Source organism: Lactuca sativa, chromosome 9 (genome assembly GCF_002870075.4).
Source record: "Lactuca sativa cultivar Salinas chromosome 9, Lsat_Salinas_v11, whole genome shotgun sequence".
NCBI lineage: Eukaryota > Viridiplantae > Streptophyta > Magnoliopsida > Asterales > Asteraceae > Lactuca > Lactuca sativa.
In genome coordinates this window covers 224,312,509-224,384,597 of record NC_056631.2, presented here as the reverse complement: position 1 = coordinate 224,384,597, position 72,089 = coordinate 224,312,509, and the positions used below count along the sequence as shown (strand labels likewise).

General features: G+C 37.0%; 2 protein-coding genes across 2 annotated transcripts; both read left to right on the top strand.

The window, feature by feature from the left end:
* Positions 1–41,802: 41,802 nt before the first annotated feature.
* LOC128129293 (uncharacterized) lies at positions 41,803–42,979 on the top strand. Its single transcript, XM_052767912.1, has 2 exons — positions 41,803–41,838; positions 42,398–42,979. The coding sequence occupies exons 1-2, from the start codon at positions 41,803–41,805 to the stop codon at positions 42,977–42,979; spliced, it is 618 nt and encodes a 205-aa protein (XP_052623872.1).
* Positions 42,980–44,232: 1,253 nt separating this feature from the next.
* LOC128129291 (uncharacterized) lies at positions 44,233–45,303 on the top strand. The gene has a single exon (XM_052767911.1). The coding sequence runs from the start codon at positions 44,233–44,235 to the stop codon at positions 45,301–45,303; it is 1,071 nt and encodes a 356-aa protein (XP_052623871.1).
* Positions 45,304–72,089: the final 26,786 nt, after the last annotated feature.

Here is a 72,089-nt window from a genome sequence, read left to right as displayed (position 1 = left end):
GTTAAGGATGAAAGCAGAGTAGGATTTCCTAGGCTTCCTCGGTCTCCTAGACCCGTGGTCAAGTCTGGCCTCGGCCCAGTTCTGGCATGGGCGGAAGAAGTACCCTGCGGGTGGGAAGGTGTTTGAAGTGTTTGGGTAACAGATTGGAGGATGGAGTGCAACTCCTTTGGGGAGAAAACATACAGTCGGGAGGCCCTGGAGACTTTAGGGCATGAGCCAGTGTCATCCTCTTGGGAGTGCACTGGGGGGGAGTCTCCACGTAAATGAGAATCAGACTCATTTTCTGAGTCTGACTCGAAAATGATACAGGTGTCGAATGGGTGTGCGACCACCCCAAGGACTACCGGAGCCTTTTGAGAGGCTTCAGCATCTGTCCGGTTATGCATATGGCTAGAGGTTTCGGTTGTTTTTCTTTTCTTGAGGATAGAGATAGGTTGCCTATCCTCATCAGAACTGGATACGGTTGGGGAAGGTTGAGTTTTGCATTTCTTTGAGGGTGCGGTTCGTTTTGGGGCATCCTTCTTAAGTGTGCCATGTTTCTTTTTGGATGCCACCGTCTTTCTCCTTTGAGAAATGTTGGATAGTGTGGCGGCAGAGGGGGACTGCGGTACCCTCAGCGATAATGGATGCGGATGGAGGAGGCGGGGTAGGAGGGTATAGGTCAATACCCTACGTAGCCTCTATGTGGTCAGAGACATCAGCAGTCTCAAGACCAAGAATGGTAAGAATATGTGTGGGGAGCCTGCGGATTGGTCCAAAAACATTTTGGTCATGAGAAGGATTGTACCTTTTTAGATCCTTTGCGATAAAGAAGTTGATGTCGTCGCCCATGCTTATGCCAGCATCCGCATGTGGGTCTGAAATGCAGAGAGACCAGAAGCGAGCAAATGTGAGCTCGGATGGATTCTCCCTTGGGTGCTCCTTGGGGATATATTGGAGGAAATCGTCCCAAAGAATCTGGCCGTAGTTTACATCGTGACCTGTGAAGATGCTCCACACCAGTTCGGGCAGCTTCAGTCCCATGTTGTCTATGCCTCCGGATCTGCCAGACAGGCATCGTATGACGAAGTGGCACACAAACTGCCAAACAACCAGCAATTGATTCTTCTTAAACTTACCAATCCCTCGGATTGGTTTCTGATACCCCATCTAGTAAAGAGCGGTTGTGATGTCAGTCATTGACGATGAGAAGATCTTGATGGAGGGATGAATCAGAAGATTAATGGTGGTCAAAAAATTTTCCTTAGTCAAGATGACTAGAGAATCATTGATGAGATTGAGGTGTACTTCTTGGGGGTTCTCTAATGGGCGATATGCAGAAAAGGCACACTTGAATAGGGTTAAAACTGGGACTATGTCTGTAAAGGCATCGAATGGACCGAACAAAATGTGGTTTTTTGAGAAACTTGATCATAAGCTTGGTTGAGGCATTGTAGGATTGGTGATCTTCAAAGATTGCTCGGAAATTGCTTGAAGCAATCGTTGGAGAATCGGAACCAGTTGGATTTGCGGAACCTGAAGCCTTAGATTGCTTTTTAGAAACACCTGATTTCACCATTGTAAGAGAAATAAACTGAAGTTCTTGAGAGTTATGAGGTTTTGAAGGTTGAGAGAAAACAATCGATAATCAGAGAGCGTAAACGTTTTTAAGGAAGAAGACGGGTTTATATAGGGGGTGAAAAGGTTTTAACCCTAGGTAAAAAGGTAGAAGGAGAATAAACCGTCGATTAAATTTTTGGGGGGAATCATTTTGTGATTAACTCTCAGCCACACAAAAGTTACAACGGGTTTGAAAAACGATTGAGAGATTTAAAAAAAAAGAGTTTGCATTTAATGGAGGATTAGACACATGAAAATACGTCAGGTAAACGTGGGGTGATGAGAGAGAAAGTTGTAACTGATGGGACGTGGTTGGGAGAGGAAAGGACAGGTTGAGGATGGATTTATTTGGGAATCAATCTTTTTGTCATCATCCCTAAAGTAGGTCTGATACTGGGTTTATTCAGAAAGGGAATGTGACAGTTTCTAAAGAGAATGTTTGTATTTTATTTAATGAAAGATCATTTAATAGCACGCAAAGATTCGAGAATTAATGAAACTATTGGAGTTTATTTAAGATGATTGCGGATGCAATCATCACAGCGGTTGAGAAACTTCATCGTGGATGAACAAAGAAAGATTTCAGAGAGAATCTGTGAGAAAAACACTTGTACAAGAGTTAGAAATAAAAGATCATTAGAACCCATGAGATATACGTATGACATATGGTTGCGGTACCTAGACTGCGGTACCAAAACCATCTATCATATGTAATTCTCAGTTAGAACCGCAATGGAGACCAATGATGGTCTGTGGTAGCTAACACTTCAGAAAGAACTGCGGGTCTGGATTCATCATTCCCAACATTTGTAAGAATGCAATGAGTTTTGTAGATTCAAGTGCTTCTGTAAAAACATCAGCAATCTCTTCATGAGTAGGAACAAAGATGAGTTGAATATTACCTTTCAGAATATGATCTTTGATGAAATGATACCGTAACTCAATATGTTTTGTCTTGGAGTGCTGAATAGGATTATGAGAGATTGCTATAGCACTTTCAGAGTCATAGTAAATTGGTATCCGCAACATTCTATACCCGTAGTTTAGCAATTGAGTCTTCATCCATAGAACTTGGGAACAACAACTGGCTGCGGCCACGTATTCAGCTTTGGCAGTTGATATAGAGACACAACTTTGTTTCCTAGAAGACCAGCTGACGAGATGTTCACCCGGGAATTGACATCCACCTGAAGTACTCTTTCGATCAAGCTTGCATCCAGCATGATCCGCATCTGTGAATGCTTGCAGGATGAAGTCATTGCCTGCGAGGTACCATAGACCAAGGTATTTGCTTCCTTTTAAGTACCGAAGAATCTGTTTGACTGCGGTCATGTGAGAGGCCTTTGGATCAGTTTGGTATCTTGCACATACACCAGTTGCAAAGACAATGTCTGGTCTGCTTGCAGTGAGGTACATTAGTGAACCAATGATACCTCTATAAGTCTTGTGATCTACAGATTTACCGGAGGGATCAGCAGAGATCTTATAACAGAAGGCCATAGGGACCTTAGCAGAAGAGCAGTTGTCCATTGAGTGTTTCTTTAATATCTCATTTGTGTACTTCTCTTGATGAATAAAGATGCCTTGCGGTACCTGTTTCACTTGAAGAACTAGAAAGAAGTTAATCTCCCTATTCATGCTCATCTTGAAGTTGTTGGTCATGAGTTTAGCAAACTCATCTACCATGTCTTGATCAGTTGAGCCACAGATAATATCATCCACATAAATTTGTACCATCATAAGGTGGTCACCATTTGCTTTTCTGAATAATGTGGGATCAATGACTCCTCTTTTGTACCCGGCTGAAACAAGAAAATCAGAATGTGTCTCATACCAAGCTCTTGGGGCTTGTGTTAGGGTATAAATGTTGTAATAAGTCGAAGTGTTAGTTTTGTTGTTACGAAGGATCTCTAATCTTCGTAAGTAGAGTCTTCGGATGTAATGTTATATTTACTAAGGCATTTTAATAGATAGTCTGAATGTCTAGTCCTTAGTATTTTGTTATGCTTTTGTACTTCTATAAATAGGAGACTGTACTGAGTGAGTACTTAACTTTTCACATATTCTTTACAGAGAATTCCTTTGTACTCTGTAAAATCAAAAGCATAATATGAGCTGATCAAAGATTATATTTACTCTCGTGTTCATCGTATTTCTTCTTTCTTAATTCTTATGTGAATTGATCTTTAAACTCGATTTCAAATCTCATCAATTGGTATCAGAGCAGGAATCCTTTCTGTGATCTGATTTTCATTCGATCAAAAAGGTTTTTGAATCTACTATTTGATTCAAAAAGTTTCCGTCCTTTTTGAATTTGAAAATTTCATCTAGATCTCAATCTAGGATTTGATTCTGCAAAAAAAAAATTTGTTAATCGAGTGCTCGGTGTGTAATTCTGAATTGAATTATACAATTTGATTTTCAAAATTCTCAAAAGTTTAGTATCATCTTGAAGCTTTTGTCCGTACATCAATGGCGTCATTCAATCTTAATTCGATGACATCATTTTCTCATTTGCTTGGATCATCCACTAAAATTCCAATGCTTATTCCAGAATATTATGATCAGTGGGCAGATCGTATGGAAGATTACTTGAATGGACTGGATGAAGAATTATGGAAATGCATCTCAGGAGAAATCAATCAACCTGCACAAGTTCAGCCAATCGGCATGTCTTCAAGCAGTTCAGAAGTTGATAATCAAACCGATCGTTTAAAACGTCTGGAGAAGAAATGCATGAGGGAATTAAGAGGTGCGTTGCCTCCTATTGTGTACAACTATGTCAGAACATGCAAAACAGCTAAAGAAATCTGGAACAATCTCAAAGACAAATTTCAAGGGAGTGAAAAGACGAAGATCACATCCGTGAAACAATGCCTGGTAGAACTCAAAGACTTCAGACAGAAAGAAAATGAGTCTATTGAAGCGTACTATGATAGGTTCAACGAGTTAATCTATCGTTGTAATCGTTATAGTATAATAAGGTCACCAATGGAGTACAATTTGATATTTGTTATGGGACTTCGAAAGGAGTGGAGAAGTGTGAGCATGATGGTGAAAAATCAACAAAGTTTTGATACTTCGACTTTGAATGACTTGTACAATCAATTAAAATCTCATGAAAATGAAGTTAATGAAATAGCTGAAGAAGCTGTAGCAAGTCTTGGTGGTCCTTTGGCTCTAGTTTCGAAGATTACAGAAAGAGAAAGTGAAAAATTGAAGTCTGATGAAGAAGAAGGTTTTTTGATGAATTCTGATGATGAGGCTATTGCTTTTTACTCAAACAATAGAGTAAAGAATTTTTTTAAGAAACCTTTTAATCCAAAGAAGTCATCAGATTCGAAGGGTAGCTTTGAGAACAAAAACAAATTGGATGAAAAGAAAATAGAAATGAAGACAAATTCAAAGAGTGAGATGGAGCAAATGAAGATGCTATTGAAAGGTGATACAAGGATTAATTGTCATTATTGCTATGGAGCAAATCATTTGGCTGTAGATTGCTTGTTGAGGAAGAAGGAAGAAAAGAAGAGTAAGACAAAGGATGAAGCTTACTACACTGAGAAACTGGAGGAAGTAAAGAAGAAAGAGAAGAATCTGTCATTGGTAGCTCATGGAGAAACTGAATTGGATGGCACATATCAAATATGGTCTTCGGGTTCAGATGATGAAGAGATGAAAAATCCAACTCATGGAGCTATGTATGCAAAAATGGAAGAGGATTCTGATGATGAACAGACTGACGAAGTGTGTGGGCGATGCTTCGTTTCGAAGTCTACTGACAAGTCGCCTATGTCTACCAAGGTACGTAACATTCTTGAATCTTTTAACATTCCAGTTTCTGCATATAATTCTGAGTTAGTATCTTTTGATGAAACTGTTACTTACTTTGATTCAATCATTGTGTCTGCTAGCAATGATGCGAAAAAGTTAAGTGATCAATTACTAGAGACTAGAAAAATGTTGGATTCAAAAGTCACTAGGATTGATTACTTAGAGTTGCAAGTTTCAAATATCATGGAGGATAGAGAAAAATTAGGAAAAGAAGTAAACTTGTTGTTAGCTCAGAGAAATGTTTTTTGTAATTCAGCAAAACGATTGTATGGAAAATTAACCGAGTTACATCATTCGTGTGAAATAAGTAAGGAACAACATAGAAAATTACTACCATTTTTAGCTTATGATAGAGCTAAGGTTGATAGTATTTCATATGATTGTGAAAAAGAAATTTCTGATTTCAACAGAGTTCCAGATGATAGGTTTAGATATGGAATTGCAAAAGTCGAAGATTATCTTGATGCTAATGATTTAGTAAAAATTGTAAATGAAACCTTAACTAAATCAGAACAACTTCGAATTTTGAAAAAGACTGATAATTCTACATCTAATAGTGAAACTAATAATGCTGATATTGAAGAAAATTCTGATAATATTAGTGAAATTAGTGATTTAGAAGATGTAGATTGTTCACAGTTGTCTGTCATAAATGTTGCAAATTCATTCAAAGGGAAAGAAAAATGTGAAGATTTATTAATGAAAATTGAAACTAATAAACCCTCAACTTCGAAAGTTTGTGATATGGAATATGTGGAAATACATGAGAGTCAAGCGGATGATAGTGACAATGAAGAAGAAAATACAAATTCAAAGAAAAGTCAAAGATTGGAAGAACTTGAAATTCCTCGAGTGGTTGTTGATCAAGTCTATTTGGATACACAAGAATTTGAGAAAATTCTTAGTGAAAAAGGTGCTCATTATCTTGAATCGAATACTGTTGTTTATCCAATCTTCAAATGCACTGATGATATTGTGTTCCCAAATCAAGTCTTCGTAACAACAGGTAATGTTGAAAATATAAAACCTGAATTCAAAAAGATGGTTGTGGAAGAAAATATGAAAACATCAAATGAAGGATTCTTTTCAAATCAAAGTATAGTTGAAAATACTCTTACAAAGAATTCATATAAATTTCAACATCATAAACCAAAAAGAGTATGGATTGAAAAGTCAAAAGTTGAAAAGAAGGAAGTTGTCACAACTGCAAATATGTTTTCAAAGCACGAAGATGTTAAAACTGATGTTAAAACAATTAACAAAGTGATAAAATTAAACTAAAAAGAATTTAAAGCTCAAGTTGAAAATTTTTCAAAGGAAAATAATATTTCGAAACGTCAAGCAAGGAAAACAATTTTTTGGCAAACTGTTGAATCATCAAAAATGAGATCAACAAATTTTTCAAAAAGAAGAGAAGTTTTTAAAGAAAAATCAAAATCTCAAATTTTTTAAGAGAAAAGTGTTTTGTTTTCAAATAAAAATTCAAAAGTTTCAAATGAAATAAAATCTACAATACCAAGAATTTTTTTTCAGAAAAAGGTTGGAAATCAAACTTCAAAGTTTCAAAACAAGACATCTTATCATGAATCATATCTTTCAAAACCAAAAGTTGTTTATGTTCCAAATACAGCAAAATGTTATAATCCTTTGAAGAAACAAGCTGACAAAGTCTCATATGCAAAGGGAATAACAACAAAGAGAAATATTGATCATTGGTTGGAAGGAAAAGGAAAGATATACCAATCAAGTAAGTTTTCGAAAGAACAGATACATGAGGCGTATGACAAATATGCTAATCCTTCAACAAATGGTAGTTTGTCATCGAAAGAGTCAAATATATCAGTTAAAGTTTGGCAGCCGGTCACAAGAGCAAAAAGGGAAAAATCACAAACTCAAGATGCGAAGGGTGAAATTAGTGAAAATTTGAATAAAATAAAAACTCATATATCTGACCCTTCGAATGAAAATGTTAGATTTATAGACAGTCTCAAAACCAAAGTATATGATTGGGTTAATGGTTGTACTTTACAATTGAATCACAAATCTAATTTGAATGGACCCAACAAAGCTTGGGTACCTAAATTTTTCCAATGATTGCAGGTACTTTGTGACGAGCAATATGATAACAAGTGGTATATTGATAGCGGTTGCTCACGTCACATGACTGGGAAGAAGGAAAACTTGCGTGATTTTCGAAGCCTAGAAAATGGAGGAGTGGTTAAGTTCGGTAATAATCACAAATGCAAAGTCAAGGGTTATGGGAAGATAACGAATGGAAATTTCACTATCAACAGAGTTGAATTTGTTGAAGGTTTGCAACACAACTTGATAAGTGTTTCACAACTTGTTGTGGGCACTAGCAATCAAGTTCTTTTTAATGAAGAAGGAAGTGTCATTTCGAATGTCAAGACTAAGGAAGTTTTACTTAAATCAAAAAGAAAAGGTGATATGTTTACATTGGATATTGTTCCTATTGTAGGCAAACCTGATGTGTGTCTACTTTCGAAGGCTGCTGCTGATGTTAGCTGGTTATGGCACAGGAGATTATCACATCTCAATTTTCGAAACATCAATAAACTTGTCATACAAGATCTGGTAAGAGGTTTACCCATTCTTAAATATGATAATGACAGTTTGTGTGCAGCTTGCGAAGTAGGGAAACAACATAAACAAGGTCATCCAATCACAATAGATTCGAAGATTGTTGAACCCCTTGAACTCCTGCATATAGATTTATGTGGTCCTTCAACAGTTGCTACTCTTAATAAGAAAAGGTACATTTTGGTAATAGTAGATGATTTTTCAAGATTCACGTGGGTTTATTTTCTCAGGTTAAAATCCGAAGTTCCACAAATGATGATTGATTTTATCAAAAAGATGGAAGTTTCATTGAAGAAGACAGTTCGAAAAATTAAAAGTGATCATGGAACTGAATTCAAAAATCATGTCTTCGATACATTTCTAGTGGAAAAAGGAATTTCGCATAATTTTTCATCTCCTTATACACCACAACAAAATGGTGTAGTTGAGAGAAGAAATCGATCATTATGTGAAGCTGCAAGAACAATGTTGGCATTTTCGAACTTACCTCAATATCTTTGGGCTGAAGCTGTTTCAACTACGTGTTTTACTCAAAATCGATCATTTATTCATAGACGGTTTAATGTTACTCCTTATGAAATCATCAATAATCGAAAACCTAATGTCAAATTTTTCCATGTTTTTGGATGCAGGTGTTTCATAATGAATCTCAAGGATAATCTTTCGAAGTTTCAAACAAAAGCAGATGAAGGAATTTTCTTGGGATATTCACACAATTCAGTTGCTTATAGAGTGTTAAATAAGCGAACTCGCAAAGTGGAAGAAACTTTTAACTTGACATTTGATGATCATTACATTAAAAAGTCTAATCATAAATTTGTGAATTATCCAATTTTGCAAAATTCTTCAAATATAGATGATTCATTTGAAATGAATGATGTTGATTATGATTCGATTTTCGGTATTTCAGATCAAGCAATTGATGCAGAAAGAAATGCAACTGATAATCAAACATCAGAAAATTCGAAGTATAACAATGATTCAACTTCGAATTTGAATTTAAATCCAAATGAACAAGCTGATGATCCAATGGAGGGGGAGCACTTGGATTCAAATACTTTTGTTGAGGGGGAGCATTACAGTGAATGAGATAACATGTCAACAAATGTTAGTGTCGAAGAGGAGCAAATTCTTGAAGAAGAAGTGATCAGTGAACCAGAGCAAAATATCGAAACGGAGTCAATCATCGAGGGGGAGGATATACTAGAGAATGATCCAATTCTTGAAGAAGAACATTTTGATGATGCTGATGATTCTATTTCTATAAATGGATCAGAAACAGATGTAATGTTCGAAGATGCACCTTTGGAATTTGATCCTAATTATCCACCATTGGATAAATGGACAAGAAATCATCCAAAAGATCAAATCCTTGGTGATCCACAAGCAGGAATCATGACAAGAGCACAACTTCATGCACGAAATGAGCTACTGAACAATCATCAAGAGTTCTGCATGTTTAATGTTTTTATTTCCAAAATTGAACCAAAGACAGTTAAGATTGCAATGGAACACTCTGATTGGGTTGTTTCTATGCAAGCTGAATTGTCTGAATTCGAAAGAAACAAGGTTTGGAGATTAATTCCAAAACCTGATGATGTGTCAGTTGTTGGACTTAAATGGGTTTATAAAAACAAAACTGACAAAGATGGAAACATTATTCGAAATAAGGCCAGACTTGTTGTTAAAGGATATTCTCAACAAGAAGGAATTGATTACGAAGAAACATTTGCTCCTGTCGCAAGACTCGAGGCTGTTCGTATTTTTCTGGCTTTCGCAGCTCATAAAGATTTTGATGTTTATCAAATGGATGTCAAATGTGCATTCTTAAATGGAGAACTCGAAGAAACGGTATATGTTGAACAACCTCCAGGTTTTATAAACTCAGATCATCCTGATCATGTTTATATTTTAGATAAATCTGTATATGGGTTAAAACAAGCACCAAGAGCATGGTATGCAACTCTAACCTCATTTTTGAAACTATCTAAATTTAAACAAGGTTCAGTTGATCCCACTTTATTTCGAAAGAAAATTGGAAATCATCTAATGCTTGTTCAAATTTATGTTGATGATATAATTTTTGGCTCAACTGACCCTGCTTTATCTAAAGAATTCAAAAATTTGATGAAAAGCAAATTTGAAATGAGTATGATGGGCAAAATTAATAACTTTTTGGGTTTGAATATTAGACAAAACAGGGAAGGCATATTCATTAATCAAGAGAAATATACGAAGAATTTGTTGGAAAAGTTTGGAATGACAAATAGCACAAGGTTACGAATACCAATGGCAACGGGCATAAAGCTAACTCCTTCGTTAGATAAATCAGCTGTTGATATTACTTTATATCGAAGCATGATTGGGTCTTTATTGTATTTAACTGCAAGTAGACCTGATATTATGTATTCTGTTTGTAGTTGTGCAAGGTATCAATCAAATCCACGTGAACCACATCTCACAGCAGTAAAGAATATTTTCCGATATTTGAAAGGTACTACTTCGTTAGGATTGTGGTATCCTTCGAAAACAGGGTTCTTTGTACAAGCTTATTCGGATGCGGATCTTGGAGGATGCAGTCTTGATCGTAAAAGCACAACTGGTGGGTGTCAATTGCTAGATGGAAAGCTGGTCAGCTGGCAATCGAAGAAGCAAACATGTGTTTCAATATCAACCGCTGAAGCTGAATATGTTGCTGCAGCTACGTGTACATCACAAATAATTTGGATTCAAAGTCAATTAAGAGATTATGCAATTAATATGAAAAAGATTCCTTTATATTGTGATTCACAAAGTGCAATAAGAATTTGTCATAATCCTGTGCAGCATTCGAAGACCAAGCACATTGCTCTTCGATATCATTTCATCAAAGATCATGTTGAAGAAGGAAATATTGAAGTTCATTTTGTAAAAACAACGGACCAATTGGCAGATATTTTTACAAAGGCTTTGGATGAAAAATCGTTTCTTCGGATCTTAAATGGATTGGGAATGATTGATGGAAATTCTCTTCAATCTGATAAAAGCGAAGAGTGATGGGTCTGAATCATTTGGTGAATGGACGGAAAGAATGATTCAGTGTTCAGAGGTTACTGTTCAAGGTCAACGCTTCGAATGCTTCGCATTCGGAAGTTTTTAACAAAATCAAAGATTACTGTTCAAGTCAACGGTTCGAATGCTTCGTATTTGTACACATTTCAACTAAGGTTAGATTTTTAGTTTGTTTAATTTTTTTTTGAAAAACCTGAAAAATCAAAAATATTTTCTTTTATTGAAAAATCAAAAATCCAAAAAGATTTTGTTTCAGTTTGTCTTTAATTTTTCTAAAAAAATTTTCAAAAATACCAAAAATATTTTTTATTTTTTTCGGTTTTAACATGTGTGTTGTGAGTTTTGTCTAGTTTCAAATACGAAGGATTCATGCGTTTGGATTTGAAGGAAAGGTATGATCTCTATACATTTTGGATTAGTTAGGATGTCCCTAGAAGCATGCTGCTGCATGTTGTCTCAAGCCTCGTATGATTCTATGTATGGGAAATGAAAGCCTTGATGAAATTATCTCATGAAAATTTCTTCCCAACAAGGCTTGTATTTACATAAATCAACAAGAGCTACCTTACTCTTCTCAAATGAGTTAAGAGTTTTCTGTTTTGTCCATTATAACAGAGGTACCCTTCGATTCTTATCCAATCTTTTTAAACCAAACAATTCTTACATTCCAAATATTCGAAGAAATTTGTCCTTGAGGTTTTTGATCAAACCAATCAAAACCTAGACAAATCACAACTTTATGATCTAATATCATGAGTCCGTGATAGCAGTGAAACCCAAAATCTTATAAACATTAAGGAATTGACGGGGAACCATGTTCCAGATCTTACGAAGCTTTTGCTTCAGTACCTTTTATACTCCAAATCTTATTCATTTCTTTTGAGTGATCTTAATAAAACATTCGAAAACTACGATGTTTGTTCCCAAAAAGATCCAGCATAAATGTTTTTTATGAATACGATTTCCGTGTGAGTATATTTCAAAATCCTAGTTACTTTGAATATCATTCGCAACCAAGTTGTCACTGACTACATTGGTCATACAACTAATTTTGTTTACAATTTCTCACCTTATTTTAAGGTTGATATGTAACGAAATTTTCGAAGCCATCCCATGTGTCCTATAAAAGAAACCCTTCGAAACTTCTTTACAAGTTATCGATTGTAATTCACGGGAAACCACACAAGCTGTTAATTATCTCTCTTGATAATTTTCGAAGATATCTTTGCCTAGGATAATATTGTTTTTGTGTCAAAAGAAATTGTTGACATCACAAGTTTTCCAAAATTTTTTTTTTTATTTTGTTTCTCATCTAATTTCTTTTGGAACACAGCACACATGAAATCCTTGAGGTTTGAGTAATACCAACTTAAACTGACGATTTCGAAATTCTGGCAAATGACTTCGCTTTTTAAACCTCAAAGTGAAAGAGCCTAACCTCTATTCTGAAGGCATCTGACGGTTCCAATTCTTTTGGGGAATACCAAACAGTCCTATCTCTTGATGACGCATGGTGTATGATAAGCGTGTAAGGCGTGTTGACAGTTACGCTTTTTACTTTTTGATGAGTACATTCCGATTTTCAAGGTGCCATGTCAGCAAGCATTTAATGCATCCCGCTTCAAATTCAAAATTCTAGGGTTACATATAAAAGGGCAAATCATAACTCCATAACACTTTACGCGATCAAACTTTCTGAAACACAAAAACTCTTTGTGCAATTCTTCTTCTTCATCAGTTCTTTACTCAAAATCATTTGCAATGGCGACTACTTCATCACCAACAACAGACGAGATCATCAGTGTTCCGATTCTGAAGATCCAGGGTTCCAACTACCAAGTCGAATCGGATTTGTCAAAGTATCCGGAGGAACTTCATATGCTGGTGGTTGCTTTACAAAATTCAGTTCTGTCTAAAGCAATGTTTGAATCCTTTGCTGCTCCAATGTCCTGGTTGTCCAAGGCAGGTTCTACGGCATCATACAACAAGGAGACTGGGTGTGTTGAATTCACAATGGTCACAGATACAAGAATTAGGGTCTCAAAGCGGTTGTTCTGCAAGATTTTGGGAATTCCGAATTCTGGTCCGTATGATGAACTTACTTCTTCGCAAGTGGTGTTTATGTTCAATGAGATGGGTCACCAACCTCCATTGACACGTATTAGTGATTTCAAGAAGTCAGGGTTACCAACAATCTGGAATTTTTTGTTTGGCATCTTTCTTAGATGTCTTACTGGAAGAACTGTGGGGTTGGATAAAGGAAGGATGGAGGTCTACGCAATGGTAGCTGGGATATACTGCGATTTGCAGGTGGATTATTCTGAGCAGTTATGGACAGAGTTTATCACAAGTATTTCGAAGACCAGTGCCAAGCAGGGAATTTCTTGTGCAAGATATTGGAGTCTGATAGTTCAATATGTCTATCAGAAGGAGAAGATCGAAGTTCCTGATTATGAAGAGAAAGCTGTTTTCCACATGTACGGGAGTCCGAAGGAGGTACATGATGATCCGACTACTTTTACCACAGTTGCTCGTATTCTGGATGCTATGCTCAAGAAGGTGGATCCCACTAATAACGTGTTGGTGTCATACTTACAATCTATTGACACAACCGTTGTGACTGGAATATTACAACAAGAAGCGAAGAAAAAGTCGAAGAAGTCAAAGAAGACAGAGGTTGACTCTTCGGAAAAAGGGGTGAAAGAAGAACAAAAGAATCAGGCGCTAATCGTTACATCTCAAAATGTCGAAGAGGTGTCTCCGGTTTTAACCTCCGTGGCTGATACACCGGTTATCGAAGCCTCTCCATCCAAAGAAACGATTCCTTCGAAGACAGGGGTTTTTCGAAGATTAAAAATCAAGCGAAAATCTCAGTTGGTGAAGAAAGCTCAGGTTACTCATCAAGGGGTTACTGTTCGCGAAATTCCAGCACCAGTGTCTCCATCTTCTAAGAAGCGAAGGGCTGAAGACATGGCGAAATTTTTGAAGAAAAGCCAACGTATCGAAGAAGTGGATCAAGTGCCTGAGACTCCTGAAGAAGACATTCCAAAAGAAGTAGAAATCCTTCAGTCTACTGAGATTTCGAAGCCTGCTGACATAAAGATTCTTGAACCAACGTCTTTACCACAGGTTACTTCGACAACTGATTCTCCTACATTCCAATCCATTATGGATCAAACTTTCACTACAATCTTCTCAACACAATCAACCGATCCACCAAATCCATCATCACCTGTTGCTGAAACAATGGCGATTGATGAGGAAACTTACAACGAAGGGTTTGGAGGAACATTCGAAGCTCTTTCCTTTGATAAAGCTGAAGAAGAGTTTCCTGACCATATGCTGATGACGATGAAGCAGTTCAAGATATTGAATTCAAAATTGAATTCTATCTTGCAATCTCAAGCGGATGCAGGAAGTGCTGGAGTCAATATCATGGAAGTTGATTCCTTAATGCAGGAAATGGAAAGTAGAGTGATTTCGAAGGCGTCAGGATTAATACGTGATTCTGAAAGCCGTATTCTTGAGAAGACTGATCAGACGGTTACGAAGGAGGTGAAAGATTTAAAGATGGTTACGAAGGAGCGTCATGTGCTCTTCGTACAGGAAGTGAAGAAGGTTCGAGAAGATGTTAATATGCAGATTCGTGAACTTCATGAAGAAATGACGAAGGAAGTTCAGCATATTCAACAGGGGTATGAATCAGCACATCAGAAGATCGATATCATTTGTGATGCGGTCGTTCAATGTGTCAAGATGTTCGAACCAGTAAATCCTCAGATGATCTCTCTTTCAGCCACAGAAGAACAACATTTTGGAGAGTTGGTGAAGCTGCTGAAAGATCTCAAAGAAATATCTTCGAAATCATCTTCTCCGATTATCTCTCAAGAATTTCTTTCCCAGAAATTCATTCATTTCGAAGCCATTCTTCAAAAACACCTTACTCCATTACTTCGAATTTCAAGCCTTTTGTCGAATGTATCAGATGCCCCACTTGCTGTCACAGGGGTGCAAGGGGGAGAAAAGGTTATTCAAGCAAAGGCCGGGGAACATGAGAAGAAAGCTAAAGATTCGAAGGTGGTAGCAAAGGTTTATCCTTCGAAAGTTGTGATTAAACCAACAGTAGTCTCAGCTGCTCTAGTCATTTCGACTGTGACTAGAACTGTTCCAATTTCAAGACCTATTACAAAAGGTATTGTAATTGGGAATGTAGTTACTTCGAATGTTTCTTCGTCAAAGAATGCAACCCCTTCGAATGTGAAAGACAAAGGAAAAGGAGTCTTGGTTGAGAAGACTAACAAAGAGATAAAAGCTGAGGTGGCAGCGGAAGTTGAAAGGATGAGGCATGTTGAAAGTATTATGCGTCAGAGAGCTCTTGAAGGTTCGAATGTTGATAAGGGGGATCCTTCGAAATTGTTCAACTACGAAACTATTGAATCAAGGGTGATGTTCGACCACATGTAATCGTTTGAAAAGATTCCAAAGAAGAGTTTTGTGGTGACGAATACTAATTATGGTCAGCTTGACTTTCCGATCAACGAGATGATGTTCGTCATGCCACAGTTCAAAGCAGAAACAAAGTCTATGGATGTCAAAGAGGGAAAGAAGATGAAAATTCGATTTCATGCAGTGTTGGCAAAGGCTCAAGAAGAAGTTTGGTACTTGGAGAAGATTAAGAAGGTGATATCCATCAAAAGGGATGTTATTTTCGAAGGAAAGTTGCAGAATTTGAAATATATTGTGACAAGAGCAAGTGGAAAGGTACAAGAGTTCACTGTGGCGGACTTTCCATTGATGAACACTTACGATCTCATCAATATTGCTTTGATTCTTAAAGACAAGTCCTTCTCTTTTCTTCAAGAAACAGAACCAGATGTCTTCAGTCTTGGGTGTAGGCACATAAAAATTTTCTTGGAGAATTATTTCGAATGCCTAGCTCAAACTGATGTCGAGCTTGCTACTGTTAAAGGCATCAACATTACAACACCAATGGCTCCTACGAAGAAGCAGGTTGAGTTGAGAAAGTACGAAGACGGAGAAATTTGTTTACAGCCATTGGGGATAGTCTTCGCAGGAAAGGATAAAGCTGGAAGAGCCAAGAGATTCTTGTTTCAAACCGCTGAAGTGGAAAGATATACAAATTCGCAATATACGAACTTAATTGTTCGTATGAATCATTGCAAGAAGAATTCAGAAGGAGACAAGAAGGAGATAAAGAAAGTTATCTCTTGGTACATGGAAATCCGAAGAGTATTGATGTATGCTGTTCAACTACTAACTTCATGAAGACTTCGACTTTTATTGCAAAGGGGGAGATTGTTAGGGTATAAATGTTGTAATAAGTCGAAGTGTTACTTTTGTTGTTACGAAGGATCTCTAATCTTCGTAAGTAGAGTCTTCGGATGTAATGTTATATTTACTAAGACATTTTAATAGATAGTCTGAATGTCTAGTCCTTAGTATTTTGTTATGCTTTTGTACTTCTATAAATAGGAGACTGTACTGAGTGAGTACTTAACTTTTCACATATTCTTTACAGAGAATTCCTTTGTACTTTGTAAAATCAAAAGCATAATATGAGCTGATCAAAGATTATATTTACTCTCGTGTTCATCGTATTTCTTCTTTCTTAATTCTTATGTGAATTGATCTTTAAACTCGATTTCAAATCTCATCAGCTTGCTTCAGACCGTAGACAGCCTTTTCAAGCTTGTAGCAGTGGTCTGGAAATTCATCATTCTCAAATCCTGGAGGTTGCTGAAGATAAACCTCTTCTTTTAGTTCCCCACTGAGAAAGGCACTTTTAACATCCATCTGATGTACCTTGACGTTTTTGTGAGCTGCGTATGCTAGAAAGATCCGGATGGCTTCCATGCGAGCTACCGGAGCATATGTTTCATCATAGTCAATGCCTTCCAGTTGGCTATAACCTTTGGCAACTAGCCTTGCCTTATTTCTGATGATTGCACCAGATTCATCTAGCTTGTTCTTGAAAACCCATCTTGTACCAATAATAGTATGGCCTTGTGGAATGGGAACAAGTTGCCATACTTTGTTTCTTTCCAATTCTTCAAGCTCTTCTTGCAGCGCGACTATCCAGTCTGGTTCAAGCAATGCTTCCTTGATCATTCTGGGCTCTACCGAGGACATAAATGCTGCATAGTGGCAGTGATCAGATAAATCCCTGGAAGATCGAGTCTGGATGCCTGTGGATGGGTTGCCAATGATTTGGCCTGGTGCATGGTATTTTGTCCATACGTGAAGGCGTGGCAGCAGATGATCAGCAGCTGCAATATAGGGGATATCTTGAATGTTAGAGGAATCTGCGGTTGGAGATGGCAAATCCCCCTGGACTTGAGAACATCCTACTAAGTCATCTTGAGTAGTTGGGAGAGGTTCCCCGTGGGATGCAGATGGAGGTTCCTCCTGAACCTGAGAAGGTTCCCCCTGGACTGCAGATGGGAGAGTGACAATCCTTGGATCGATTCTAGTGTCAATATTCTCTATGAGTTCATCATCCGAATCCGAAGATGCGTTTGATGGTAATGCTTCTCTGTGGGCAGGAATTTGAGCAACCTCAAGTACTGGAACCTCAACGGTTTCGGATCGATCCGGAGTGGAGCTGCCCCCCTCAACCGGACAGGTGGAAGTATTGAGAGATACCACTTCCGATGGAGATGGTCCAGAAACATCGGCATGTTGTGGTAGAGCTACGGCTGACACCAAAACTTCAGATACTTTCGCCGTTTCAATGGGATAAAAAAGATAATCATAGTTGACTTCAACTAGATTCAGAGGACCGGAAGAGGCTGGAATGTCACTTTCCATGATTGCGGTGGTTTCTGTGGATGAAGGGGCGTTGCGGATGTGAGAACGACAGCGGCTTTCTCAGGAGTTTTTGACTTTGAGGCAGGATGGGGATTCTGTGATGGAGATTACCCGGATGTTCACCAAGAGGGCTATGTTTTGCCCAAAGTTTGTGTCAGAGCAGTCTCAGATGACTCGTTATATGAGTATGCTCAAGACGGATATACGACAGTTTGTGTCTACACAACGATGTGATGCCCTCCTGGACCTTCAGGAAGCCACGAGGCGGCGTGAGTTGGAGATAGAGCTGCAGCTGAAGGAGCAACGTCAGACACTGGCACAGTCTGAGCCGACGCCTAAGCGGTTTAAGACCGCTGATACACAGTCTGGGGGTCAGCAGAGCTGCACTTGTGTAAAGTGTGGCCGGGTTCACTCGGGGGTTTGTCGAGCAGGAGGTGGGCGCCACATATGTGGCAAGGAGGGGCATTATGCTAGCAACTGTCGCCAGTCCGCCCCTCCGGCAGATACGGGGATTTGTTTTCATTGTCAATAGGTTGGTCACGTGAAGACCAACTGTTCGTAGCTTGCCGCCAAGCCGGCGCAGGGTTCAGCACCAGCTACTATGAGGGTTGGGGATGGGAGACCGGTCAAGGTGGAGCCTCCAAAGGCTCAGGGACGCGTCTTCCAGCTTACGGCCGAGGAGGCCAAGGCAGCACCAGATGTGGTCGCTGGTATGTTTCTATTCCTTCTGTTTCACTTATTATTTATGTGTTATGCTTATTGGTTGTACCTGTGCTTAGGTACGTTTTTAGTAAATTCATTGCCTGTTTTGGTATTATTTGACTCGGAGGTGAATCGGTCGTTTGTATCTCATACCTTCTATTGCGGGTTCAGTGTGTCGATAGATAATCTTGAATGTCCATTGCGAGTTTCGATCGCCAACGAGCACGGGTTTATGCTTCTTCGGTCTATCGGGGGTGCGATTTTGAGATTTTCGGGGTGTCCTTCCCGATAGATTTGATTCCTATCCCCATGGTGGAAGTATGCGTGATTGTAGGGATGGACTGGCTTAGCCATTTTGGTGCCATGATCGACTGTGAGGGACAACGAGTGGTGGTTCGAACCCCAAGTGGGGGAGAACTGATCAGGGTTTTGTTCGGTAGCTAGAGCTCGACAGTATATTCAGCACATATGTGCCGGTTATTTAGCATATGTGGTGGATATACGGGTTAGGGAGTAGCTCTCAGTTTCAGAGGTCTCGGTGGTTAGAGAGTTTACTAATGTATTTCCGGACGAGTTACCCGGAGTGCCTCCGGAGAGGCAGGTGGAGTTCAGGATTGACTTAGTGCCGGGTGCGGCCACTATCGCCAAGGCGCCGTATCGTCTGGCACCGCCTGGGATGCAGGAGCTATCGTCTCAGTTGCAGGAGCTTCTGTGTAAGCAATTCATTCTTCCGGGTAGTTCACCCTGGGGAGCACCGATCCTTTTCATCAGGAAAAAGGACGACTCGCACAGGATGTGCATTGACTATAGGGAGTTCAACAAGTTAACGGTGAAGAACCGTTATCCACTCCAGAGGATAGATGATCTCTTCGATCAGTTACAGGGTGCATCTTGGTTTCCAAGATCGATTTGAGGTCTGGGTATCACCAGGTCAGGATGAGGGAGGAGGACGTAGAGAAGACCGCATTTCGAACTCGCTATGGTCATTACAAGTTCGTGGTGATGCCGTTTGGACTCACCAACGCGCCGAAAATGTTCATTGATTTGAAGAACCGGGTCTGCAGACCGATGCTTGATCGCTCGGTTATTGTGTTCATAGATGATATCTTGGTGTATTCCAAGACCCAAGAGCAGCATGAGGAACATCTCAGGGAGATGCTGGAGGTTCTGAGGCGAGAACGGCTGTATGCCAAGTTCTCGAAATGCGAGTTTTGGTTACGAGAGTTCTAGTTCCTCGGACATCTCGTTAACCACGAGAAGATTGTGGTCGATTCGGCCAAGGTAGAGGCAGTTATGCGGTGGGAGGTTCCGAAATCTCCCTCAGACATCAGGAGTTTCTTGGGTTTAGCAGGGTATTATCGGAGATTCATTCGTGATTTCTCCAAGGTTACGGTACTCCTCACTCGTCTTACGAGGAAATAGGTGGATTTATGGTTGGGCCCGGAGCAGCAGAGGGCGTTCGAGACCCTTCGGCAATGTTTATGCGAGGCACCGGTGTTAACACTCCCTGGGGGAGTTGAAGATTTTGTGGTATTTTGTGATGCATCCATCACAGGCTTGGGGGCAGTCCTCATGCAGAGGGGACGAGTGGTAGCCTATGCATCTTTGCAGCTGAAGCCGCATGAGACTAGATACTCGACGCACGATCTTGAGTTGGGAGCTATGGTTTTCGCTCTCAAGATTTGGAGGCACTATTTGTACGGGGTCCGTTGTACTATATACACGGATCACAAGAGTTTGAGACACATCATGGATTGGCCGAACCTGAACATGAGGCAGCGCAGGTGGCTGGATGTGGTCAAGGACTATGATTGTGAGATCCTTTACCATCCAGGTAAAGAGAATATGGTTGCGGACGCCTTGAGTCGCAAGTCTGTTAGGTCTTCTACCCCAGAAAGGTGTATGAGGATAGCGGTGGATTCCCCGTTCGTGATTTTGATTAGGGACGCTCAGGTCGAGGGTAGGAGACCGGAGGTCTGGAAGTTAGAGAGAATTAAGGGCGAGAGCACCCAGTTTGTTCAGGATAGCCGCGGGTTATTGACCGGATACGGTCGGGTTTGGGTTCCGATGACCGAAGGGGTCCGACAGACAGTGATGGAGGAGGCTCATAAGTCTCACTTTTCTATTCACCCGGGAGCCACCAAGATGTATCGTGATTTGAGTATGAGCTATTGGTGGCCTGGTATGAAGCGAGATATCGCTTGGTATGTTGAGAGGTGCTTGACCTGTAGGATGGTCAAGGCCGAGCATCAGAGGCCGCATGGTAAGCTGCAGCCTCTGGAGATTCCCATGTGGAAATGGGAACATATTACAATGGATTTCATCACGAAATTGCCGAAGACGGAAAAGGGGTTTGATGCTATATGGGTCATCGTGGATCGATTGACCAAGAGTGCCCATTTCTTGGCCATACGAGAGAGCTCGTCGACAGAAAATTTGGCCGACATGTACGTCCGTGAGATTGTCTCTCACCATGGGGTACCAGTTTCCATTGTTTCTGATCAGGATGTCAGGTTTACTTCCCGCTTCCGGCAGAAGTTCCATGAGGATCTGGGTACGAGACTGCATTTTAGTACAACACTCCATCCGCAGTCTGACGGGCAGAGTGAACGGACCATTCTGACCCTTGAGGATATGTTGAGGGCGTTCGTCATTGATTTCGGTGGGAGTTAGGATTCCCACCTACGACTTGCAGAGTTTGCCTACAAAAACAACTATCATTCCAGTATAGGTGCCCCGCCTTTCGAGTTGTTGTATGGGTGGAAATGTAGGACCCCAATCTGCTGGGGTGAGGTTGGGCACAGGGTGATGGGTCAGACAGAGGTAGTTCTGCAAACTACCAAGATGATACAGCAGATTCGGCAATGACTGCAGACCGCTCAGAGTCGGTAGAAAAGTTATGCCGACCGACTCCAATCCGAGTTGGAATTTCAGGTGGGTGACATGGTTCTCCTAAAGGTCTCACCCTGGAAGGGTGTGATCCGCTTCAGGAAGAGGGGAAAGTTGGGTCCTCGTTATATTGGGCCGTTCAGGATTGTTGCCAGAATTGGCAAGGTGGCTTATAGGTTAGAGCTTCCGGAGGAGCTCAGCCGGATCCACATCACATTTCATGTTTCGCAATTGCAAAACTGCATTATGGACCCAGAGGCAGTTGTATCATTGGATGACGTTCAGGTCGATGAGCACCTGAATTATGTGGAGAGGCCTGTGGCTATTTTGGAAAGAAAGAAGAAGATTCCGCGGAATAAGGAAATACCTTTAGTAAATGTACAGTGGGAACATCGGAGGGGATCCGAGTGGACATGGGAGCTGGAGGCGGAGATGCGCGAGCATTACCTGAAATTCTTTATTCCGACGGACTTCAAGGGCGAAGTCTAGTTCAAGTGGGGGAGAATTGTAATGCCCCGATTCTCAGGTATGGTTTTAAATAAGATTTCTTGGTTTAAGTACTACTAGACGAGTCGGTTGCCCTACTTGTCGAGTAGCAACGAGATGGGATCGCGTCTTAAGTGTCCTACTCGATGAGTCCTTAGTGGGGACTCGACGAGTAGGAGCTGGCAGATGAAACCCTAAATCCTAGGGTTCTGCACCCTATTTAAAGAAACACAAGCCTCTTTCAGCCTCTTTACAGTCTCTTGAGATCTTAGAAAAACCCTAATACGTGCGTGTGTGCCCATTGTGTGTTTAAAGCTTTGAAAGAAGATTTTTAGTGTGAAGAGCTTGGGAAAACAAGTGGTTTGGAGCAAGGAACTCGGGGGGAAATCCAGATCTGCTCCAACTGACATCTCTTGGGAAGGTATCAAGCTGTTATCCTCATTTTATTTCGTTCTAGATCTCCTTGGATGGAGTTTAGGGTTCTTGGTTGGGTTATAAAGCCATTTTCTGGAGTATGAGCCCAGATATGAAGTTGTAACTTCAGATCTGAAATCTCTAGGGATTGTAGGACCATAAAGTTCCTAGCCTTGGCAAGTTTGAGCCCCTACCTAAGTGTAAAACACCATTTCAAGCATAGTTTTGGCTTTTTGAGTCAATGGGGCCTTGCATGCACATAAAGTTGCAGGCCTAAGGAGGTTGGATCTGCAATTTGGGGCCTTGCCATGGCTTAAAAGTGTCTGCATGGTAAACTGACTGAACTCAGTGAGTCGCAAAGCCGACTCGGCAAGTCATATGAAGACGTGCATTGAAATCGATGAGTTGGATGAACAACTCAGCGAGTCCGATGAAGATTGCCTTAAGCTCGACGAGTTAGATGAACCACTCGACGAGTCGGATGAGATTTCCCATGGTATGAATGCACATGAATCCGTCAAGTTTCATAAGGGAAACCCGACGAGCAGTCTGAGAGTCGGATCGTTAACTGAGGGAACTCGACGAGTCACTCGATGACTCGGAGAGTGGGCATGTATTCCAAGGAACTCGACGAGTAGCCAAGGGAACTCGGCGAGTTAGTTCAACATGGAATGTTGACCTTGACTAAGGACTTTGACTTTGACCAGGGGAGGATCAGTTGACTTATGGGTTATCTTGGAAGGTTTGGGAACTTATGGTGTGGTTATGTTATGGTTATAGGTGGTGGAGTTTTTGGCAGTGATCCGAAGCTTTCTGGTTATCTACCAAGTCGACATCTGCAAGGTGAGTTATCCTCACTATATCAATAGGGTCTAAGGCACAAAGGTCGGACCTTTAGTTGTTATCTTGGCTATGTTATGCTAAATGCGGATATGATCTGTTAGATCGGTATCAGGATAGACAGTATGTTATTATGATCCGTAGGGATTGGTATGTTAGCGACCTGCTAGGTCGGTGCAATAGCTATGATAGATTGTTACGATTGATGATCAGTGAGATAGTTATGTTTGATGCTTGTGTATGTCAGTATATGCTAGTTATGCACACATTATTATTTTTTGATGGTTGGGTTGAGGGGGTACTGCTTTGTGCTGAAGGCCAACATACCCTACGAGCGGTCCGGAGAGACTGTTGGCCTGTACGGCGGACCAGTCATACCGAAGGCTCGTGATAGATCCAGATAGACTGTAGGCCCTGTAGGGCGGTCCAGTTGGGCCAATGGCCCAGTATGCATGTTGCTGATTGATCTCTTGTTGATATGGTATCTCAATGTGGTATTGGTAGTTTGGGGTAGCTCACTAAGCCCTCGGGCTTATAGTTTTCAGTTTATTGTTTTAGGTACTTCAGGAGATCGTGGGAAGGCGAAGGGGTGACCGTACCGCTCCTCATCCTTATGATCTGTTTTGGGGCACTCTGAAGGATATTGATTTGAAAATGTTTTGTAAACAATTATACTTTGGTTTCTTTTGTTGATATAAAAAGTTTAAATTTTGCGTAAAATTTATGGGTGTTACAAGTTGGTATCAGAGCCTTGGTTTGAGTGAATTGGAGGATCACTCGTGTGAATCCAATCTCAAATCAAGGAGATTTTGGGAAGTAAAATGTTTTAAAATGGTTTTCAAAATAAAGGATGGAGGATGCAGAGGGTACGATCAGACGAAGCCTATAACTAAACCCCAAAATACCATACAATTATTTGATATTATGATATGTTAGAACAGCATGCTAGTGCTAGGCTAGGGATCTTCAGGAAATCGCATGATAGACTTGCCTGATTGTATGATGCCTATTAGCCTTGGGTTTCTTGTTTTTCTTGAAATTGACATCATTACTGTAGTTGCTGGTGCATGCATCGCGACCATGCATAATCAAGATCTTATAGCCTGAGAATGTTTGACCCAGTCTCCGGATAGAATCAGATATTCGAAGGTCTATGAGGTCCAATGTTATGTACGACTGGCATGCACTAGCACTGCAAGGGTTGATGGAAGTTTCATGGATGTATGAGTTGTGTGGAGTTGTATGATCAGTTGCGAATTAGGCAATGTCCCCTAGTAGTGAGGGTGAATGCATATTATGTAGATTATAGTGTTAGGGCGTTGTAGTGATACTTGAGACTAATGTGGGTAGGTGTGGAAGGTAGTATGGGCCTGTACTACTAAAATCACAGGACCCATACACGTAGCAAGGAAGTCACAACCCTTAGGGTTTTGAGGGTATTGGTCTCCCGATATTATGTTGTTTATCTGAAGTCTTGGGTACATTTCTTTAGTATGGCCGTGACGAGACGCTTTGCTACTGGGTCTGGATTTGGATCGGGATCTGGATCAGGGTCGGGATTGGGAGATGGAGGGTCAGAGGTGCCGATAGCACCTGAGCCCGTGGTTCAGATAGGGACTGATGAGTTGGATGTCAAGATCCAGGGAGATTCTGCACAATGAGGTCGCTGCGGCTTTCCGCACGCAGCTGCCGGAGATGTTTGGGTTCTGAGCATTCTAACACTCCTAAGTGTACATGCAACCCTAAATACCTTGGATCTATGTTTTCTCTATTATACATGCAAATATGAATATTCCAAGGTATTACCCTAACTAGCATACAATCTTTTGATACTTGAATAATAAACTAGATAGAAATGCATACCTTGTTGATGTAGCTTAACTCCATGAAGCTCGAGAGCCTAGTGCCCCAAGTGTGACACCTCAAATGTTTCACACAACATCATCAACACTTGGAATAACCATGAAAAGAAGACAATTCATGCTCAAATTGGCTAGCCCTCATATAAGTATCACTAGTGCCAATTTCTTGAGCTAAAGGGGTCTTTATATAGTGTGGCTATTAGGGTTACACCATGTAACTCATGACTTTACCCATTCCTTATGCTCCGTGGGTTTTAACCTCCATGGAGTATCCATGGGTCACTACATGGGTTAAACCCAACATAAGGAATCTTGGATCATAAGCCCACATATATAAGAATTAACGATTTTCACAATCAATCCCCATATATTTAATTAGTCTCTTTTGATCACTATATTAAGTCCAAATTAATTCTTGATCAATACTAATTAAATAACATGATTTCATATTAATATATTAGAACTTATAACATATTAATATGTTACAAATGTCATCTTCTCACAAACAGTCTATCCAAATGTTCCGATGCCATGCAACCCAAATGGACCATGCCGAGTTGGGTAAAGTACATACCAGTTATAGTTATGGACTTAGACACTAATCCAACAGTCTCCCACTTGGATAAGTCTAAAACTATTATTGAGTATGACTTCAAAACCTAACTGGCAATCGTAGCTCTCAAAAGCCGTTGTCGAACTCTGACCTTTGTCTATGACTTGTCCATTAGATAAGAGATCATATATTCCTCCATTCTAGATATCATATGGACTGAGACATGGATTAAAATCATTCTCTCTGTCCATTTGTTGTTTCCCGATTTCCGATTTATGATGACTGACTAATTGAACAAATCAAATCAGTCCTGGCTTGGCCAAGCACTCACATGTATCATCATTAAATTATCGAGGGCCCCATAGATATCGCTTTTATCCCGAAGGTAAAAGGAATGGATAAACTTCGACTCATATGGCTTGTTCTACTACTTGCTGAAGCATACACAAAGGCATGTTTGATAACATCGAGTTACCGAATGTGTTTTCGTGCAATCAATGTAAAACTAACTCATAGTAACAACTCATATCTCTAGGTTTGAAGAATATAAGATATTATTGTCTCATGATCACTCGTGATAAAATCCATGAAGTAATTCCAATGAGCGCGGGTTGAATCCAATACTCAGAACTTATGAGCACTCATGAGTGTTGTAGCAGAACTTTGTCCACTAACTTGGACCTCTACAAGCCAACCCATGACAGTCTTGATTCATATCTACTTCCAACATATGACTGACTGTGGATGTTTTGAATAACTTAGTCATTCCGGAAGAATAACCTAGTTTATTCTGGAAGTCAAAACATGCAAAATGAAACACAAGAATAATTGAATCTAATATGGTATCAAAACCTATGAGCATAAATAAAACACCTTTTATTTATCATCATATGATTACACATTATTCATTGCATACTGTTTCAACTATCAACTTTATTCTTGAATAAAAACAATAGTTGTCCCATGCTCCGAGCATGTACACTATGTTTTTCTAAACAATAACTTTGCCATACACCAAGTATGCACTCTATGTTTGTCTATGATCCTTGCTTTGTGAAATAAACCAATTGACCAAACTTTCAATGATTCTAATTTCACACTCCCGAATTCTTATGGCAAATGCAGGAATTCCAAATTCATGCCATTTTACCAAAATCTATTAGATTCTAAACTTATATGCAATGATTCTCTTATAATGATTATGCACAAACTCACAAAGACTTGACAACAAACATTGCAGAGCATTCCAAAGAAGATCAACTCCTTGGAAACATCCTTCTTGCATTAAGTTTCCTAATCTTACACATATTTATTGAACAACTTCCACCAATGGGATCATTTCCACATTCCCCTTTTGACTATCACTTTTGAACAAGAGTTGCCTCTTTTCAGAATATGTCAATATGATCCTTCCAACAATTAACACTATACTTCCAACTGTCCCTGAGCAACCAATCTTTGGTAAACCTTAGATTGTCCTCGACAATTGCTTAATCGTTTTAGTCATATCCATTTCTAGACAATTTCCCTTCTTAATGCCCCAGGCATTTGGAAAATTTTAGAAAGGATGAATATAGCACATGTAATCGATCCTATATCCGAAGCATATGGGACACGATTCATGATGTCTCACATAAAGACTAAACCGGTCTTTTGCTATATTATTTCCATTTCTATTTGCTAAGTTCTCATAATTCAGATTATGAAAAGGGATGCCGTAATCATAATCGAATTTTAGAACGCAAATAATTAACCCATATATAGAATTTCCTTATGTTGAGCCATTCTAACATGAAATACATATATATATATATATATATATATATATATATATATATATATATATATATATATATATATATATATATATCCTTGACTAAATTTGATTAAAATCTCAATCTAAGCTTTTAGAATTGAAATGAAGTATAATTTCCTCTCCCTTAATTATAGCAAAACAACTTTTTCAACCCCTGCAGCCTCACGGATTGAAACTTTTGTTTTCTATAATTAACATTGCTAACTTGCAATACTTATCATAATTATCATGCTCCCACTAACATGATGATTATTAGCATAACACTTATGCTCCCACTAGCTTTGACATGTACTCAGAAAGCAGTTGGACTTCTAGAAATCAATACTTTATTGACTTTCTTACCAAAGTTCAGTTTTCTGATACTAGATTGCTTTGATAAGACTTTATCAAAATCATACACGTTTCATTAGATAGCTCACATGTGTGTCTAAACAATTTAAGAACTATGAAAAGGGGTGCCGTAATCATGGTCTCAATTGTTTAGACCTTTGTCACTTCTCACAAGTCCAGGTTAGTGTGCCGGTTAACCACACACGCTCCACTAACAACTTTGAGAATGCAAATATCACAACTTCTATCTAGTTAAAATCTACTTAGTGAAAGTGTTTCCCACATCATTTTCATGAATCGGAGAGAAACCTTATAACACTTAGATTTAATGGTGTATGTGTTCTTATCCATGTGAATTGTCAAAACCATAGTCACAAGACAAGGATAATGACAAATCCAAACTCATATGGACTGAACTCAATCTTAATTTCTTGCCATCTGGCAGCTCAAGGGCCTGCAACTGCATCCAAGTTGTCATGCAACCAATTGAGAACTCTAAGAACTCATATGCAAAGCCAACTTTAACTGGAATGAGCACAGAATATGTCAACATGATAGGTTATAAACCTCAAGTCGTGTGCTAGTGATAAACTTACAGGTTTTTATTCTTGATTATCCTTTCAGGATCTTTAAGACTCCCACTATCCTCTTGACACATAAGGCTCACTTGCCAAATATTCAAGAGATAGTTTGGATTCTTTATCAAGATAAACACTTTACACAATTGGCTTTAGTTGGTCTTTGTTTTGTCCAAAACATCACAACTTACAACTTTCAAATGTACAAGAGTAGAAAACTTTTACTCTTACATTTGACTAGTGTTTTAAACCTTTCTTTAAGATATTTCACTCAGCTTACAGTCTTGAAGTATAACCCTAAGACTAGTTTTGGAACGAAGTATGACTCATCTTCTTGATTTGACCACTTCAACAATTCATAGCTCCTCTTCTTAGCTATCAGAATGCACTTAGGGAATGAATTGCGATAAGGTCTCTAAATCATTAAGATGATCATATGACATGATACTAAAGTACTCTCCCATCTTTTCAGATTTGAGAAACTTTTATCCTTCTGCCTAATTTGATTCTTCTTATTCGCTCTGCCATACATTGGAACCTTTTCCAATGTCTTAGAATTACACTTAAGCTTGTAAGTGTAACCATATTTACTGAGCTTTAGTAAATGATGTTGAATAATCTTATCGATCTTTTATGGTGGACTTGACCAGTGCACAAGAATGTGTACTCAATCCCTTAGTCCATCACTTGACTTCACATATACGTGTGATCAAGGAACTAATCTTAATTTTCCGAAAATGAAAAATTCTCATTCATGATGCTGTACAACTTGCATGATTACAAGTTTCGGTCCAATTGAAACTTGGGTGATGAGGATCTTTCTTTATTTGGTAAATTTAGACATTACCACAAATGAAAGAATCAATTTCATATTTCCACTCTTGCTATTAATGGAATCATATAAGATCATTAAGGGTCTTGTCATAGTCTGTTTCATAGGGGTCCCAAAGGAAGTCACTATGTGACTTAGAAAGTGATTGAACATCCAACTTTCTCAAGACTTTGACACCCAACTCTCCCACCTTGTCAATATGTGACTTCATCTCCAAGATGTGATCACACCTAGACCTTGCCTTACCAATAAGGCTTGAGTGACCTTGAACTTGTGGGTTAGGGAGAATAATTGGAGGAGGTGGAGAAAGTGAAGTTCCAAGAGATTTGGGAAGATCATAGATGTCTGAACTAGACATCTTTTGGGAGATATTCAAGATAGTTGATCTAAAGTCCTTAATTTAACACCCAATATGAAATATTAAGGCTAGGACCCAACACAATATTTTATAACTCAGAAGAGGGATGTCGTAATCCAAGCTATAAAATATTTGAAGGTAGGTGAATGACGATTCACTAATTTCCACCATGAAAAACAAAATAATTATTAGGTTTTTAACTGGATTTGAAACTCCTAGATCTTTTGAGATTCATTGAACTGTTCAATGGCATGTTTCAATCTCAAGTGTGCCCTTCAGGTTTTGTGACTGGGATGCCGAGGATCACAAAACAAGGTGTGAATAACCATGCAAATATACTTGGTACCCTTAATATTTACCCCTCAATCGATGTGCCGTTTAACCACACACACTCCATCGATACTATGATAAATATTAAGTTACCCTTTTCCTACCTTGTTAAATACGAGTTAGTGTGCCGGTTAACCACACACACTCCACTAACCGACTTAAACAAAGTGCAAAGTGTAATTTCATGGATTAGCACCTTATTCACATTTTCCTAAAGTAACTAAGATTGGGAAAACATTTAGTTACTTTATATTTAACATTAATACTTTTAATGAAGGGAGAATTATAGTCCTTGTCCTACCCGTTCGGCTAACGACCCTCCACCGGTCAAGACCTTTTAATACTGTTAATACTTTTAATAAAACAGGACCTTCTCTCTCGAGTTAAGAAAATAGATTTTAAAATAAAGAAAGAAAACATTTTCAAAAATGTTCCTTCTAAACTTAGTATTCTAAATCCTCTTAAAATGGAAAATGAAATCTTTTACTTTGTTAGTACTAAAGAAATGTCCGTAGACATAAAAGATACAATAGGAGCTGTTTTTCTACCCCTTTTAACTAAGGAGAAAATAAACAATAACTTAAAAAGTATTCCAGTTGAGATTAGATCAAAAATTAGAATGGTCCATATCGGAGCTGTAAAATTTTTGATAAAATCCTAATTCCAAGCAGGAATAAATTCCCCCATAAAAATGGCCTTAATTGACAACAGAATTACTGACAGACAGGACTGCATCTTAGGTGCTGCAAAGAGAAACCTTGCTTACCAAAAGTTTATGTTTTCAGTCTATCCAAAGTTTGCTCTGGATTTAAAATCTGCAAATATAGATAAAACTTTATCTTTTATACATCACTTTGAAAGAAGTGACCTTATGAGTCCAGGTGATAAACCATTCACCATAACATATCTCATAGGATATGCCCTGACCAACAGTCACCATAGCATAGACTATAAGAAAGACGAGTACATCGAACTTGATGATGTCTTTTCAGAAATAGGCCATGTCAAAGATAAACAATTCTGCGACATAAATCCTCAAGAAAACTCTTGGGTTTTAAATATAGCTAGAAATAAAAAAGCTCTAGGAGAAACTCTTAGACCAAGAATTTCTATGGATTCACTCCACATAGGAGAAAGCTCGCAGAGAAAAGATAATAACTTAATAAGACACATGTCTTTAAAAATTGATAGTCTACGCCAGAATATCAAACAAATCACTGACATTATAAATGAGTAATAAAATTGATTTTCCTCATTTCTATAAAAAAAAGGTAAAACAGTCAAAATTAAAACTCTTGACGATAATACTGAAAAGAAAGAATACGTTTTCTCTACTTCTGGAAAAGCTGGTATTCAAACAATTGTAAATCATTGCAATAATCTCAACCAGATCATTGCAAGATGTCTCTTAAAAACTTCGAAAATAAGCCAATATCTTGGTATTTCAAAAGATATTTCTATAGATATTTCAAAAAATAAAATACCTTTTAACCAATTTAAAAACGATTTAGCCTTTATGGTTAAAATAAAATCTTGATAAAAATGATTTTGAAAATTTCTTCGAAGTTATTGAAAGACAAAATAAATTAACTATCAGGTTAACCCAATCTATTGACAGACATTCCATTCTTTTAGAAAACTCTTTAAAAAACAACCAATTTGTTGAAGAAGTCGCCAAAAAGACAAATATTGGGGGCACTCTTAAGGAAACCAACCTTAAGATCACTAATATACATGATCAGTTAAAACAGCTAATAGGATGACCTCGATACCCGAGCTCAATAGATCAACCACCTCGATACCTGAGCTCAATAGATCAATCAACCTCCTTAATGAAAAAATAGATGGGCTGATTATAAACTTAGACTTAACAGTCAATAAATACATAACCATTACCCAGTTGGAAGTAGCATCTGCAAAAATTATTGCAGACATTACTAACGAGTTATCTGAAAAGATTAACTCTTGCCCATGTAATAAAGACATTCTTGAGCACATCAAGAATATCTCCATCATAGAACAAAAAACCAAGCCTTGAAAAAATTCAGGGCTTAAGAAATACTCACCTCCCAATCCTAGTGTTGGAAACCCTGACTTAGGAAACTCAAAAGATTCCCAGAAAATTGACATTTTCAGGAAAGAATAAAAATGAAAGAAACAATCTCTGAGCAACTCGAGAAATATTTCTTTAACCTTCAATATGAAGATTATGATAAAGCTGACCAAAAGCTTATTCGGCTTTTATCTTTAGAAACTGAAGAATGTGAAGAATTGTATAAAAAAGAACCCAAACTATTTGATCAATATTTTAGAATGACTAAAATAAATGAACCTGACATTGAATCAGAACAAGAAGATAATTTTAAAACAAATACAAAGACTGTTAAGTTCGAATATTCGGATATGGAAGATGATGAAGCAGAATCTTCTTATACAGCCACAAGAAGAGGCAATAAAAAGAAATGTGAGTTCCAAATTCCTGTCCACAATGGTATTCCAAATAGTGGTCGAGGACCCAATACGATCAATGTACTCAATATTGATTGTATCCAAGATCTAAAACTCAGAGAAAGAGTTGTAGAAAAATGGGTTACTGAGATTTCACTAATCTTACAGACAAACCCAGATGAATTTGAAAAAGCAAAAAGTATTCTACTACTCTTAGAACACAAAACTGATGGAATTGTGCAAAAATTCCGAAGAAAAAATAATTGGAATGAAGAATTGCATGGTTAAGATCTTTTTGATAATCTCAAAAATGTAATATACACTACTTTCTTAGGTCTTGATTATATTTTTAATAAAGACTTCACCATTAATAATAAAGTTGACATAGCAAGAGTTTCAATGACAAAACTCCAATTACATGATATTAGTCTTCTCGACAAATACACATGTATGTATGAATCATATCTGTATGATATTCCACAGAGAAGTGAATATGCTCAATGGATATCTGCTTATCTCATGAAAATTCCAATTATTGGAGAAACCTGTACCGACAGATGGAAAATAGAAGCTACTGGAGAAATCCAGCAAACCAGTCTTTCTTATGCAACAAAAATTGCAAAAGAAGAAATTGATAGAATCTGCAAGACAGATATAAACAAAAAAAGCTTAAAACAATAAGCAAAGATTGTTGTAGCATTCTCTCTGATTTCAAAAAATTTGATATTGGAACGAAAAATTATACTAAGAAAAAGTATAAAAACAAAAAGAAATACAAATCTTTTTGGAAAAAGAAAAGAAGAAAAATTTCACCAGGAAAATACTTCAAAAAACCTTCAAAAGAAACACCTAAGAAGACTACTTCCTGTCCGCAAGAAGAAAAAAATGTAGGTGTTGGATCTGCAATGAACAAGGACACTACGCCGATGAATGTCCAAATCGAAAAAAATACCCTGACAAAGTCAAGGTTTTACAAACCGCTAACAATGGAGGCTATGAAGCTCTTGAAGAAGAGTATGATGGTATACAACATGTTTTTATATATCATGTTAAGACAAAATCTTCATCAGACACTGAAGAATACGAATCAACAACGGATGACTCAGACTAGTCCCATACAGACCCCACTTTCCAGGGAGGAGGAGATTAACCATTTTTGCGCAAACCTCCAGAAAATTGATGATTCCCTTATCATGAATCTTACTAATCCAAACTTTATTTATGTTTCTGCCTTCCTTAACTTTAAAGGATATAAAAAATTTAGAGTACATTGTTTTGTAGACACAGGTGCATCTTTATGTCTTGCAAGCAAATTCATCATTCCGGATGAACTCTGGGAAAACGCTCCCAAAGAAATTAGTGCCACTATTGCAAATGGTGAAACCATAAAAAATTATAAAGTTTGTAGAAATATTAATCTCGAAATTTCAGGAGAACATTTCAACGTTCCACTATTTACCAACAAATTCAGGAATTGATATCATAATTGGTAAAAACTTATGTCAAGTCTATGGACCATTCATACAATGGATAGATAGAATTGCCTTTCATCTTAATAATGATATGGTAATTATAAAAAAGGTTACAGAGGCCTATAGCAAAGGAAAACCAGGTTTTCTTGAAACTCAAGAAAAAGGTTCTAAAGAAAAACAAATTCCAGGTACTAATATAACCCATGACGGGATTAATAAAGAAAGGATTATTTCTATTCAAACTACCAGGTTCAAACAGATCGAGGATCTTCTTGAAAAAGTTTGTTCTGAAAATCCTATTGATCCAAATAAAACCAAAGGATGGATGCAAGCTTCAATTAAGCTTATTGATCCCAAAACGGTTATTAGAGAAAAACCTATGGTTTACTCTCTACAAGATAGGGAAGAATTTTCCAAACAAATCAAGGAATTACTTGATATGAGACTAATTATAGAATCAAAATTCCCTCATGTGTCTCCTGCCTTTCTTGTCAATAAAGAAGCAGAGAAAAGAAGAGGAAAGAAGCGTATGGTTGTCAACTACAAAGCAATCAATGATGCAACTATTGGAGACTCACATAATCTTCCCAATATGCACGAACTCTTGACTCTTCTACGAGGAAAAAACATTTATTCAAGTTTCGACTACAAGTCAGGTTTCTGGCAAGTTCTACTTGATGAAGAATCGCAGCTTCTCACTGCCTTCACATGTCCTGATGGACTCTTTCAATGGAAAGTACTACCCTTTGGGCTTAAACAAGCTCCTAGTATTTTTCAAAGACACATGCAGAACGCTCTTCGAGGCCTTGAAGGTTTTTGCACTGTATACGTTGATGACATCATGATCTTCAGCAAAAATGAACAAGAACACTATGTTCTTTTCGCATAGGTTCTCAGAACTATTTTAAAATATGGAATAATACTTTCAAAAAAGAAAGCTCATCTGTTCAAAACAAAAATCAATTTTTTGGGTTTAGAAATAAATGAGGGTACTCATTGTCCTCAAAAGCATATTCTTGAACATTTACATGACTTTCCAAATGTTTTAGAAGACAAAAAGCAACTACAAAGATTTCTTGGTGTTTTAAATTATGTTGAAACATATATTGAAAAACTTGTAGCCATGAGAAAACCTTTACAGGCAAAATTAAAAAAAGATGTCATTTGGAATTGGTCAAGTGCTGATACAGACTACATCAAAAATATAAAGAAAGTTTTAATCAATTTTCCAAAACTTTATCTTCGAAACATTGAAGACAGTTTAATTATTGAAACTGATGCTTCTGATGAATTTTGGGGAGGTGTTTTAAAAGCTAAAAACCCCAAAAACGAAGAACAAATTTGCAGGTACACCTCTGGCAGTTTCAAAGCAGCTGAGAAAAACTACCATAGCAATGAAAAAGAATTACTCGCTGTAAAAAGAGTTATTACATTCTCTGTATATTTAACACCAGTAAAATTCCTGGTTCGTACAGATAATAAAAATTTTACTTATTTCCTCCGAACTAAGATTGCAGGAGATAACAAATTAGGCCGGCTAATACGTTGGCAAGAGTGGTTTTCACGATATACTTTCACTGTTGAACATCTCGCAGGAAACAAAAACGTACTGGCAGACTGCCTCACCCGTGACTTCAGGTATACCTTACATCATCCATGATCTCAATCGCTCCTCTCGAGCCCTATAAAAGGATATGATCATCATGACATATTTCCTCACAAAAACTTCACCTACAAAAAAGAGAGGGGGAGATTAGAGAGAAAAGTAAACAAAAATTGAGTTTACAAAAATGGAAGACCTCAACATTTTGAGGATAAAGAAGCAAATGCTCCTCATAGAGCTATTTGAAATTGAGCAGAAAATCAACTTGTATGAACAAGTAACAACGGTCACCAATGTACCGGAAAGCGAAAGCTCAAAAACAAAGGCTATTCTAGTGCAAACGGCACCTGGTAAAGAATCAACAAATCCCTTGAAAGCTTATGCTTTGCTAAAAAGCATAATAAAGGAGACAACTACTCCTCTTCCTAATGGAAAAACTAGCTTATTGGTTGATCCCAATCCTTGTACTGAAGGAATCAGTAAAATGACAACTTTGTCACCCACTAACAAATCTGTGCAGGAGTTTACACCAGATTACAAAAAAGCTCTTAACAAAGAAGCTGAAAGATTTTATGTAATCTACAAAGGACCCCATGCCAGTGTTCATACCAACTGGGGAATTACAGAAACCTTTTGTAAAGTTGATAAAGTTACTTGCAAAAAATTCAGAAATGAAGCATCTGCAAGATTAAGCCTTGCCACTTATCAAGACGATACAAGCAAGACTAACCAACCACTTCTTCGACCAAAAATTCAAAAAGTCAAAGAAGCCCACAGAGACCAAAGGTTTGACGTTCCAAATGACGTTCAACAAATGGTTAACTATCCTGAAATCTCTTTTGAAGATTTCAGAACAATCTGGAAGAAAGCAAGAGCTGCATGCCCAGAAGACCTTGTTCATGAAAAGTTTTTCACTACGGACAAGAAAACAAAAAGTCTGTTCAACTTCCTCGAAGGAGCAGATGCAAAATTAGTCTACCAAGCCTTACAAGATGGACTAATCGACAATATCTACCCAAGTTGCAACCTTCAAGAACTCAAATTCTTCCCAAACAGCATGGTAGAATCCATTAAGAACTTTCGAAAGAAAGTAATTAAAGCAAAAGATAATCCGATCTACATCAGATGCATCTCTTCACTCCCAGAATGGATTCAAGAATCAACTCTTTCTCCATACCACTTTTTGGAAATTGGTCTTTCTAAAGCCAATAGAGAAATTGAACAATCTTAACCAATGGAAGATAAAGATCTACATTTCGCAGAAATTCTTCATCCCAATCGCATCAATGGTTTATGAAGAATATCAGATAAAATCATTGAGATTATCTATGGTTCAAAAAAGAAGATTAATTATATCGACTTCCATTGTATAATTACAAGCTGGAGTTACAACAACACCAGCCAAGAAGATCTTCGTCAAGCCTCCAAGTTTGGCAAAAAATTCATGAACAATAGCATGGAAGTATCCAATGCTACACGCCAACACTTCTGCCGACATGCAGAACAACGTTTCGAAGAACATCTTTGTCACTTTTGCGAAAGAAAAGATTCGGAGACAAAGGAGGGACCCCCCCCTCTGAAGATGACAAATCGTCATCATCTTAAAGAAAGATGCTTCACGTGTCAAATGGCCCCCGCCACTCAAAATAATAATGTCTTTCTTCATTATTAGAAGCTTTCCAGCTGTCCACAATAATGTAATCTTTAGTGGATAAAAACGTCACGCCTGACATAATAGGCAAAGATCAGACCCTTTCAATGTATCTATAAATTGAGAGTTATGTTTTGTTTTAGAGACATCGCAATAACGAGTGCAAGAAAAAACACTCTCTATCTAAAAGATAAAGATCTAACTTTCATAGAAATTTTTCATCCCGATCACACCAATGGTTTAAGAAGAATATCAGATAAAATCATTGAGATTATCTCTAGTTCAAAAAAGAAGATTAATTATACCGACTCGCATTGTATAATTACAAGTTGGAGTTACAACAACACCAGCCAAGAAGATCTTCGTCAAGCCTCCAAGTTTGGCGAAAAATTCATGAACAATAGCATGGAAGTATCCAATGCTACACGCCAACACTTCTGCCGACATGCATAACAACTTTTCAAAGAACATCTTTGTCACTTTTGCGAAAGCAAAGATTCGGAGACAAAGGAGGGACCCCCCTCTGAAGATGAAAAATCGTCATCATCTTGAAGAAAGATGCTTCACGTGTCAAATGGCCCCCGCCACTCAAAATAATAATGCCTTTCTTCATTATTAGAAGCTTTCCAGCTGTCCACAATAATGTAATCTTTAGTGGATAAAAACGTCATGCCTGACATAATAGGCAAAGATCAGACCCTCTCAATGTATCTATAAATTGAGAGTTAGTTTTTGTTTTAGAGACATCGCAATAATGAGTGCAAGAAAAAACACTCTATATCTAGTAAATATTTTCAGTTCAATGTCTAGTGAGTAATTCCTCCCTTAGAAGGGAGAAAATGTAAAATATTGTAAGAGTTTTCCCTTTTTGGGAACTCTTTTATCAATAAATCTTTGTTTTGTTATTTTTGAGTGTTCATACAAATTAGAGTAATGAAACTCTTAAGTGACAGAGTGCCAGGTCGACGATGATTAACAGTTCCATAGGCACGATGCCAACAGGGAAAGCAACCACACAGACCAAAGAACGACACAGGCTGGCTTGAATAGTTTCTATCTATGTAAGTATAACACTCACTACATTACAATCACACATTTATTGATACAAGAGTCTTCTTTTCACAATTTTTATATTTATTCCCTTCTTTGTTAAATAAAAAAAATTCCGTACACATCCACACACCCAAACTGGTATCAGAACCTTGATAATATGCCATTACATTATAATAAAACACTTTATAGTGTAATATGGCATTACATTATAATAAAACACTTTACAGTGTAATTTTTGAAAGAACTCATAATAAAGAGATTGAAATTTCTCAACATAAAGAAATACTTTTCAGTAATAAAAAAGACTTAGTGCATATAAATTTCAGAATTCTACAAGCACAAAATAAACATACTCACGAATATATACCAAACATGGTTAGTATACGTAAGTATCTCCTGCATAAGCAAAAAGTACATCATGAACAGCTTGATAGAAATAAAAACTTAGTTTCAGAACTCAGAAAAAGGATTTTAACTTGTTAATAATTCTTAAAATGAATAAAGAAATTTTCAACAACTCTAAAGAAAATAATTCAGAAGAAAAACAAATCTTAACTTATGCTGAAGATGAAGACGACTTTCATGCAAATCTTTTAATAAAACAAGACCTTCTCTCACGAGTTAAGAAAATAGATTTAAAAATAAAGAAAGAAAACGTTTTCAAAAATGTTCCTTCTAAACTTAGTATTCTAAATCCTCTTAAAAGGATAAATGAAATCTTTTACTTTGTTAGTACTAAATAAATGTCCGTAGACATAAAAGATACAATTGGAGCTGTCTTTCTACCCCTTTTAACTTAGGAACAAATAAACAATAACTTAAAAAGTATTCCAGTTGAGATTAGATCAAAAATTAGAATGGTCCATATCGGAGCTGTAAAAATTTTGATAAAATCCCAATTCCAAGTAGGAATAAATTCCCCCATAAAAATGGCCTTATTTGACAATAGAATTACTGACAGACAGGACTGCATCTTAGGTGCTGCAAAGGGAAACCTTGCTTACCAAAAGTTTATGTTTTCAGTCTATCCAAAGTTTGCTCTGGATTTAAAATCTGCAAATATAGATAAAACCTTATCTTTTATACATCACTTTGAAAGAAGTGACCTTATGAGTCCAGGTGATAAACCATTCACCATAACATATCTCATAGGATATGCCCTGACCAACAGTCACCATCGCATAGACTATAAGAAAGACGAATACATCGAACTTGATGATGTCTTTTCAAAAATAGGCCATGTCAAAGATAAACAATTCTGCGACATAAATCCTCAAGAAAACTCTTGGATTTTAAATATAGCTAGAAATAAAAAAGCTCTAGGAGAAACTCTTATACCAAGAATTTCTATGGATTCACTCCACATAGGAGAAAGCTCGCAGAGAAAAGATAATAACTTAATAAGACACATGTCTTTAAAAATTGATAGTCTACGCCAGAATATCAAACAAATCACTGACATTATAAATGAGTAATAAAATTGATTTTCCTCATTTCTATAAAAAAAAAAGGTAAAACAGTCAAAATTAAAACTCTTGACGATAATACTGAAAAGAAAGAATACGTTTTCTCTACTTCTGGAAAAGCTGGTATTCAAACAATTGTAAATCATTGCAATAATCTCAACCAGATCATTGCAAGATGTCTCTTAAAAACTTCGAAAATAAGCCAATATCTTGGTATTTCAAAAGATATTTCTATAGATATTTCAAAAAATAAAATACCTTTTAACCAATTTAAAAACGATTTAGCCTTTATGGTTAAAATAAAATCTTGATAAAAATGATTTTGAAAAATTCTTCGAAGTTATTGAAAGACAAAATAAATTAACTATCAGGTTAACCCAATCTATTGACAGACATTCCATCCTTTTAGAAAACTCTTTAAAAAACAACCAATTTGTTGAAGAAGTCGCCAAAAACACAAATATTGGGGGCACTCTTAAGGAAACCAACCTTAAGATCACTAATATACATGATCAGTTAAAACAGCTAATAGGATGACCTCGATACCCGAGCTCAATAGATCAACCACCTCGATACCTGAGCTCAATAGATCAATCAACCTCCTTAATGAAAAAATAGATGGGCTGATTATAAACATGGACTTAACAGTCAATAAATACGTAACCATTACCCAGTTGGAAGTAGCATCTGCAAAAATTATTGCAGACATTACTAAGGAGTTATCTGAAAAGATTAACTCTTGCCCATGTAATAAAGACATTCTTGAGCACATCAAGAATATCTCCATCATAGAACAAAAAACCAAGCCTGGAAAATATTCAGGTCTTAAGAAATACTCACCTCCCAATCCTAGTGTTGGAAACCCTGACTTAGGAAGCTCAAAAGATTCCTAGAAAATTGACATTTTCAGGAAAGAATAAAAATGAAAGAAACAATCTCTGAGCAACTCGAGAAATATTTCTTTAACCTTCAATATGAAGATTATGATAAAGCTGACCAAAAGCTTATTCGGCTTTTATCTTTAGAAACTGAAGAATGTGAAGAATTGTATAAAAAAGAACCCAAACTATTTGATCAATATTTTAGAATGACTAAAATAAATGAACCTGACATTGAATCAGAACAAGAAGATAATTTTAAAACAAATACAAAGACTGTTAAGTTCGAATATTCGGATATGGAAGATGATGAAGCAGAATCTTCTTATACAGCCACAAGAAGAGGCAATAAAAAGAAATGTGAGTTCCAAATTCCTGTCCACAATGGTATTCCAAATAGTGGTCAAGGACCCAATACGATCAATGTACTCAATATTGATTGTATCCAAGATCTAAAACTCAGAGAAAGAGTTGTAGAAAAATGGGTTACTGAGATTTCACTAATCTTACAGACAAACCCAGATGAATTTGAAAAAGCAAAAAATATTCTACTACTCTTAGAACACAAAACTGATGGAATTGTGCAAAAATTCCTAAGAAAAAATAATTGGAATGAAGAATTGCATGGTTAAGATCTTTTTGATAATCTCAAAAATGTAATATACACTACTTTCTTAGGTCTTGATTATATTTTTAATAAAGACTTCACCATTAATAAGAAAGTTGACATAATAAGAGTTTCAATGACAAAACTCCAATTACATGATATTAGTCTTCTCGACAAATGCACATGTATGTATGAATCATATCTGTATGATATTCCACAGAGAAGTGAATATGCTCAATGGATATCTGCTTATCTCATGAAAATTCCAATTATTGGAGAAACCTGTACCGATAGATGGAAAAAAGAAGCTACTGGAGAAATCCAGCAAACCAGTCTTTCTTATGCAACAAAAATTGCAAAAGAAGAAATTGATAGAATCTGCAAGATAGATATAAACAAAAAAAGCTTAAAACAATAAGCAAAGATTGTTGTAGCATTCTCTCTGATTTCAAAAATTTTGATATTGGAAAGAAAAATTATACTAAGAAAAAGTATAAAAACAAAAAGAAATATAAATCTTTTTGGAAAAAGAAAAGAAGAAAATTTTCACCAGGAAAATACTTCAAAAAACCTTCAAAAGAAACACCTAAGAAGACTACTTCCTGTCCGCAAAGAAAGAAAAAATGTAGGTGTTGGATCTGCAATGAACAAGGACACTACGCCAATGAATGTCCAAATAGAAAAAAATACCCTGACAAAGTCAAGGTTTTACAAACCGCTAACAATGGAGGCTATGAAGCTCTTGAAGAAGAGTATGATGGTATACAAAATGTTTTTATATATCATGTTGAGACAAAATCTTCATCAGACACTGAAGAATACGAATCAATAACGGATGACTCAGACTAGTCCCATACAGACCCCACTTTCCAGGGAGGAGGAGATTAACCATTTTTGCGCAAACCTCCAGAAAATTGATGATTCCCTTATCATGAATCTTACTAATCCAAACTCTATTTATGTTTCTGCCTTCCTTAACTTTAAAGGATATAAAAAATTTAGAGTACATTGTTTTGTAGACATAGGTGCATCTTTATGTCTTGCAAGCAAATTCATCATTCCGGAAGAACTCTAGTAAAACGCTCCCAAAGAAATTAGTGCCACTATTGCAAATGGTGAAACCATAAAAATTAATAAAGTTTGTAGAAATATTAATCTCGAAATTTTAGGAGAACATTTCAACGTTCCACTATTTACCAACAAATTCAGGAGTTGATATCATAATTGGTAACAACTTCTGTCAAGTCTATGGACCATTCATACAATGGATAGATAGAATTGCCTTTCATCTTAATAATGATATGGTAATTATAAAAAAGGTTAAAGAGGCCTATAGCAAAGGAAAACCAGGTTTTCTTGAAACTCAAGAAAAAGGTTCTAAAGAAAAACAAATTCCAGGTACTAATATAACCCATGACGGGATTAATAAAGAAAGGATTATTTCTATTCAAACTACCAGGTTCAAACAGATCAAGGATCTTCTTGAAAAAGTTTGTTCTGAAAATCCTATTGATCCAAATAAAACCAAAGGATGGATGCAAGCTTCAATTAAGCTTATTGATCCCAAAACGGTTATTAGAGAAAAACCTACGGTTTACTCTCTACAAGATAGGGAAGAATTTTCCAAACAAATCAAGGAATTACTTGATATGAGACTAATTATAGAATCAAAATTCCCTCATATGTCTCCTGCCTTTCTTGTCAATAAAGAAGCAGAGAAAAGAAGAGGAAAGAAGCGCATGGTTGTCAACTACAAAGCAATCAATGATGCAACTATTGGAGACTCACATAATCTTCCCAATATGCACGAACTCTTGACTCTTCTACGAGGAAAAAACATTTATTCAAGTTTCGACTGCAAGTCAGGTTTCTGGCAAGTTCTACTTGATGAAGAATCGTAGCTTCTCACTGCCTTCACATGTCCTGATGGACTCTTTCAATGGAAAGTACTACCCTTTAGGCTTAAACAAGCTCCTAGTATTTTTCAAACACACATGCAGAACGCTCTTCGAGGCCTTGAAGGTTTCTGCACTGTATACGTTGATGACATCATGATCTTCATCAAAAATGAACAAGAACACTATGTTCATGTCGCACAGGTTCTCAGAACTATTTTAAAATATGGAATAATACTTTCAAAAAAGAAAGCTCATCTTTTCAAAACAAAAATCAATTTTTTGGGTTTTGAAATAAATGAGGGTACTCATTGTCCTCAAAAGCATATTCTTGAACATTTACATGACTTTCAAAATGTTTTAGAAGAGAAAAAGCAACTACAAAGATTTCTTGGTGTTTTAACTTATGCTGAAACATATATTGAAAAACTTGCAGCAATGAGAAAACCTTTATAGGCAAAATTAAAAAAAGATGTCATTTAGAATTGGTCAAGTGTTGATACAGACTACATCAAAAATATAAAGAAAGTTTTAATCAATTTTCCAAAACTTTATCTTCCAAACATTGAAGACAGTTTAATTATTGAAACTGATGCTTCTGATGAATTTTGGGGAGGTGTTTTAAAAGCTAAAAACCCCAAAAACGAAGAACAAATTTGCAGGTACACCTATGGCAGTTTCAAAGCAGCTGAGAAAAACTACCATAGCAATGAAAAAGAATTACTCGCTGTAAAAAGATTTATTACAAAATTCTCTGTATATTTAACACCAGTAAAATTCCTGGTTCGTACAGATAATAAAAAGTTTACTTCTTTCCTCCGAACTAAGATTGCAGGAGATAACAAATTAGGTCGGCTAAAACGTTGGCAAGAGTGGTTTTCACGATATACTTTCACTGTTGAACATCTCGCAGGAAACAAAAACGTACTGGCAGACTGCCTCACCCGTGACTTCAGGTATGCCTTACATCATCCATGATCTCACTCGCTTCTCTCGAGCCCTATAAAAGGATATGATCCTCATGACATATTTCCTCACAAAAACTTCACCTACAAAAAAGAGATGGGGAGATTAGAGAGAAAAGTAAACAAAAATTGAGTTTACAAAAATGGAAGACCTCAACATTTTGAGGATAAAGAAACCAATGCTCCTCATAGAGCTATCTGCAATTGAGCAGAAAATCAACTTGTATGAACAAGTAACAACGGTCACCAATGTACCGGAAAGCGAAATAAAGGAGACAGCTACTCCTTTTCCTAATGGAAAAAACTAGCTTATTGGTTGATCCCAATCCTTGTACTGAAGGAATCAGTAAAATGACAACTTTGTCGCCCGCTAACAAATATGTGCAGGAGTTTACACCAGATTACAAAAGAGCTCTTAACAAAGAAGCTGAAAGATTTTATCTAATCTACAAAGGACCCCATGCCGGTGTTCATACTGACTGGGGAATTACAGAAACCTTCTGTAAAGTTGATAAAGTTACTTGCAAAAAATTCAGAAATGAAGCATCTGCAAGATTAAGCCTTGCCACTTATCAAGACGATACAAGCAAGACTAACCAACCACTTCTTCGACCAAAAATTCAAAAAGTCAAAGAAGCCCACAGAGACCAAAGGTTTGACATTCAACAAATGGTTAACTATCCTGAAATCTCTTTTGAAGATTTCAGAACAATCTGGAAGAAAGCAAGAGCTGCATGCCCAGAAGACCTTGTTCATGAAAAGTTTTTCACTACAGACAAGAAAACAAAAAGTCTGTTCAACTTCCTCGAAGGAGCAGATGCAAAATTAGTCTACCAAGCCTTTCAAGCTGGACTAATCGACAATATCTACCCAAGTTGCAACCTTCAAGAACACAAATTCTTCCCAAGCAGCATGGTAGAATCCATTAAGAACTTTCGAAAGAAAGTACTTAAAGCAAAAGATAATCCGATCTACATCAGATGCATCTCTTCACTCCCAGAATGGATTCAAGAATCAACTCTTTCTCCATACCACTTTCAGGAAATTGGTCTTTCTAAAGCCAATAGAGAAATTGAACAATCTCAACCAATGGAAGATAAAGATCTACCTTTCACCGAAATTCTTCATCCCCATCGCATCAATGGTTTAAGAAGAATATCAGATAAAATCATTGAGATTATCTCTGGTTCAAAAAAGAAGATTAATTATACTGACTCGCATTGTATAATTACAAGCAGGAGTTACAACAACACCAGCCAAGAAGATCTTCGTCAAGCCTCCAAGTTTGGCGAAAAATTCATGAAAAATAGCATGGAAGTATCCAATGCTACACGCCAACACTTCTGCCGAACTTGGAGGCCATGAATTTTTCGCCAAACTTGGAGGCTTGACGAAGATCTTCTTGGCTGGTGTTGTTGTAACTCCAGCTTGTAATTATACAATGGGAGTCGATATAATTAATCTTCTTTTTTGAACCAGAGATAATCTCAATGATTTTATCTGATATTCTTCTTAAACCATTGATGCGATTGGGATGAAGAATTTCTGCGAAATGTAGATCTTTATCTTCCATTGGTTAAGATTGTTCAATTTCTCTATTGGCTTTAGAAAGACCAATTTCCAAAAAGTGGTATGGAGAAAGAGTTGATTCTTGAATCCATTCTGGGAGTGAAGAGATGCATCTGATGTAGATCGGATTATCTTTTGCTTTAATTACTTTCTTTCGAAAGTTCTTAATGGATTCTACCATGCTGTTTGGGAAGAATTTGAGTTCTTGAAGGTTGCAACTTGGGTAGATATTGTCGATTAGTCCAGCTTGTAAGGCTTGGTAGACTAATTTTACATCTGCTCCTTCGAGGAAGTTGAACAGACTTTTTGTTTTCTTGTCCGTAGTGAAAAACTTTTCATGAACAAGGTCTTCTGGGCATGCAGCTCTTGCTTTCTTCCAGATTGTTCTGAAATCCTCAAAAGAGATTTCAGGATAGTTAACCATTTGTTGAACGTCATTTGGAACGTCAAACCTTTGGTCTCTGTGGGCTTCTTTGACTTTTTGAATTTTTGGTCGAAGAAGTGGTTGGTTAGTCTTGCTTGTATCGTCTTGATAAGTGGCAAGGCTTAATCTTGCAGATGCTTCATTTCTGAATTTTTTGCAAGTAACTTTATCAACTTTACAGAAGGTTTCTGTAATTCCCCAGTCAGTATGAACACTGGCATGGGGTCCTTTGTAGATTACATAAAATCTTTCAGCTTCTTTATTAAGAGCTTTTTTGTAATCTGGTGTAAACTCCTGCACATATTTGTTAGTGGGCGACAAAGTTGTCATTTTACTGATTCCTTCAGTACAAGGATTGGAATCAACCGATAAGCTAGTTTTTCCATTAGGAAGAGGAGTAGCTGTCTCCTTTATTATGCTTTTTAGCAAAGCATCAACTTTCAACGGATTTGTTGTTTCTTTACCAGGTGCCGTTTGCACTGGAATAGCCTTTGTTTTTGAGCTTTCGCTTTCCGGTACATTGGTGACCGTTGTTACTTGTTCATACAAGTTGATTTTCTGATCAATTGCAGATAGCTCTATGAGGAGCATTTGTTTCTTTATCCTCAAAATGTTGAGGTCTTCCATTTTTGTAAACTCAATTTTTGTTTAATTTTCTCTCTAATCTCCCCATCTCTTTTTTGTAGGTGAATTTTTTGTAAGGAAATAAGTCATGAGGAGCATATCCTTTTATAGGGCTCGAGAGGAGCGAGTGAGATCATGGATGATGTAAGGTATACCTGAAGTCACGGGTGAGGCAGTCTTCCAGTACGTTTTTGTTTCTTACGAGATGTTCAACAGTGAAAGTATATCGTGAAAACCACTCTTGCCAACGTATTAGCCGACCTAATTTGTTATCTCATGCAATCTTAGTTCGGAGGAAATAAGTAAAAATTTTATTATCTGTACGAACCAGGAATTTTACTGGTGTTAAATATACAGTGAATTTTGTAATAACTCTTTTTACAGCGAGTAATTCTTTTTCATTGCTATGGTAGTTTTTCTCAGCTGCTTTGAAACTGCCAGAGGTGTACCTGCAAATTTGTTCTTCGTTTTTGAGGTTTTTAGCTTTTAAAACACCTCCCCAAAATTCATCAGAAGCATCAGTTTCAATAATTAAACTGTCTTCAATGTTTGGAAGATAAAGTTTTGGAAAATTGATTAAAACTTTCTTTATCTTTTTGATGTAGTCTGTATCAGCACTTGACCAATTCCAAATGACATCTTTTTTTAATTTTGCCTGTAAAGGTTTTCTCATGGCTGCAAGTTTTTCAATATATGTTTCAGCATAAGTTAAAACACCAAGAAATCTTTGTAGTTGCTTTTTGTCTTCTAAAACATTTGGAAAGTCATGTAAATGTTCAAGAATATGCTTTTGAGGACAATGAGTACCCTCATTTATTTCTAAACCCAAAAAATTGATTTTTCTTTTGATAAAATAAGCTTTCTTTTTTGAACGTATTATTCCATATTTTAAAATAGTTCTGAGAACCTGTGCAACATGAACATAGTGTTCTTGTTCATTTTTGCTGAAGATCATGATGTCATCAACGTATACAGTGCAAAAACCTTCAAGGCCTCAAAGAGCGTTCTGCATGTGTCTTTGAAAAATACTAGGAGCTTGTTTAAGCCCAAAGGGTAGTACTTTCCATTGAAAGAGTCCATCATGACATGTGAAGGCAGTGAGAAGCTGCGATTCTTCATAAAGTACTACATGCCAGAAACCTGACTTGCAGTCAAAACTTGAATAAATGTTTTTTCCTCGTAGAAGAGTCAAGAGTTCGTGCATATTGGGAAGATTATGTGAGTCTCCAATATTTGCATCATTGATTGCTTTGTGGTTGACAACCATGCGCTTCTTTCCTCTTCTTTTCTCTGCTTCTTTATTGACAAGAAAGGCAGGAGACATATGAGGGAATTTTGATTCTATAATTAGTCTCATATCAAGTAATTCCTTGATTTGTTTGGAAAATTCTTCCCTATCTTGTAGAGAGTAAACCGTAGGTTTTTCTCTAATAACCGTTTTGGGATCAATAAGCTTAATTGAAGCTTGCATCCATCCTTTGGTTTTATTTGGATCAATAGGATTTTCAGAACAAACTTTTTCAAGAAGATCCTCGATCTGTTTGAACCTGGTAGTTTGAATAGAAATAATCCTTTCTTTATTAATCCCGTCATGGGTTATATCAGTACCTGGAATTTGTTTTTCTTTAGAACCTTTTTCTTGAGTTTCAAGAAAACCTGGTTTTCCTTTGCTATAGGCCTCTGTAACCTTTTTTATAATTACCATATCATTATTAAGATGAAAGGCAATTCTATCTATCCATTGTATGAATGGTCCATAGACTTGACAGAAGTTGTTACCAATTATGATATCAATTCCTGAATTTGTTGGTAAATGGTGGGAACATTGAAATGTTCTCCTGAAATTTCGAGATTAATATTTCTACAAACTTTATTAATTTTTATGGTTTCACCATTTGCAATAGTGGCACTAATTTCTTTGGGAGCGTTTTCCCAGAGTTCATCCGGAATGATGAATTTGCTTGCAAGACATAAAGATGCACCTGTGTCTACAAAACAATGTACTCTAAATTTTTTATATCCTTTAAAGTTAAGGAAGGCAGAAACATAAATAGAGTTTGGATTAGTAAGATTCATGATAAGGGAATCATCAATTTTCTGGAGGTTTGCGCAAAAATGGTTAATCTCCTCCTCCCTGGAAAGTGGGGTCTGTATGGGACTAGTCTGAGTCATCCGTTGTTGATTCGTATTCTTCAGTGTCTGATGAAGATTCTGTCTCAACATGATATATAAAAACATGTTGTATACCATCATACTCTTCTTCAAGAGCTTCATAGCCTCCATTGTTAGCGGTTTGTAAAACCTTGACTTTGTCAGGGTATTTTTTCTATTTGGACATTCATTGGCGTAGTGTCCTTCTTCACTGCAGATCCAACACCTACATTTTTTCTTTCCTTGCGGACAGGAAGTAGTCTTCTTAGGTGTTTCTTTTGAAGGTTTTTTGAAGTATTTTCCTGGTGAAAATTTTCTTCTTTTCTTTTTCCAAAAAGATTTTTATTTCTTTTTGCTTTTATACTTTTTCTTAGTATAATTTTTCTTTCCAATATCAAAGTTTTTGAAATCAGAGAGAATGCTACAACAATCTTTGCTTATTGTTTTAAGATTTTGTTGTTTATATCTGTCTTGACATATTCTATCAATTTCTTCTTTTGCAATTTTTGTTGCATAAGAAAGACTGGTTTGCTGGATTTCTCTAGTAGCTTCTTTTTTCCATCTGTCGGTACATGTTTCTCCAATAATTGGAATTTTCATGAGATAAGCAGATATCCATTGCGCATATTCACTTCTCTGTGGAATATCATATAGATATGATTCAAACATACATGTGTATTTGTCGAGAAGAGTAATACCATGTAATTGGAGTTTTGTCATTGAAACTCTTGCTATGTCAACTTTCTTATTAATGGTGAAGTCTTTATTAGAAATATAATCAAGACCTAAGAAAGTAGTGTATATTACATTTATGAGATTATCAAAAAGATCTGAACCATGCAATTCTTCATTCCAATTATTGTTTCTTAGGAATTTTTGCACAATTCCATCAGTTTTGTGTTCTAAAAGTAGTAGAACATTTTTTGCTTTTTCAAATTCATCTGGGTTTGTCTGTAAGATTAGTGAAATCTCAGTAACCCATTTTTCTACAACTCTTTCTCTGAGTTTTAGATCTTGGATATAATCAATATTGAGTATATTGATCGTATTGGGTCCTTGACCACTATTTGGAATACCATTGTGGACAGGCATTTGGAACTCACATTTCTTTTTATTGCCTCTTCTTGTGGCTGTATAAGAAGATTCTGCTTCATCATCTTCCATATCCGAATATTCGAACTTAACAGTCTTTGTATTTGTTTTAAAATTATCTTCTTGTTATGATTCAATGTCAGGTTCATTTATTTTAGTCATTCTAAAATATTGATCAAAAAGTTTGGGTTCTTTTTTATACAATTCTTCACATTCTTCAGTTTCTAAAGATAAAAGCCGAATAAGCTTTTGGTCAGCTTTATCATAATCTTCATATTGAAGGTTAAAGAAATATTTCTCGAGTTGCTCAGAGATTGTTTCTTTCATTTTTATTCTTTCCTGAAAATGTCAATTTTCTGGGAATCTTTTGAGCTTCCTAAGTCAGGGTTTCCAACACTAGGATTGGGAGGTGAGTATTTCTTAAGACCTGAATATTTTCCAGGCTTGGTTTTTTGTTCTATGATGGAGATATTCTTGATGTGCTCAAGAATGTCTTTATTACATGGGCAAGAGTTAATCTTTTCAGCTAACTCCTTAGTAATGTCTGCAATAATTTTTGCAGATGCTACTTCCAACTGGGTAATGGTTATGTATTTATTGACTGTTAAGTCCAAGTTTATAATCAGCCCATTTATTTTTTCATTAAGGAGGTTGATTGATCTATTGAGCTCAGGTATCGAAGTGGTTGATCTATTGAGCTCGGGTATCGAGGTCATCCTATTAGCTGTTTTAACTGATCATGTATATTAGTGATCTTAAGGTTGGTTTCCTTAAGAGTGCCCCCAATATTTGCCTTTTTGGCGACTTCTTCAACAAATTGGTTGTTTTTTAAAGAGTTTTCTAAAAGAATGGAATGTCTGTCAATAGACTGGGTTAACTTGATAGTTAATTTATTTTGTCTTTCAATAACTTCGAAGAATTTTTCAAAATCATTTTTATCAAGATTTTATTTTAACCATAAAGGCTAAATCGTTTTTAAATTGGTTAAAAGGTATTTTATTTTTTGAAATATCTATAGAAATATCTTTTGAAATACCAAGATATTGGGTTATTTTCGAAGTTTTTAAGAGACATCTTGCAATGATCTGGTTGAGATTATTGCAATGATTTACAATTGTTTGAATACCAGCTTTTCCAGAAGTAGAGAAAACGTATTCTTTCTTTTCAGTATTATCGTCAAGAGTTTTAATTTTGACTGTTTTACCTTTTTTTATAGAAATGAGGAAAATCAATTTTATTACTCATTTATAATTTCAGTGATTTGTTTGATATTCTGGCGTAGACTATCAATTTTTAAAGACATGTGTCTTATTAAGTTATTATCGTTTCTCTCCGAGCTTTCTCCTATGTGGAGTGAATCCATAGAAATTCTTGGTCTAAGAGTTTCTCCTAGAGCTTTTTTATTTCTAGCTATATTTAAAACCCAAGAGTTTTCTTGAGGATTTATGTCGCATAATTTTTTATCTTTGACATGGCCTATTTCTGAAAAGACATCATCAAGTTCGATGTACTCGTCTTTCTTATAGTCTATGCTATGGTGACTATTGGTCAGGGCATATCCTATGAGATATGTTATGGTGAATGGTTTATCACCTGGACTCATAAGGTCACTTCTTTCAAAGTGATGTATAAAAGATAAGGTTTTATCTATATTTGCAGATTTTAAATCCAGAGCAAACTTTGGAGAGACTGAAAACATAAACTTTTGGTAAGCAAGGTTTCCCTTTGCAGCACCTAAGATGCAGTCCTGTCTGTCAGTAATTCTGTTGTCAAACAAGGCCATTTTTATGGGGGAATTTATTCGTGCTTGGAATTGGGATTTTATCAAAAATTTTACAGCTCCGATATGGACCATTCTAATTTTTGATCTAATCTCAACTGGAATACTTTTTAAGTTATTGTTTATTTGTTCCTTAGTTAAAAGGGGTAGAAAGACAGCTCCAATTGTATCTTTTATGTCTACGGACATTTATTTAGTACTAACAAAGTAAAAGATTTCATTTATCCTTTTAAGAGGATTTAGAATACTAAGTTTAGAAGGAACATTTTTGAAAACGTTTTCTTTCTTTATTTTTAAATCTATTTTCTTAACTCGTGAGAGAAGGTCTTGTTTTATTAAAAGATTTGCATGAAAGTCGTCTTCATCTTCAGCATAAGTTAAGATTTGTTTTTCTTCTGAATTATTTTCTTTAGAGTTGTTGAAAATTTCTTTATTCATTTTAAGAATTGTTAACAAGTTAAAATCCTTTTTCTGAGTTCTGAAACTAAGTTTTTATTTCTATCAAGCTGTTCATGATGTACTTTTTGCTTATGCAGGAGATACTTACGTATACTAACCATGTTTGGTATATATTCGTGAGTATGTTTATTTTGTGCTTGTAGAATTCTGAAATTTATATGCACTAAGTCTTTTTTATTACTGAAAAGTATTTCTTTATGTTGAGAAATCTCAATCACTTTATTATGAATTCTTTCAAAAATTACACTGTAAAGTGTTTTATTATAATGTAATGCCATATTACACTATAAAGTGTTTTATTATTATGTAATGCCATATTATCAAGGCTCTGATACCAGTTTGGGTGTGTGGATGTGTATGGAATTTTTTTTATTTAACAAAGAAGGGAATAAATATAAAAATTGTGAAAAGAAGACTCTTGTATCAATAAATGTGTGATTGTAATGTAGTGAGTGTTATACTTACATAGATAGAAACTATTCAAGCCAGCCTGTGTCGTTCTTTGGTCTGTGTGGTTGCTTTCCCTGTTGGCATCATGCCTGTGGAACTGTTAATCATCGTCGACCTGGCACTCTGTCACTTAAGAGTTTCATGACTCTAATTTGTATGAACACTCAAAAATAACAAAACAAAGATTTATTGATAAAAGAGTTCCCAAAAAGGGAAAACTCTTACAATATTTTACATTTTCTCCCTTCTAAGGGAGGAATTACTCACTAGACATTGAACTGAAAATTTACTAGATAGAGAGTGTTTTTTCTTGCACTCGTTATTGCGATGTCTCTAAAACAAAACATAACTCTCAATTTATAGATACATTGAGAGGGTCTGATCTTTGCCTATTATGTCAGGCATGACGTTTTTATCCACTAAAGATTACATTATTGTGGACAGCTGGAAAGCTTCTAATAATGAAGAAAGGCATTATTATTTTGAGTGGCGGGGGCCATTTGACACGTGAAGCATCTTTCTTCAAGATGATGACGATTTGTCATCTTCAGAGGGGGGTCCCTCCTTTGTCTCCGAATCTTTGCTTTCGCAAAAGTGACAAAGATGTTCTTCGAAAAGTTGTTATGCATGTCGGCAGAAGTGTTGGTGTGTAGCATTGGATACTTCCATGCTATTGTTCATGAATTTTTCGCCAAACTTGGAGGCTTGACGAAGATCTTCTTGGCTGGTGTTGTTGTAACTCCAGCTTGTAATTATACAATGCGAGTCGGTATAATTAATCTTCTTTTTTGAACTAGAGATAATCTCAATGATTTTATCTGATATTCTTCTTAAACCATTGGTGCGATTGGGATGAAAAAATTCTATGAAAAGTAGATCTTTATCTTTTAGATAGAGAGTGTTTTTTCTTGCACTCGTTATTGCGATGTCTCTAAAACAAAACATAACTCTCAATTTATAGATACATTGAGAGGGTCTGATCTTTGCCTATTATGTCAGGCATGATGTTTTTATCCACTAAAGATTACATTATTGTGGACAGCTAGAAAGCTTCTAATAATGAAGAAAGGAATTATTATTTTGAGTGGCGGGGGCCATTTGACACGTGAAGCATCTTTCTTTAAGATGATGACGATTTGTCATCTTCAGAGGGGGGTCCCTCCTTTGTCTCCGAATCTTTGCTTTCGCAAAAGTGACAAAGATGTTCTTCGAAAAGTTGTTCTGCATGTCGGCAGAAGTGTTGGCGTGTAGGATTGGATACTTCCATGCTATTGTTCATGAATTTTTCGCCAAACTTGGAGGCTTGACGAAGATCTTCTTGGCTGGTGTTGCTGTAACTCCAGCTTGTAATTATACAATGCGAGTCGGTATAATTAATCTTCTTTTTTGAACCAGAGATAATCTCAATGATTTAATCTGCTATTCTTCTTAAACCATTGATGCGATTGGGATGAAGAATTTCTGTGAAATGTAGATCTTTATCCTCCATTGGTTGAGATTGTTCAATTTCTCTATTGGCTTTAGAAAGACCAATTTCCAGAAAGTGGTATGGAGAAAGAGTTGATTCTTGAATCCATTCTGGGAGTGAAGAGATGCATCTAATGTAGATCGGATTATCTTTTTCTTTAAGTACTTTCTTTCGAAAGTTCTTAATGGATTCTACCATGCTGCTTGGGAAGAATTTGAGTTCTTGAAGGTTGCAACTTGGGTAGATATTGTCGATTAGTCCAGCTTGAAAGGCTTGGTTGACTAATTTTGCATCTGCTCCTTCGAGGAAGTTGAACAGACTTTTTGTTTTCTTGTCCATAGTGAAAAACTTTTCATGAACATGGTCTTCTGGGCATCCAACTCTTGCTTTCTTCCAGATTGTTGTGAAATCTTCAAAAGAGATTTTAGGATAGTTAACCATTTGTTGAACGTCATTTGGAACGTCAAACCTTTGGTCTCTGTGGGCTTCTTTGACTTTTTGAATTTTTGGTCGAAGAAGTGGTTGGTTAGTCTTGCTTGTATCGTCTTGATAAGTGGCATATACTAAAGAGATTTATTCTAAAGAGATTTATTCTTGAAGCTTGGGTTTATTCTAAAGAGATTTATTTCATCAAATCTGACGGGTTTTGAAGATTGTTGGTGATTCTTCTTAACTTTTTGGATTCTCTCCATGGTATTTGTTGAAGATTCAAGGGGGAGTGATGATTATTCAAGGGGGAGTTCGTATTTGGAAGATTATTTCTAATTCTCTCGCTTTGAATACCCCATGTACTGATGATTCTCACAATTTAGGGGGAGAAATGCCAAGAAGATCGGAAATCGTGATCTTCATCAGTTTCAACATCTAGGGGGAGATTGTTGAGTATTTGAGATATTGAAACTGATATGGCATATTTGGTTATTTAGGGAAGCCTTTTTAGGGTTAATCATTTTATGATTCCCTGCAGTGCCTTTACAGTAGAAGTTCTTAATCGAGCTCTGCTAAGGCATTGGTTTTATATTAGGCTTTTATTTTCTATTTATGGTAGATATTTATTGTTCCCTATAAATAATCATTAGGTTTACTTTTGGTGTAAGTTTTTTTCTAGATTAGGGTTTTTCTCTGTACGTTCATGAGATAATCAATATACAAAAACCCTTTATCAGATTACTTGCATATTATGGTGATTGATTCTTGATTGTTCATGATATTCCGCATTCGTCATCTCGGATTTATAACCAACACTTAATCTTGCAGATGCTTCATTTCTGAATTTTTTGCAAGTAACTTTATCAACTTTACAGAAGGTTTCTGTAATTCCCCAATCGGTATGAACACTGGCATGGGGTCCTTTGTAGATTACATAAAATCTTTCAGCTTCTTTGTTAAGAGCTTTTTTGTAATCTGGTGTAAACTCCTGCACAGATTTGTTAGCGGGCGATTCTTTGGAACGTATGACTGGTCTCATGAGTAGTAAATGCTCAATTGAACTCAAAATGCCAAATTCAAAAATTCATAAAAAGACTACAAAATTCAATGTCCCGAGCCTTCAAGTGCTCTAAAAAGTCCTTTTTACTCATCCCCTTTTATATACCCTGCTTGGGAACACAATTTCCGATTATACTTACGGGTCTTTGCATGTTAACTTTAGTCCCCCGAAAAATGTCTAGAAGCCCCTCATGGTAATAAACTGTGAGATGTCCCACCATAGAAAAAGTCAAGGACGAAAATATAAAGAAATAGACCAAATAAATAAATTAACTAGAATGTTAATTACTTTGACTGGAGTAAGTGGTTTGAAACTTGTAACCAATTTGGGTAAATATTAGGGAATTTTTAGAAAAGATTTTTCAGAAAAAGATTGTTGTTGATCAACAAATAGTTGGAGTCGATCATTGTTATAATTTGTGAAACAAAGATGATTGAGCATGTTTTGTCACATACAATTTCACGAGAGTAAGACCATAATTTGTTCTATTAATTGAATTGTTGATATTGAGAGGGAACAAATGTGGTGATCTTTGATTCTGTTGAGTTGTATTAGGGAGTGGCTAAGGTCTTATTTTTATTGTTATATAATATTTTGAGACTAAAGCCAATTTGACTCAAGGCACGACATGTACATTCTCAACTATGGTACAAAACAGGGTTAATTGGGTTGGATATATTTTTTCATGTTTGTTTTGATTTCTTGCATCAAGTTTCAAAAACAAGTTTATCTGTAACACCCAAAGTTTTGAGGGCTAAGAAAGGAAGAAAACCCTAATTCTTAGGGGCGACTCGGTGAGTCCAAGGAGGAACTCAGCGAGTCCGAGCGGGATCCGGGTCGAGGTGTAAGTGACCAACTCGGCGAGTCGGCCAAGTGGACTCGGCGAGTCTAGTCTGTGCGAGGAAAACCCTAAATTCGGGACTTGGAGCCTATTTAAGCGCCTCATTCTCTCCCCTAGGGTTCCTTTGCTACCTCTTTCACCCAGAACATTAAACCCTAGCCGCCATATCCTCTATTTGAGCCATTTGTTGCCTTGGAAGGTGCATTAAAGCTTGGAGAAGGAAGAAGGAACTTGGAGGAGCAAGAAGGGACTATAGATCTGGGATTGTGAATTCATTCTGAGCATTTGGAGGTAATAAACTAGTTCTTGGACCCTTTTTGCACCTAGATCTATGTGTGGTTGTTGGGGCTTTTAGCCATAATGTTATTATTTTGAGTTAGAAGCCAGATCTGAAGTTGCTACTTCAGATCTAAGCATATTATGGTCTTGAGAAGCATAAAGTAGCAGCCCTTGAGTTGATTATGGAGCCTCCTTGCCTTAAACCCTAGTTTGTGGTGTATTTTGCCTAGATCTCCTTCTCTATACGTAAAGTTTGCAACTTTACGTGAGGAATAGGCGTGGGAAGGGTAGATCTACAGTTTGGAGTCCATGCATGACTCAAAAGTCCTCTGCATGTATGGAGATCTGAATGGACTCGGCGAGTCCTTTGAGTGGACTCGGTGAGGAGCATGAAGATTTGGAGGAACTCGACGAGTGGGATGAACAGCTCGTCGAGTCAGATGGAGTTGGGCAGGAACTCGGCGAGTTGGAAGAACAACTCGGCGAGTTTGTTGAAGGATGTCTTGGACTCGTCGAGTCAGGTCGCGAAACCCCAAACCCTTCGAGTTTAGACTCGAATCAGTGAGTCGATTAGAGACTCGGTGAGTTGGACAGGTCAGGACTCGGAAATCGGTAGACTCGGCGAGTCATGGACTGACTCGGCGAGTAGAGTCGCGAGTGGAAGGACTCTGAACTTATGAACTCGGCGAGTCAGTAGGGTGACTCGGCGAGTAGGGTTGACCTGGAAGGTTGGCTTTGACCAGAGTTGACTTGGTAGTCTTTCGGGGGTCAGTTTGACTCAGTGTTGCATTGTTATTGGTAGCTCAGGGAGCGGGTGGAGCAGGAGTTCAGAGAGTTGTCGGGCAGCGGCTAGTGGGATCATCAGCAAATTCAGCCAGTGCAGGTGAGTTTCCCTTTGTATGAATGGGTCTACGGCCACAATGGCGGCCCATGTAGTTATGAGTAGAAGACCCGGGGGTTAGCCCTAGGCACAGTATGCTAGTATGATATTCAGGACAAGGTCCAATGATAGCGGGAGGGTGCCCAAGGAATGGTTTATGTGATAGTTTATACTTGTTGTCTGTGTGATACTTGTATGTGCCTGATAGGGTGGTGAGTGTGGGTGAGGTCCCGTACCTCACCAATGGCAGAGTGTGGATGGCGTTCCACATCTCATTAGCAGCAGATCAGGGGCGAGGCCCAAGATAAGGAAAGAGTGAGGGAGGGCTGGGCCTGTATCTCACTATCAGTAGGAGCATGGATGGGGCTCCCTGGCTCATCAGTAGAGTTCGGTTGTTAGGACCGTAGGGTAGTCAGACACCCCAGATACGTCTGACAGTATATGATGTTATGTTTATGTGCTAGCATGATATGATGTTATGTGATAGTGGTAGTAGGGGGTGAAATAGTCCCCACTTACCGGTCGACAGGACCAAAGGGGTAGGCCAACACCCAGATATGCTAGGCAGTATATGGCTTATGTGTTTATGCTATGCTTTTATGTGGTAGTGTTAGGGGGTGAAATAGTCCCCGGTTACCGGTTGAAAGATACCGAAGGGGAGGCCAGCACCCAGATATGCTAGACAGTATCCGGTCGAGAGGATCGAAGGGGATCCAGCACCTAGATATGCTAGGCAGTATCCGGTCGAGAGGACCGAAGGGGGGGGGGCTAGCACCCAGATATGCTAGGCAGTATCCGGTCGAGAGGACCGAAGGGGTAGGTCGGGCACCCAGATATGCCTGACAGTATATGTATCCGGTCGAGAGGACCGAAGGGGTAGGTCGGGCACCCAGATATGCCTGACAGTATATGCATGTTATATGATTGTATGGTATGATGGGGGAACTCACTAAGCTTCGTGCTTACGGTTTTCAGTTTTGGTTTCAGGTACTTCTGGTAGCGGATGATGGAGCTCGGGATGATCGCATGGCACACACCATAGATTTGCCAGCCTGGGAATGTTTACTCTGATAATGAACATGTGTTTTGAAAACTTATACTCAGATTATGTTTTGGAATGATGTCTTTGCTTAAAGTAATGTTGTATTAAAAGAAATTTTTGGTCTTAAATTTTAGGTCGTTACAAGTTGGTATCAGAGCCTTGGTTTAAGGGATTCGGGCATACTCTCGGGTGTGCCTGAACTCAAACTGAGGGATCGGATAAAAAGTTTTCAAAAATGAAAAGACAGCTTTGTAAAAAGAAAGTTTTTAGAATAAAACAGTTTTAGAAAAGCAAAAGGATTCAGAAAGAAAAGAGCTTTGAAAAGAGAAAAAGGGTGTGGTGCATGCAATCAGCCGAGCTCAAGTAAGTACCCCAAAATACCCATACAAGTTTAGGTTATGATTATCAGTTAATAGAACAGCATGCTAGAATAGGACTAAGGATCTAGGGATGATGCCTTGTGTGCCTGTTATTTGTGCTTTTGAGCTGCATGAGAGTGTTGATTAGACAGTAGTAGGATAGCATGTTTAGGTTATGCCTGAGTTTATGAGTTTGTGTTGCATGCTAGTTCAGATTCTTGCTATGTGGATATGATTGCTTGAGTATGTTATGGTTAGATTTTCCCTTGTCCGAATGCTGCTTGCTTTGTGCATTGTGGGATTCTGAGTGATAGGAGTTAGCCATTAGGTGGATACGACACGCCACATGTGATCAGGGTTGAATAATATCAGAGTGTTGGATTTGGTCCTATTGCGCAACTCTTGTTTGAGTCCAACCGTTGTAGGAACGAGTCTTTTACTTGAAGGATTATCTAAGCCTCGTCACATGTGACGGTATCCAGGTGATGGCTAGTTGGCATCACAAGGAGACCTTCAGCAGCTGAGGACTGGTTTGGGTTGAGTCAGAGGTTTCCCTAGGGTAAGCCTAGGATGAGATAGTGTTGGGAGCAGTATTAGTGGATAAGGGACCTGGTGGAGTTGAAGCAATTCCTGAGCAAAGTACGGATAGATGTGGAAGGTAGTATGGGCCCGTACTACTGAAAGTAGAGGATCCGTACTCGATTCGGGAAAGGTCGAGACAAGACCGGGAACCTGGTAGGGTGTGTTTGGTCTTGCAGCAGTGATTAGTATTTTGATTATGGATGTATTATATTTTCAGCATGGTAACGTTGCGAGAGAGACCAGTGGGCGGATCAGGCGCCGGAGAGGGATCAGGCTCGGGTTCAGGGGCCGAGCAGCTCGAGGAGCGAATGAGGGAGTTGATATCCGCCGAGGTTACGCGCAGTATTCTGGATCAGACTCCTGTGATCTTTGGCACGGTCACAGGAGGGTATATTGGAGATTTTGGATGAGAGGCTGGGAGCCTTCCGTACTGAGATGATGGCATTGATGGGAGCACGTACCCTGACATTTCGAGAGTTCAGGGCTTGCGGAGCACCAGATTATCATGGGGCTAGGGACCCCATCACTGGCAGCAGATGGTTGGCTGATGGTTGGCTGATGTTGTCATATGGAAAATATGGAAGCGTGTCCATATTAGGGAATTGAATATTGAAAATCTATGTCTAGATTGGAAATTCTTATGCAAAAGGATGTTCAAAGGAATGTACTTTGAGTGAGAGACATCATATCTAAGGAATTGTCTTGTAACAATCTCCGATATAAGACTTTGTAATATCATTGGCAATAGTATTTGTGACTTTGGTGCAGTGACATTACAAAAGAGATCATTGCATAAAATGTTAGAATCTAGCATATTCTATAAGTAGCAAGAATTTGATATTCTTTAACTTATGGAAAAGGATTTGGAGTTGTGAAATGAGAATGATTGGAAATGTGTTCAATAGGATCTATTTCACAAAGAAAGAACCATAGGTAAACATTGTGTGCATGCTAGGAGCATGGGACAAGTGTTGTAATTCAAGTAAGAAGTTGATTACCGAAACAACAAATAATGAGTAATCGATATGGTGATAAATAAAAGGTGTTTTATTTATGCTCAAAGGGTTGAGGCCATATGGGATTAGTATTATTCTTGTGTTTCACATTTGCATGTTTTGACTTCCAGAATAATTGAGTTTATTAAGAATAATCAAATTATTCAAACGGGCCACAGTCGTTCATATGTTGGAAGTAGATATGAATGAAGACTGTCGTGAATTGGTGTGTGGATTGTCTAAAAGAGTATTAGACATAAGCAAATGTTTGCTGTAACGTTCATGAGTGCTTATGAATATGATTTGAGCATTGGATTAAACCCACGCTCACTTGGATCACTCCATGGATTGTATCACGAGTGATTGGTGAGACGATAACATCTTATATTCTTGAAACTGAGATGTGTGAGTTGTATCTTGCAAATCGGTTGCACATTGATAATATGTAAACGCACTAGTAACTTGGTGTTATAAAACATATTGTTGTGTGTGATTTGGTTAGTAAGTGCAAGCAAGCATTGTATCAAAGTTTATCCATTCCTTTTATTCAAAGTAGAATAAAAGCGATATCTTTGGCCCCCTCTATGGTTTAGTGATGACAAACGTAAATGCTCGGCCGGGCTAGGGCTAATTTGATTCGTTCGATTAGTTTGTCGTCATAAATCAGAAATCAAGAAGTAGTACAAAGAGAATGATTTGAAATCATGTCTCATATGATATCTAGAATGGAGGAATATATGATCCCTTATCTAAGGACACGCGTATTTGATATGATCAGAGTTGACAGCGGCTTTGGAAAGCTACGATTGCAGATTAGGATTCGAAGTCATACGCAGAATAGTTGTTAGACTTATCCAAGTGCGAGACTGTTGGATTAGTGTCTAAGTCCATAACTATTTTGGTATGTACTTGACCCGATGGTGCATGGTCCTTTTGGGTTGCCTTCACCAAAGCAACTTGATTGGAGAAATAAATAGAGAGAGAGAGGTTATTATGATTTATTAATATGTTATAAGAATAATATATTAAAGGAGAAATCATATTTGTTTAATTAATATTGGTCAATAATTAATTAAGAATTACTTTTGTGATCAAGTGTAATTATTTAAACTAGAGGGGCTGAATTGTAATTATGTGATAGTTACAAAATAAGGTAAGGATTATCTTAAATATAGGGTGAACGAATTTAAGGAGATAATGCCTTAGAATTCGACTAGGATAAGGGTTTCTAAGACTTATCTTATGGTTGCTTGGTGGGAAAGCAACTAGATAAGGATAAGGACTAAAACCCTAATCTTTACACCTATATAAACCCCCTAAGGCTCATGAATTCGTCTAAGCCTTCCCAAGAAGTCCTAAGGACGAATTCCTACCTCTATCCTCTCTCTTTATACCTTCTCCATTTGCTCTTGGTGTTTGTAAGCCATTAGAGGAGTGACACTTGTGACTCTAAGCCTTCCAAAGTCAATTCAAGGAGGAATTGGGATTGTTATTGCTACATAACAATCAAGGTAATATCATAAACCTAATTATATGTTAATATTGATTTCCATATGCTAGAATTAGGGTTTATAGTCTTGGATTCAAAGCATGTACAATAGAGAAACCTAGATCCAACCATTAGGGTTTGTATGAGCACATAGGATGTCTTATGACCAAAACCCATCAGTTTTTGTGAGGAAATATGTCATGAGGATCATATCCTTTTATAGGGCTCGAGACGAGCGAGTAATATCATGGATGATGTAAGGCATACCTGAAGTCATGGTGAGGCAGTCTGCCAGTACGTTTTTGTTTCCTGCGAGATGTTCAATAGTGAAAGTATATCGTGAAAACCACTCTTGCCAACGTATTAGCCGGCCTAATTTGTTATCTCCTGCAATCTTAGTTCGGAGGAAATAAGTAAAATTTTTATTATCTGTACGAACCAGGAATTTTCCTGGTGTTAAATATATAGAGAATTTTGTAATAACTCTTTTTACAGCGAGTAAATCTTTTTCATTGCTATGGTAGTTTTTCTCAGCTGCTTTGAAACTGCCAGAGGTGTACCTGCAAATTTGTTCTTCGTTTTTGGGATTTTTAGCTTTTAAAACACCTCCCCAAAATTCATCAGAAGCATCAGTTTCAATAATTAAACTGTCTTCAATGTTTGGAAGATAAAGTTTTGGAAAATTGACTAAAACTTTCTTTATCTTTTTGATGTAGTCTGTATCAGCACTTGACCAATTCCAAATGACATCTTTTTTTAATTTTGCCTGTAAAGGTTTTCTCATGGCTGCAAGTTTTTCAATATATGTTTCAGCATAAGTTAAAACACCAAGAAATCTTTGTAGTTGCTTTTTGTCTTCTAAAACATTTGGAAAGTCATGTAAATGTTCAAGAATATGCTTTTGAGGACAATGAGTACCCTCATTTATTTCTAAACCCAAAAAATTGATTTTTTTTTTGAAAAGATGAGCTTTCTTTTTTGAAAGTATTATTCCATATTTTAAAATAGTTCTGAGAACCTGTGCGACATGAACATAGTGTTCTTGTTCATTTCTGCTGAAGATCATGATGTCATCAACGTATATAGTGTAGAAACCTTCAAGGCCTCGAAGAGCGTTCTGCATGTGTCTTTGAAAAATACTAGGAGCTTGTTTAAGCCCAAAGGGTAGTACTTTCCATTGAAAGAGTCCATCAGGACATGTGAAGGCAGTGAGAAGCTGCGATTATTCATCAAGTAGAACTTGCCAGAAACCTGACTTGCAGTCGAAACTTGAATAAATGTTTTTTCCTCGTAGAAGAGTCAAGAGTTCGTGCATATTGGGAAGATTATGTGAGTCTCCAATAGTTCCATCATTGATTGCTTTGTAGTTGACAACCATGTGCTTCTTTCCTCTTCTTTTCTCTGCTTCTTTATTGACAAGAAAGGCAGGAGACATATGAGGGAATTTTGATTCTATAATTAGTCTCATATCAAGTAATTCCTTGATTTGTTTGGAAAATTCTTCCCTATCTTGTAGAGAGTAAACCGTAGGTTTTTCTCTAATAACCGTTTTGGGATCAATAAGCTTAATTGAAGCTTGCATCCATCCTTTGGTTTTATTTGGATCAATAGGATTTTCAGAACAAACTTTTTCAAGAAGATCCTCGATCTGTTTGAACCTGGTAGTTTGAATAGAAATAATACTTTCTTTATTAATCCCGTCATGGGTTATATCAGTACCTGGAATTTGTTTTTCTTTAGAACCTTTTTCTTGAGTTTCAAGAAAACCTGGTTTTCCTTTGCTATAGGCCTCTGTAACCTTTTTTATAATTACCATATCATTATTAAGATGAAAGGCAATTATATCTATCCATTGTATGAATGGTCCATAGACTTGACAGAAGTTGTTACCAATTATGATATCAATTCCTGAATTTGTTGGTAAATAGTGGGAACGTAGAAATGTTCTCTTGAAATTTCGAGATTAATATTTCTACAAACTTTATTAATTTTTATGGTTTCACCATTTGCAATAGTGGCACTAATTTCTTTGGGAGCGTTTTCCCAGAGTTCATCCGGAATGATGAATTTGCTTGCAAGACATAAAGATGCACCTGTGTCTACAAAACAATGTACTCTAAATTTTTTATATCCTTTAAACTTAAGGAAGGCAGAAACATAAATAGAGTTTGGATTAGTAAGATTCATGATAAGGGAATCATCAATTTTCTGGAGGTTTGCGCAAAAATGGTTAATCTCCTCCTCCCTGGAAAGTGGGGTCTGTATGGGACTAGTCTGAGTCATCCGTTGTTGATTCGTATTCTTCAGTGTCTGATGAAGATTCTGTCTCAACATGATATATAAAAACATGTTGTATATCATCATACTCTTCTTCAAGAGCTTCATAGCCTCCATTGTTAGCGGTTTGTAAAACCTTGACTTTGTCAGGGTATTTTTTCTATTTGGACATTCATTAGCGTAGTGTCCTTCTTCACTGCAGATCCAACACCTACATTTTTTCTTTCCTTGCGGACAGGAAGTAGTCTTCTTAGGTGTTTCTTTTGAAGGTTTTTTGAAGTATTTTCCTGGTGAAATTTTTCTTCTTTTCTTTTTCCAAAAAGATTTTTATTTCTTTTTGCTTTTATACTTTTTCTTAGTATAATTTTTCTTTCCAATATCAAAGTTTTTGAAATCAGAGAGAATGCTACAACAATCTTTGCTTATTGTTTTAAGATTTTGTTGTTTATATCTGTCTTGACAGATTCTATCAATTTCTTCTTTTGCAATTTTTGTTGCATAAGAAAGACTGGTTTGCTGGATTTCTCTAGTAGCTTCTTTTTTCCATCTGTCGGTACATGTTTCTCCAATAATTGGAATTTTCATGAGATAAGCAGATATCCATTGCGCATATTCACTTCTCTATGGAATATCATATAGATATGATTCATACATACATGTGTATTTGTCGAGAAGAGTAATACCATGTAATTGGAGTTTTGTCATTGAAACTCTTGCTATGTCAACTTTCTTATTAATGGTGAAGTCTTTATTAGAAATATAATCAAGACCTAAGAAAGTAGTGTATATTACATTTATGAGATTATCAAAAAGATCTGAACCATGCAATTCTTCATTCCAATTATTGTTTCTTAGGAATTTTTGCACAATTCCATCAGTTTTGTGTTCTAAAAGTAGTAGAACATTTTTTGCTTTTTCAAATTCATCTGGGTTTGTCTGTAAGATTAGTGAAATCTCAGTAACCCATTTTTCTACAACTCTTTCTCTGAGTTTTAGATCTTGGATATAATCAATATTTAGTACATTGATCGTATTGGGTCCTTGACCACTATTTGGAATACCATTGTGGACAGGCATTTGGAACTCACATTTCTTTTTATTGCCTCTTCTTGTGGCTGTATAAGAAGATTCTGCTTCATCATCTTCCATATCCGAATATTCGAACTTAACAGTCTTTGTATTTGTTTTAAAATTATCTTCTTGTTATGATTCAATGGCAGGTTCATTTATTTTAGTCATTCTAAAATATTGATCAAAAAGTTTGGGTTCTTTTTTATACAATTCTTCACATTCTTCAGTTTCTAAAGATAAAAGCCGAATAAGCTTTTGGTCAGCTTTATCATAGTCTTCATATTGAAGGTTAAAGAAATATTTCTCGAGTTTCTCAGAGATTGTTTCTTTCATTTTTATTCTTTCCTGAAAATGTCAATTTTCTGGGAATCTTTTGAGCTTCCTAAGTCAGGGTTTTCAACACTAGGATTGGGAGGTGAGTATTTCTTAAGACCTGAATATTTTCCAGGCTTGGTTTTTTGTTCTATGATGGAGATATTCTTGATGTGCTCAAGAATGTCTTTATTACATGGGCAAGAGTTAATCTTTTCAGATAACTCCTTAGTAATGTCTGCAATAATTTTTGCAGATGCTACTTCCAACTGGGTAATGGTTACGTATTTAATGACTGTTAAGTCCAAGTTTATAATCAGCCCATTTATTTTTTCATTAAGGAGGTTGATTGATCTATTGAGCTCAGGTATCGAAGTGGTTGATCTATTGAGCTCGGGTATCGAGGTCATCCTATTAGCTGTTTTAACTGATCATGTATATTAGTGATCTTAAGGTTGGTTTCCTTAAGAGTGCCCCCAATATTTGCCTTTTTGGCGACTTCTTCAACAAATTGGTTGTTTTTTAAAGAGTTTTCTAAAAGAATGGAATGTCTGTCAATAGATTGGGTTAACTTGATAGTTAATTTATTTTGTCTTTCAATAACTTCGAAGAATTTTTCAAAATCATTTTTATCAAGAATTTATTTTAACCATAAAGGCTAAATCGTTTTTAAATTGGTTAAAAGGTATTTTATTTTTTGAAATATCTATAGAAATATCTTTTGAAATACCAAGATATTGGCTTATTTTCGAAGTTTTTAAGAGACATCTTGCAATGATCTGGTTGAGATTATTGCAATGATTTACAATTATTTGAATACCAGCTTTTCAAGAAGTAGAGAAAACGTATTCTTTCTTTTCAGTATTATCGTCAAGAGTTTTAATTTTGACTGTTTTACCTTTTCTTTTATAGAAATGAGGAAAATCAATTTTATTACTCATTTATAATGTCAGTGATTTGTTTGATATTCTGGCGTAGACTATCAATTTTTAAAGATATGTTTCTTATTAAGTTATTATCTTTTCTCTCCGAGCTTTCTCCTATGTGGAGTGAATCCATAGAAATTCTTGGTCTAAGAGTTTCTCCTAGAGCTTTTTTATTTCTAGCTATATTTAAAACCCAAGAGTTTTCTTGAGGATTTATGTCGCAGAATTGTTTATCTTTGACATGGCCTATTCTGAAAAAACATCATCAAGTTCGATGTACTCGTCTTTCTTATAGTTTATGCTATGGTGACTGTTGGTCAGGGCATATCCTATGAGATATGTTATGGTGAATTGTTTATCACCTGGACTCATAAGGTCACTTCTTTCAAAGTGATATATAAAAGATAAGGTTTTATCTATATTTGCAGATTTTAAATCCAGAGCAAACTTTGGATAGACTGAAAACATAAACTTTTGGTAAGCAAGGTTTCCCTTTGCAGCACCTAAGATGCAGTCATGTCTGTCTGTAATTCTGTTGTCAATTAAGGCCATTTTTTGGGTGTGTGGATGTGTACGGAATTTTTTTTTATTTAACAAAGAAGGGAATAAATATAAATATTGTGAAAAGAAGACTCTTGTATCAATAAATGTGTGATTCTAATGTAGTGAGTGTTATACTTACATAGATAGAAACTATTAAGTTAGTCTGTGTCGTTCTTTGGTCTGTGTGGTTGCTTTCCCTATTGGCATCGTGCCTATAGTACTGTTAATCATCGTCGAGCTGGCACTCTGTCACTTACAAGTTTCATGACTCTAATTGGTATGAACACTCAAATATAACAAAAGAAAGATTTATTGATAAAAGAGTTCCGAAAAAGGGAAAACTCTTACAATATTTTACATTTTCTCCCTTCTAAGGGAGGAATTACTCACTAGACATTGAACTGAAAATTTACTAGATAGAGAGTGTTTTTTCTTGCACTCGTTATTGCGATGTCTCTAAAACAAAACATAACTCTCAATTTATAGATACATTGAGAGGGTCTGATCTTTGCCTATTATGTAAGGCATGACGTTTTTATCCACTAAAGATTACATTATTGTGGACAGCTGGAAAGCTTCTAATAATAAAGAAAGGCATTATTATTTTGAGTGGCGGGGGCCATTTGACACGTGAAGCATCTTTCTTTAAGATGATGACGATTTGTCATCTTCAGAGGGGGGTCCCTCCTTTGTCTCCGAATCTTTGCTTTCGCAAAAGTGACAAAGATGTTCTTCGAAAAGTTGTTCTGCATGTCGGCAGAAGTGTTGGCGTGTAGCATTGGATACTTCCATGCTATTGTTCATGAATTTTTCGCCAAACTTGGAGGCTTGACGAAGATCTTCTTGGCTGGTGTTGTTGTAACTCCAGCTTGTAATTATACAATGCGAGTCGGTATAATTAATCTTCTTTTTTGAACCAGAGATAATCTCAATGATTTTATCTGATATTCTTCTTAAACCATTGGTGCGATTGGGATGAAGAATTTCTGTGAAAGGTAGATCTTTATCTTTTAGATAGAGAGTGTTTTTTCTTGCACTCGTTATTGCGATGTCTCTAAAACAAAACATAACTCTCAATTTATAGATACATTGAGAGGGTCTGATCTTTGCCTATTATGTAAGGCATGACGTTTTTATCCACTAAAGATTACATTATTGTGGACAGCTAGAAAGCTTCTAATAATGAAGAAAGGCGTTATTATTTTGAGTGGCGGGGGCCATTTGACACGTGAAGCATCTTTCTTTAAGATGATGACGATTTGTCATCTTCAGAGGGGGGGTCCCTCCTTTGTCTCCGAATCTTTGCTTTCGCAAAAGTGACAAAGATGTTCTTCGAAAAGTTGTTCTGTATGTCGGCAGAAGTGTTGGCGTGTAGCATTGGATACTTCCATGCTATTGTTCATGAATTTTTCGCCAAACTTGGAGGCTTGAAGAAGATCTTCTTGGCTGGTGTTGTTGTAACTCCCGCTTGTAATTATAAAATGCGAGTCGGTATAATTAATCTTCTTTTTTGAACCAGAGATAATCTCAATGATTTTATCTGATATTCTTCTTAAACCATTGATGCGATTGGGATGAAGAATTTATGTGAAAGGTAGATCTTTATCTTCCATTGGTTGAGATTGTTCAATTTCTCCATTGGCTTTAGAAAGACCAATTTCCAGAAAGTGGTATGGAGAAAGATTTGATTCTTGAATCCATTCTGGGAGTGAAGAGATGCATCTCATTTAGATCGGATTATCTTTTGCTTTAAGTACTTTCTGTCACACCCCAAAACCACGAACGGCGGAAACGTTCAGGGGTGGAGGACGTCATGTATAGTATCACAATAGTGGAATATAATAAACAAGCAACAACATCATCCATTGCATTATAAGTAAAGTTTAATACATGTGTGTTCTTTTATGTAATAAGACACCAAAAATATATAATCAAAATAAAAGACGAGACTTGTCTGCTCCATCTTCTCAAAACCTGGCCTCCGTACCTGTCTATTGATGACCTGAGAATACAAGTTATTTTGAAAGTGAGTATCAACTTTAAAGCTGGTGAATTCATAAGTATATAAGTGCCATTGCCTTGTTTGTGAAAATCTGTGATGAAAGCCATGTAAACCTTTAAATGAAAATGTTGAGGTAAGTATGAAATCCTTAGAAAAACCCTTATTTTCTATAAGTATGAAATGTAGTCTTCTACCATGACCCGAATGTTCTATACGTATAAAGTGTAGTCTTCTACCAAGACCCGAATGTTCTGTTTGTAAAATGATAGTTTTTCCTTTGTATTGACTAGTACTAAAAGTGCTTAGTCTAACTCATCGTTTATGTGAATGTATCACAAAATAAAGTAAACAGGAAAAGGTACTACTGTAAGTGTTGTCACTGGGTACTAGGACCAACACAGCATCGCATTAAGCAGAATGTATAACCTAATCAACATCCGAAGATTGTCCAATTGTCCTCTGTAGCAGCAGCAGGTGGGTGGAAGGGTTAGTCCCAAATCGATCTTCCTAATATAAGTAGTAACCTTAGACCTCCGTAGATGGTCATTGACCACTGGTGCTAATCAGTGGGGTTCAGAATGGTAAGTCCCGTCTAGCTATCCCATTGAACCGGGATAGGAAAGACAATTTACACAGTAAGTACTAAGAAATCATCCTCGTGGTCCTAAGTACAAGTATCCAGGTAAGTGAATACAGGATAATGCACCTACGTAAAAGTGTTCATGTATGGTATTCATGTATGTGTGTCCATGTAACAAGTAAGTATATGTAAACATATTCATGTATCAGGTGAACCTCTGTAGGTATTCATGTATCAGGTAATGTACTAGTATAGACTCATGAATGAACTGACTCTTGTGTGATTCCTTGTAATAGAAGTAATGTTTGATGTCTCCAAATTATCCCTATGATAATTTATTGTAATATAACTGTTTGATCATGTAGGTTTATACACTCTTACTACTCAAGGGTGTGGGAAACTAAATGAAAGATGTAAACTATAAAATCAATACATATATAATAATATAAGTGTATATGCATAGTTTAGTTCAAGAATGTAAAATGGTTTTGTAAAACATCTTATGGGTTTTGAACAATAATTAACAATGACTTGATGTCATTTTAATAAACATTTCAAAGGTAAAACATTTGGTAACAATGTGTTTTTAAGATGTAAAATCATTTCATGCATCACATTTTGTAGCATGTGAAATCTGTTAAATGACAAACACAGTTATAAAACACATATCAATGATTCAATAACCTGTTTGTTTCTACTTGTATTCCCCCCCCCCCTATTAAAGCATTTAAAACTATTTAAAATATTGATTAGGGGTATGAACTCACTTGAAAGTTTGAAGATAGCAAGATGGAAAAACCGGGCAGAGTTTCGTCTCGGGAAACGGATTTTTCTTGGGATTCTCGGGAATCTCGGGAGCAAAATCGACCTTCGGGACTTGAGCAAAAAGACCAGGGCTTCGGGTATGAACGGGCACGGAAATCGAGGCAAGATCGCGAGAGAAAGGAGAGAAATGGGGTGATTTTTCCGGAACCCTCGCATTTCTATTTATAGGGGGTCTGAGAAACCTCGGTACGTGGGGCGTACGCTCGTACGCAGCGTGTACGCGTACGTCATGCATGAGCGAGTCCTCGACTGCCTCGGCTTCGGATGGGACGGCGGGTCGGATAGCTTCGCATAGGGGCGACGTGGACGGACCGAGACCAAGGCCTTCGGGTACGCGGGGCGTACGAGGGTACGCAGCGCGTAACCCGGATGAGGACGCTGACTCCTCCTTCGGATATTACCGGATTTTGATATAAATTTATATATAATTTATTTAATAAACTTCAAAAAATCATATCTTCTTCATACGAACTCCGTTTTCGACGTTCTTTATATCCACGCGTAGGTGAGACTAAGATCTACAACTTTCGTTTAGACTCCGTTGGCAAATTCCAAAATTATTTTTATTATTTAATTATAAAATGACGTGATTAAGGAATTTCTTTAAAAATTCATAACTTCTTTATCTGACGTCGGTTTTTGCCAGACTTTTCACCGCTGAAATACCATTGTCGAGACCTTCGATTCTCGTTTAGGTCATTCCGGCCAAAAGTCGCTCGATCTCCGATTCGAGTTTTTAGCTGTCTGTTGCTAAGCCGAACTTGGAAAAATCTTAACTTCAATATACGAAGTCGGATTTGGGCGCTCTTTTTACGTAAGATCCCGGTTTAATGACATTTAAACATAGAGGGAATTAAAATAGAACTTTTTGGACATTTTATTATCAAAGTTAATTTTACTAATGCAAAAGTGGTTACAATACTTGACTTTTTAGGTCATTACAAAGATTTGAAATATCAGGTTGTCACATCATCCCCCCGTTAGAGGGAATTTCGTCCCGAAATTTAAAGTAAGAAAACACTTGTGGATTAGGGAAACAGATGTGGGTACTTGTGTTTCATCTGATCTTCACGTTCCCAGGTGTATTCAGGTCCTCGCTTTGCATTCCAGCGGACCTTCACGATGGAGATGTGACTTTGCTTGGTTTGCTTGACCTCTTGGTCCATGATTTCTACTGGTTCCTCCACGAAGTTGAGGCTCTCGTTGATCTTGATCTCGTCGAGTGGAATAACAAGAGTCTCGTCGGATAGACACTTTTTCAAGTTTGACACGTGGAAGGTAGGATGTACGTTACTGAGTTCTTGCGGTAGATTCAATTTGTAAGCTACAGGACCGATCCTCGCAAGAATCTCGAAAGGCCCTATGTATCTTGGATTGAGCTTCCCACGCTTTCCAAAGCGTATCAAGCCCTTCCAGGGTGAGACCTTCAATAGGACTCGGTCGCCTACCTGGAACTCCAATGGTTTCATGCGCTTGTCGGCGTAGCTTTTCTGTCGGTCTCTAGAGGCTTTCAATCGTTCACGAATTTGAACGATCTTCTCTGTCATTTCCCGAATGATCTCCGGACCCGTGAGAGTGCTTTTGGGAGCTCGTTCCTTAGCTAACTGGGTATCACCCACTTCAGCCCAGCACAGAGGGGATC

What these genes read in the sequence shown, in the direction of transcription:
- LOC128129293 (XM_052767912.1), top strand. Translation starts at nt 41,803, where the DNA reads ATGGAGGCTATGAAGCTCTTGAAGAAGAGTATGATG. An exon ending in TCTTGAAGAAGAGTATGATG is followed by an intron (nt 41,839 to 42,397) that starts GTATACAAAATG and finishes ATTATAAAAAAG; the next exon opens with GTTAAAGAGGCCTATAGCAA.
- LOC128129291 (XM_052767911.1), top strand. Translation starts at nt 44,233, where the DNA reads ATGGAAAAAACTAGCTTATTGGTTGATCCCAATCCTTGTACTGAAGGA.